Below are 60948 nucleotides of genomic sequence, written 5' to 3'. Positions count from 1 at the left end.
CTAAAATAGCAAGCCGTGGTATTTTTTAAAAGTAGAAATCCTTAGTGTTGCCTTTCTTCATTCTCTTTTTTGAGGGTGGAGGATTATATATATGTGGTTTTTTCATACCGACTCTTCATTACTCATTCATATTTATAACCTCTAATTCATTTAAATAAACAAAAAAGACATTTAAAAAACCTAGTGTGGTGGAAAGAGCTTATAAAACAAGACATAAGGGTTGCCTCACAGGAAGGAGACCAAGGTGCCCAATTCCCAAGGATTTTTGCCCAAATATTTGAGGGATTGTTCAGAGAATCACCAGATGATTGAATAAGCACTCATGGTTTGATTGTGCCCAGTACCAGCCCTGGTTCCACAGATTCAACCGCAGAAAGAGTGGGGGCAGGGAGCTGCCCAAATCCAGCTAAAGCAAATGATAATTGCTGGAAGCTTAAAATAGATGCAGAAAGGAGCACATTCATGTGGCATAGGAGCAGTTCTGCACCTCTGACATTTCTCAGTTTGGAAATGGCTTTGGTTCATTTTTATTTGCTTCTTCATTGGACCAGAAAATATAGATGTTTACAAACATATTTACCACATCTGACGGTGAAGTAATTTAGACCAGTCAAAATAATTGTTCCACTGGGAAACAGGACTTCTACTTCAGTTCAGAAAATCCCTGACATCTGACGTAGGAGGATTTATAGGTTTAGTGGAAGTTGCTTTCACACTGCTCTCCAGATTACATGCTGTGGGTTAGTATGTTTGTTGTGTTTTGTTTTTTTTGCATGAGCAAATATCCTTCTAATAATGAACAGACCAATAATGTCTTAAGAGAGAAAAATAACAGTCTTTCCCTTTTTGCTGTTTCTTGAGAGAACTCCTTGGATCTGGCTGTCCAGAATATGAAAGCTGGCGTCTTCCTTTTGTGGTGGGGATGGGTTTGTGCCACTGAAAGCAGAGTGCGCTGGCGAGCAGGAGAAGGCCAGGAGATGCCTAAGAAAGGCAGGTGAGTGGACATTTCGGGGTGGAGGGCGAAGGGAAAAGGCTTACGATGCTGTCCTGGAACCTTTCCCAGCCTATGGTGCTATGATACCTTTTCCTTCCTTTGCCCTTTGTTCTCCTGCTTCCCTCCTCTTAGGAAGTGAGAATTATGTTTTATTTTTAAATGATGCCAGATCAGATACATCGCTATCATTGCGTATTCTTAAATCTCTTATGAATTGTCCCAGGTGAGAGATAAATTCTGGAAAAACGAATACAGTATAGGCACATTTATAAAAAAAAATTAAGGCAAATTATTTGATATCTGCATTCTAAGTTGGAACAAAGCTACAAATTCTCAACCACTGGGACCTCAAATTAGTGAGAATGATCCTATTAGTTCTAATTATTTCTGCTGGATTTGTGGGTCCGTTTAAAAATCATTTAAAAGGAAACAAAGCAGGTTGCTTTGAACAATAATGGCTAAGGATCGTTAGCTTGTCCTCTCCTGGTAAACGGGGAGGGTGAGGGATGGAGTGCCTGCAGACCGGCTGGCTTCTCGTTGCCAGCATGGTACGTGCCACCCTGGCCGTACCAGCCCGAGAGGAGGGAGCTTAGACAGACCAGGCTGCTGCTTCCTCACCCAGAGTCACTTGGGCAGCTCTGATGACAGCGCTGGTATATAGGTGCCTATCTGCACACGTGCGCGCCCAACACCCATCGATCAGTCAGGACTTTTGGAGAAAACCTCACCCAGCGCTCTCTTCACTGAAGAGGAAATAGAGGCAGTGAGGACATGCTTGACTCTTGGTTCCTTCCCGGGCTTTGGTCCAAACTGAGCTTCAGCTGTCTTTATCTCTGGATGTAGATATGAATAGAGGTTGGAAAAGAAATTAAATAAAGGAAGTCCAGCTTTCTGGAGTTTGGGGCTGGCGGGGGGCTGGGTGTCTGGCTCCTCAGTGCCCGGATCCAAGGTTTGAGAGAGTGCTGCACACATGGCTCCTGAACAGCCGGCTGTGGCTCACAGCACCGGTTACAGGCTGCTTTAGCCACATCACAAAGCCGGGAGCTGAACCAGCCAGGGGTCATGGCGAGTCCTGGGCACGGAGAGAGATGGCTGTGCACAAGCCATAAGCCCTGTTTCTGTCAGAGTCAGAAGCTGTTTGAGCAAACAGTGGAATGTGTGGAGCTGTTGCAGCCACAGAGATTATTTGAATCAACTGTGCTCATGAGGATTAAAAGCAACATCAACAACAAACCCTATTGTTGTCATCAAAAACTTCTCCGCCTCTCTCCTAAGCTGGGGTTAGAGTGGCGGCTTATTGGTAAACACCAATATTAAAGCGAAGTCCTGGAGAGCAAAACAGATTTTCTTTAAAAAAAAAAAAAATTACTTACGAGAAGTTTCATTTTTTTTAAAATTATAAAAGACATACATGACAATTATTTAAATTTTGTTAAATGAGAAAAGAGTTTTAAAAACACACAGAAATCATCCATAATCCCCAAACCCAGAAATAACCTTAATATTTTTGTACATTTTCCTCCCAGTGTTTTCTTACCTAAGTATATATTGTATATTGACTAGTGTGGGATTGTTCTGTGCACATAGTTTTGTAACCTTATTGTATTTAATATGACTTTGTCAACATGTTTACTTATTTAAAGTCCATTTGAATGGCTGCATATAACCCATAATATGCATAATAAGACACAACATACCACCGTTCAAGCAGTTTCCTCTATTTTATAGACATTTAGTTGCTTCCTTTGTTATTGTAAGAATATCTTTGTACAAAAGAATGTCTGTCTACATACACAATTATTGAATTAGGATGGCCTCCTGGAAGTAAAAGGTCAAATGGCCTGAGAACATTGAAATCTCCAGACTTATTTGGCAGAACTGCTTTCCAGAATGATGGACCCAACTTGAGGACCCTCCACCAACCAGGTTAAGTTTTCATGTTACGTAACCTAAACTTTTCAAGGGCTCACTTAATTTCACCCAGATTCTAAGCTCACAAGTTGGTGGTCATTTGTATCCAGGCTTCTTTTCATGATTTATACAAATAACATGGGAAGCAAGGTGAACACATGCACAAAACAGGGGAATGTTGGACAATTGATTTAACATGTGGAACCTCAATTTTATTACTATAAAAGGGGAATAAAACTTCTACCCCTTTACACTTGTGTGAGGACTTGATGATTTAACATAAACGTTGAAATTCAGTTGTATTCAAAATCTGTCTGCCACCTACTCGTTGCATGCTCTTGGATAAATTATTTAGCCAGGTTAGCTATCAGGCCCCATTCCCAGGCCACCCAGAAACTCTGAGGAGGGTCCTGGACGTTGGTGTTTTAAAGCCCCTCAGTCATGTTTCTAAATCACTATCTTGGACTTTCAGTTCATTTATCCAGGAAGCTGGTGCAAGGAAGAGAGGACACCCAATAGCTTAAAAGAAGAATTAACACATCCCATCAAACCTGTCAAGATCAAGTCTGAATGCAAATGGTTTTTTATCCGGCTTAATTAGAATATGTGATCAACCTGTTTTCCCCTTGGCAGCCCAGTTCTGAAACGAAGCCCTGACATCACCAAATCGCCACTGACAAAGTCAGAGCAGCTACTGCGGATCGATGACCATGACTTCAGCATGAGGCCCGGCTTCGGAGGTATGAGACGTGCGCTCTTGGAAATCGTCTTCCTTCTTTGGGTCCATCAGACTGTCTATGGGCAAAAGTCAAGCCAAGGGACCACCCAGCTCTGTTCTCCCTTTATCAGGTCTGCCTCGGCTGTGCTTGGTGGACAAGGCACTGAGCCCCCAGCATCTTCTTAGCATCTGTCCTGTCTGGCCCTGCCCGGCCCCACCCAGGCTCTGCTGAACACACTCTCAGGAGGTGCCTGCTGGTCTGTGGCCAGGCCGAGCTGTCCTCAGGCCACTGCTCCTGGCAAGGGTGGCTCAGGGTTGGAGTAGCCAGCAGCTGGCTGTGGGAAGGGCATGGGGAGACAGGACAGCTGCAGCCCAAAGCTGCCTCTGGAAATGCTCTGAATAACAACCTTGAGCTAAATTTGTTCTCATCTGGGAGCTGGCAGACAGAACCCTGGGTACATATCTGAGGGCAGAGGGTGGACTGCTGGGTTTACTTAAATGAAAATAGCTTGAGAAAAATAATCACTTAGTGTAGAGGGATGCCAAAGCCCTTTGAAGCTTAGCCTGCAGCTGCCGGATTTCAGCCCCTTTAGTGTCAAATAGGATTTCATCCTTACGGGGTGTTTTTCCTAGAAAAAAATACTTATTTTAGAAATCATTCTCATGCCTTTTATGTTTTCCAGTACTTTCACCCAAAGAATAAACAAGTTCTAGAAGGGAGTCGCTATTCAGTCCATAATCTGCTGCTGTTGGATTCAAACCACCTTTTCACACGATGATCCAAGTGTGCTCTGTGCCTGCCCCACGTGCCTGGAAACAGGGAGGAAAAGGGGCAGCAACCCACTCCCTTTAGAACATTTTCTTTTTTCACCCTTTTGAATATTAAGTTTTCATGACCTAGAAATGCAAAAAAAAAAAAAAAAATCTAATGGTTCAAGGACACCTGGTGTATCATTCCCCCCACCACCCCCAAGCTACTCCATCACGGGGCTAAGAAGCAGATCTGTGAGCTTGACAAATCATCTGAGTATGACTTTGGTTCTGGGTGCCTATTTACCAAGCAGTGCCTTTCCCATGGCCTGACAGAGGCGTTGGCTTCCACGATGAAAAAGGGTAAAGAATCAGGAGGAAGATATAAAAAATAAAGTGGATGGCCTCCTGCTAAGGGGTAACTCCTCAGGCCAGACCTGGTTCTGATCAGCTTTGCTCTCGGTCTTCATTGTAGCTTTACAGGAGCATGTGTAACCAACCAGGGATGTGGTATATTAACGTCCTTGTTTCAAAATCACCTGGATGATAAGACCAATATGTATTTTTAGACTTTTGCTGGAATATTCCAGGGAGCCAGCCCATGATTCCATTCTTTGATCTCTGGTTGGACTTCAGCGTGGCATGTGGGAACACCAGACCTTGAAATCTGACATACACTGAGGTTCCAGGGGGGAATGCTCCTTATGCCTAAATCTTTCATAGTAAAAGTTTAAGTTAAAAGACTAAATGCTCTTGCCATTCCCTGTCCGCAGGTCCGGCCATTCCTGTTGGCGTGGACGTGCAGGTGGAAAGCTTGGACAGCATCTCAGAAGTCGATATGGTAAGTGCTTCTCTTTCCGGCCAAGGGAATCCACACAGGGCCGGTGCTGGCCAGAGCTCTGCCCCGGCGGCAGGCATTCCTACACTCATGGTACAGGTGGCTCAGGGAGAGTAAGACACTTACCAAAAGCCACCCAAGTGGTATGAAGCAGAGCCAGATGACAGGGTTGATCTTCGTCCTCCAGGGCCCGGCTCCTGTCCTGGCATCAGGAAGTGTTCTCTGGGCAAAGGCTCTCGAACATACACAGCAGGGCCCAAGGCTGCTGCTGCCAAGTGGCCAGGCACCGCCCACTGCTGCGGATTCTGTCTGGCTGTGGAAATGCAGAAGCAGAGTGTCCCTTTTTGTCATCTTTGGGTTTAGATTTAAAAAATGGAACAGTCTAGAACTTCTTGACTTACAGAACTTTGGGGGGCCTTGTCTTAGTTTGGTCCCCCAAGAAGCAGACCTGCGACAGCATTTTAGCACAAAGCCTTTATTTGGGAGGTGATGCCAGGAAACATGAGGAGAGAGTGGGAAGGTGAGGCGGGGAAGGGAATGGAGCGAGAAGGGCAGTGCCATCAAATCGCTTACTACTGGGGAGTCAAACGCCGTCCCTTTGGGGTGCTCTGGGAGTCAGCACAGAGCACACGTCAGGGTTGTCCCAACTGAGTGTCCAGGCGCTGGGCACTCACCCATCCCCCTCGGCCCCCAACCCCACTCCCCGGTTGAGAGCTGTTTCCAGAGCATTGAGCCTCCTGCTCCCCTGTGTGTGCCCGGGAGCCTCTGGCAGCGGCAGCCAGCGGGGTGCAGTGCTGGCAGCTCAGTTTCACTCCCAGCCAGGTGACGGCCCCACAGGGGCAGAGAATGCCTTGCTGACAACCAGTGGGCTCAGTGTGTGGGGTGCCCCTCTCTGCCCTCTGCCCCAGGACTTCACCATGACCCTCTACCTGAGGCACTACTGGAAGGACGAGAGGCTGTCCTTCCCCAGCACCAACAACCTCAGCATGACGTTTGACGGGCGGCTGGTGAAGAAGATCTGGGTCCCCGACATGTTCTTTGTGCACTCCAAGCGCTCCTTCATCCACGACACCACCACGGACAACGTCATGCTGCGGGTCCAGCCGGACGGGAAAGTGCTCTACAGCCTCAGGTGAGGCCCGGCCCCGCCGCCCTCGGGGCCCTTTTACTTGCGGGGTTGGTGCGTTTTTTAGGCCTCCAGCTTGGGAAGAAAGGCAAGCAGTTTGCCTTAACCAAGAAAGTCATTGGTTCTACAACAGGTGCTTTGCTTTTTGGCCTTGAATAGCTGGCCTTTAACTCTTCAGGAGCTGTCAACTTTTCAACATCAAGAAAAATGAACTCTTACACGCGAGTCAAGAATTACTTACTCTTGAAAATACACTTGGGGAGATTCCTCAAGCTGATAGCTATGACTTATGTTCCACCCTGTCTGTTACATTTCAATGGAAAACCTTTACTCTAATAAAAGTTTTATTTTTCTAGTGGGAGTTAGAGAAATAAATAATGCATTCTTTTCAATGACTCCCCTCCTGCAGCTCTGCGGTTCCCTTAAGCCCCCTTTTTTTGCATGTAATGGTGACAGCCATAATACATGTTAGGTTTAATCTGCTTTCTTTAGACACTTTCTTAAGTCTAAACAGTCAGCAAAGCAATAAATTAAGCCCTGATTTGCAGAATTTGCCAGTTTCTGTAGTGTGGATATGCCCATCCTGGCTGATTTCAAGCTATCTGATGTCACTGAATGCAGTGTTGGGAAGAAATGGGTGGTAGCTCATCTTTAGATAGTATTTCCATCATATAAATACAGTATAGTAGATGTAGGTAACTTCAGGAGTATAGATAATAGAAAATAATTCAGAAGTGATGAGTTTTGAATATTTATTACGTTTATTTTTAGCACTTAACTTATTTAATTTTAAATTTATATAATTTATTTTTAATAATGGCTATGTTTAACAACCAGCTTGCAAACCTCCTGAAAATGCAGCTATTGGCTCTCATGAGCCGGTAGATGTCTGATTCAACACATCATTGGATGTGACAGCATGAGGCAGAACAGAGGGCACAAGAGCAGGGAAGACCTGTGCTCAAAGTTGTCAATGAGCCTCCTTGTACCTAAAAACAGATGATTTGATGTTTTTATTGCAAATAAAATCATGAGTTTGTTTGATTTAAAAGGGGGGAAAAAAAGCCCTAAGTTTCTAAACACTACCATTTTGAGATTTATTTGGGGAAAAACATAGAGTAGCTGGATATTGTCAACTCTGTCAGCAAAAGGTTAACTTCTAAAGTATGTTCTAATATACCATCTTCCAACTTCATCTTTTCATTGACTAATTAACAGAATACATTTCTATTAAGAGCATTTTGGGTGCCAGGGAGTTGTTGGGAAGAGTTAAGTGTTTGTGGACCGGAATGTGGGTGGGTGCATCCTGACTTGATGCTTCTCCGCTTGTAACCCACAAACTGAACAAGCACAGTGTGTGGTGTAATCTAATCCATGTCTGTTTTTCTACTTCTACGTAGCCAATTTTCTGTTATTGAAGAAAAAATAGTATGTTGAATACCAGCCATATTAGTCATGTCCTGCCATAAGATGGGAGAGCTTTCTTCTATGACTGATGATCTACTTGTTTATTCTTTGATTCAGAAGCCTGTTTTCCTGTGTAATTATAGAACAAAACCATTCGATGCTTGCATGTTGGTACACTAAGACCTCTTAGTGGCGGTGGGAAGACATGCCGTGTTTTTCCATTATATAGTCTCCATGGGCTTATGCACTAAAAACATCTATATTCATTAGTAGACATTATTATCAATATAAAAATATGAACACTGTAAAAAAAAGTGCTGCATTTGGCAACTGGCATTAAGGGTTCATTAATATTACTTCTGAAACATAGTACACAAATATAATGTCAATATAATCAATATCAACATATTGAATATCAACATATTGATATCAATATGATCAATAAAAGAACAGAAGAACTTTGAATTTATCTCAAACCAGAGGAACAACACAGGCATACCTCGGAGATATTGCAGGTTCAATTCTAGACCACTGCAATAAAGCAAGCCATAATCTTTTTGCTGCTGGGGGGGCTTGCCTTCAGTTTGTAAAAAGACACATCTGTGAATCACAATAAAGTGAAGTACAATAAAATGAGGTATGCCTGCATATGTACGGTCTTATGGTTTCTTTTATATCACAGTTATACTGACTGAGACCATTGCTTCTTTAAAATGCATGAACGTGATAGGAGTTAGCAGAGGCATTCTGTTTGCCTCGCACCGACACCGGGGTTAAACTTAAATACTTAAGAGTATGCTAAGGAGGGTACCACTCATAAACTGCTCCGTCTAAGTCCTGATGCACTGCTTAGGAATTAGAAGAAGGAGGCCGTTTCTGCTTGTTTTTGGATTGTGCACTTGTAGTTTGCATCCTCTGAGAACCCGGACGTTTCTTCTTGTTTTCAGGGTTACAGTGACCGCCATGTGCAATATGGACTTCAGCCGATTTCCCCTGGACACACAAACCTGCTCGCTTGAAATTGAAAGCTGTGAGTTGCCTTGTGCCATACGTTAGCATGCAGCTCCTAAGTAGTTCTGACAGGAGCAGTGGGAGGCCTACAGAACAGGGATGTGTTCTGCTCCCGTCTCTTTCTGGGTCTTTTCCTTATCACGGAGAGTGGTCAAAGCATTTGCCACCAATGATGCACCCCTACACTTGGAAAGAAGAAAGGGCTAAATTGCCCTGGTTTTGAAGGCTGAAAACCATATGCAATTCTGCCATTATTTAACCACTTGTGATCTACAGAAACAGCGATTTCGTTTGGTTTAATTGAATAGATGGCAGGCTGAATTGCGGAGTGAACCCTTCTGCAGGAATTAGGAGCTCTATGCCACAGAGCTGCACAGACAGGCGCGTCTCCCCACCGCCACATGCCTCATGCTCTCTCCCATCTTTTCAGATGCTTATACAGAAGATGACCTGATGCTGTACTGGAAAAAAGGCAATGACTCATTAAAGACAGATGAGCGGATCTCACTCTCCCAGTTCCTCATCCAAGAATTCCACACCACCACCAAGCTGGCCTTCTACAGCAGCACAGGTGGGCGCAGGGCGGGCTGAGGAGCTGGCGAGCGCTAGCCTGACTGGGATGGGCCATCTCTATTTTAAAAAAGGGTTCGAACTGGCTGCCAAGTGAGTAGAGCCTGTGCCACTGGAATTAGACACCAAAGAAGGGAAAGCTAAATCAGGTTAAGGGGTGGTGAGCATTGGATGGAGGTGATTTTTTGACGTCAGCAAGGCATCAGAAGTGAGAACCTAGAAAACATCAGTAATGACTGTTTAGCATCAGGCAGCTCACCGTGATACGATTACCAAACCCCCTGTTCTCTGCAGGCAAGAAGCAGTCCAATTTCAGGTCTGTCATTTTCCATTCACATTCTCTCTGCTTCAGCCAGGCCCTCTGCGGGGCTCCAGTCTTAAGGGATCTTCTCTTACTGTGCTGCTTGCACAGATCCTTCTTATGGCCTTCTTGTGAGCCTCGGTGCAAGAGCTACTGGTCATTTCCCTGTGGGCAATTTGTTTTTTGAACCAAGGTTCTGGGCAGGCTTGCCACCTCCTGTTGCCTGAGGGTATGCTCTGTGGTCTTCCTTCTGGAATCTGAAGTTAACAGCTGAGGTCTCTCCTCTTTCCAGCCCTTGCCTCTTTCTTGACGAATCACCTTTCAGGATGATTTTGGTAGGATCTTTATGCAGTTTCCATTGCTAACACATAGCATGATTGACTACAGAGGGAAGTGCAACCTTTAAAGTCTTTCTGATGTAAACATAGGGCAACCTTTTACTTCCAACATATTATGGCAATCTAGCACATCTTACCTTCTTTACATATCACCCATGAATCTTGGTTCTTCAAGGGCTCCCCATCCATTGAACCTTTAGCACTGTGAGATTCCCTTTTGTCTTAGCCTGTTTGGGCTGCTCTCACAAATACCACAGATTGGGTGGCTGGCTTCTAAATGACAGAAATTGTTTCTCACGGTTCTGGGACCTGGGGAGTCCAAGATCAAAGTGCTGGCAGATTCAGTGTCTGATGAGAGCCTACCTCCTAGTTCATGGACAGCCCCCTTCTCGTTGTGTCCTCCCAGACTCTCTGTGGTCTCTTGTGTAAGGGCACTAATCCCATTCATGAGGGCTCCACCTTCGTAACCTCATCACCTCCCAAAGGCCCCTCCTCACCATACCATCACGTTGGGCATTAGGTTTCAACATATGGATTTCAGGGGTGGGGTGGGGACACAAAACATTCAGTCCACAGAACCTCTACAACCACTTTCGGGAACTGTTATAATTATAAACATTGCATTAAACTTGCCAATTGGATGCCAAGTTTTCCAATTAACGTTGCCAAGTCCCCATTTTATTTCCAGTCCTTGTCATCTCGAGCTTATCTTGCCTTTTCCTTTCATTGTTCTCCCATTCCTCTCAACTCCTCCATGCATATTTTTCCCTTGTAAAGACCACAAAGTCCAAGCTGAGGCGTGACTGGACCTGTGATTGTTCACTCTGTTCCTAAACGCGATGCTGTGTTTAGCTTGATGTTCTAACTTAAAACACATTTTCCTCCATAAAACCATCCAAACGGGGCTGTTTAAATCTGTGCCTCCCCAACTTTAATGTGTGTGTGAATCACATGGGGAGTATTATTAAGAGAAAATTCTGATTCATTAGATCTGGGGTGGGGATCGAGAGTCTACACTTCTAAGCTCTTAGGTGATGGTGATGCTGTTGGGTCCTGTCCATCGTGTGAGTAACAAGAGCCTTAAATGAACTTCCCTTTGTGTATAGAACAGGGGTCAAAGATTTCTTGAGATGGAATCATCCGTGTGGTATGGATAACATATAATCACTCTGTTCCATGGTTTTTCTCACCTCCACTTTGTAAAGGTCTGGCCAGGTTCCAGTGGAGTGTCTAACACATTGATGATTCCCTGAATAAAATTTGATTTATGAAGGAGCTGAATAGCTATGGTGTGTGCTGTATTTTCTTCCTTGTGTCCCCCAGGCTGGTACAACCGTCTGTACATTAACTTCACGTTGCGTCGCCACATCTTCTTTTTCTTGCTCCAAACTTATTTCCCTGCCACCCTGATGGTCATGCTGTCCTGGGTGTCCTTCTGGATCGACCGCAGAGCTGTGCCTGCCAGAGTCCCCTTAGGTAAGGAATATTTCAAGTGCACATTCCAAGCATCTGAAAATACAAATAATGCCTTCCAGATAAAACCCTTCATTTCAAAGTGCTCCTACTAGTAAACCACTATTTGGCGTTAAAACTTGGACACAGTGCAAGTTCTTTATTCATAGGTAAAGTACCATTATTAAAAATCCAGGTAGAAAAATTGTTTTCAGGTCCCCTCCTCTCCCCCCCCCCCCCCCCCCGCCACCGGTGCCCATGCAAACGTTCCAATTTCAGTCCTGTCTAAGCCTCGTTTTGGGATGGGTGATCTCGGTCCGTGGGTACTCTCTCTGCCCACTTGCAAAAGGAAATCACACTCTATAATAGGTTTTCTCAAAAGTGGCCCAAGGAATCTTTGTGACAGAATCTCCAAGGGACATTTTAAAAAAGAAGAATCCTGCATATCATCTATATGTACAGAATGAGAATCCAGAGGAGGACCAGGAATCTATATTTTGAACAAGTTCTCCCACTAATTCTTATGCGTACTCAAGTCTGAGAACCCCTATTCTATGAACATTCCATTTATAGCAATTTGCCACCAACTCTCTTCCCCATTTTAAATATTGCACTGGCTAGCCCTAGCCAGTGCGGTTCGGCTGGTTGGGTGTAGTCCATGCACCAAAAGGCTGCTGGTTCCATTTCTGGTCAGGGCACATGCCCGGGTTGTGGGCTTGATCCCTGGTAGGGGACGTGCAGGAGGCAGCAATTGTTGTCTCTCACCTTGATATCTTTCTCTCTCTCTCCCTCTCCCTTCTTCTCCCTCTAAAAATCAATAAAATTATTTAAAATAATAAATAAATGAATATTGCATCTACTCAATCACACACTATTATTGCTCAGACAGTTCAGGGGCTTCAAGGGAGAGGGTGACCCACCAGCTTTTAGTGAAACTGGGTTGGAGCTGGCCCTTAAGATGACCCCAATCCCCTGTGATTTAGTGTTTGCAAGCAAATGTTCTGAGCTTAATTTGAAATCCCGAGCAATTTCCACTGACAGATGCCCTGTCCTTTAACAGTTGTTCTGTTGCTTAAACAGTTACTGTGCGAAAAAACATACATAAACATTCTACTTTTAAATACCTGTCTTCTTTAAATGAGGTTATCATCATCATCTTTGATAAAATGGACATTGCTGAATAGGCAGGCCGGCCCAGTGGATGGGATGGGGGCGGGGGGTGGTTGTCTGCCAGAGGTGTCCTGATAGTTGATGATACAGGCCTGGAACTACAAGACGAGACCACACAACAAGGACACCAATAGTCAAATAAACCCAAGCACTTGTTTCCTTCTTTGGAGAAGTAACATTTATGTAATTTTTCTTTTAACCATTGAATGGAAATAAATGTCTTGCTGCTAAAATGTCTGGGGTTCTTAGCAACAGGAGGTGATGCAGGTGCTATGAAGAGTAAGCAGCTATACAAAGTGGGGAAGGGTGATCTTGAGGGAGGAGGAACTGGAGAGCTTCATAAAGGCTCAATCTTGAAGGACGAGTGTTTGTTAGACAGAGAGGCAGGGATGTAGACATTCGAGGCCGAAGGAGCAGGAGGGACAAAGAACAGAGATGTGAAGCCCTCTGGTGTGCTGGGTGGAAGACAAGCAGGTGCTTGTTTCTCACTCTGTTTGCAGGTATCACCACGGTGCTGACTATGTCCACCATCATCACGGGCGTGAACGCCTCCATGCCCCGCGTCTCCTACATCAAGGCCGTGGACATCTACCTCTGGGTCAGCTTTGTGTTCGTGTTCCTCTCGGTGCTGGAGTACGCGGCCGTCAACTACCTGACCACCGTGCAGGAGCGGAAGGAGCGGAAGCTGCGGGAGAAGGTGACTTTCCCATGAGCTGAAGTGTCTGCTCAGGCATGTAGCCTGGTCTAGCTCTGGCCCTTGGACCTTGGGCAGGTCAGACGTCCTCTGTACAATGGGGCTGACACGCCTTCCTCCACCTACTTGATGGGGTTGGAAGCTACCATGTTGAAGCAGTGTGCAATTCACTCTGGGCTACATCCTCGTTCATTCACTTAACTTAGCACCTACCATATACCAGGAGCTGCTAAGCCAAGTTAACTAAGACGTTGGTCCCTTTAATTTTGGTGGTGTTCATAGTGATAAAAATAAGTGCCAATTCAGCATAGTGGAACAAATTATTTAATAGCGCAGAGGTGTAATTAAAGAAGCTTCCAGCCGAAACCGGTTTGGCTCAGTGGATAGAGCGTCGGCCTGCGGACTGAAAGGTCCCAGGTTCGATTCCGGTCAAGGGCATGTGCCTGGGTTGCGGGCACATCCCCAGTAGGAGATGTGCAGGAGGCAGCTGATCGATGTTTCTCTCTCATCGATGTTTCTAACTCTCTATCTCTCTCCCTTCCTCTCTGTAAAACATCAATAAAATATATTTTTTTTTAAAAAAAAAGAAGCTTCCAGAGAAGCACATATGCTATTCTAAGGAATTTCTCTTCATACGTGATCTCAAACACCTCACGTCATTTTCCAGGTTATTTTCCCTTCCACCTGATTTTTCTTTCTTCCTCCTGCCTGCAGCTCAGTGGTTATCTCTTACAGAAAACTCTAACTATATGGTAGCAAACTATTGCCACGATGCCACGCTTTTCAAATTCCTCCTCCCACTCCTCTCCGACTCTCAGGAGTGTTACCTGTAAACATTTGTATCCCGGCTGCTAGCAGTTAATGGTCTGGTGGAGAATAGGGCGGTGCTCTGGCCATGAACATTCTTCTTGGTCTCTGGTATGACATGAAGTTTCCTAAGAGTTGATTTGTAGAATTTAGTTAAACAAATAACCTGCTACTTTAGAATGTTTACTGTGCCGCCACCATTATTGTCCCACCTCCCACCCCAACTGGGAATAAAAGGAACTAGAAAAAGGCCACCCTCTCCACTATGCAGTCTCTCCTAGGAGGGGCTTCTGAGAGGGAAGCTGAGCTCACATCCCAACGTGTTTGCTGTGTTCGCAGCTTCCCTGCACCTGCGGACCACCTCAGCCGCGCGCTGTCATGCTGGATAGCGGCTATAGCGACGTGGAGGTGAATGACCTCGGCAACTACACGCCAGAGAATGGCGAGAAGCCAGACAGGATGATGGTGCAGCTCACCCTGGCCTCCGAGAGGAGCTCCCTGCAGAGGAAAAGTCGGAGGAACAGCTACATGAGCATGAGGATCGACACCCACGCCATTGATAAATACTCCAGGATCATTTTTCCAGCAGCGTACATTTTATTCAATTTAATATACTGGTCAATTTTCTCATAGATGCCTGTAATTCTGTAAATTTCATTCTTTTGTGTGTGCTACAGAAATATCTGTATGATAAAAAGGTTATGAAAAAAAAAGTTCCCAGTACCTACCCTTGTCCAAAACTGCCTTGACAAGAGACTTCCTGGTTTAATTTGCACTTATGAGCCATCTATTGTACACACAGAATGATTCTAGGTGCTGCATAAATACAATACCCATAGCAACTGGAGACAGTTGTTACTGGACTGGAATCTCCTGGAAATACACTGACAGGCTTGTGGACACATTGTAGTTCAACCTCTTTTAGACCCTAAACACTTACTCACAGGGATGATTTCCTTTGTGTTACATTCTTTGGACGAGGTGCATTTGGACTACACCTCAAGTTCATTTGTATGAAACATACATGCACCTACAAGTCCCCACTTTGACCAAAATTCATGCTTCAGTTTATAGCCTACTACCTATTTTTAGTGTATTGCCTCATGTTTATTTCACTACAAGGCAATAATGACATTCCTATTTGCATTTACATCTTGTGGATCATGAAGTTTTACCTCCTCACGAGAAAAGCTCTTTCAATGGTGCAATGGCTTTGATTTTGGTATGAGTTTCCCTGGTCGGGATACTTTGAGGATAAGGGGCATGCATGGCATTTTGTCAGTTTTGTGGTAGCGATAACTAGTGTTTAAGTGTTTCCTGTCTTATAATTACTGCTTCATGTATCTCCGCCATGGAACATGTCCTAGTTCAAAGTCCTTCCTTAGGAACTTGAGAATAGACTGATTTTTTCCCGTATAAACACTTGAAGAAAATGCATAGTTTGGGACTACCTGTAACTTATTAGGATGAGAAACACTCACATGGTTTCTGAAGAGAAAAAGAACATCAAAAAGCAAAGTAAATGGGAAGACATCACTGGACATCTGCATTCAGACTCAATGAATACCAGCATTTTCTCCGAACCAGAAAACAATGGCCACTAATGTCAGGGCATGGGACAAAGGAGAGGGTCCTAATTTGTTGTATTATTTAAAATAAATAGTTACTAATATATATCAATAGGATTAACCTCCATCAAACTTATCCAAACAGCATTTGTTTGAAACTCACTTTAATAAAGTGAATGCTATACATAATAATGTAATTTTCATTCCAAGTTAATTTGTCTAATCATTTATACTAAATAATATTGCATTTTTTATATACAGGAAGGACTATATACTTTATTCCCATCTGGAAAAAAAAAAAAAACAACCCAGCCCTGGCCTATGTTGCTCAGTGGTTAGAGTGTCGGCCCATGCACCAAAGGGCCTTGGGTTCGATTCCTGGTCAAGGGCAGGTACCTGGGTTGCAGATTCAATCCTGGAGGATCCTCAGCCCAGTAGGGACATATGTGGGAGGCAACCAATTGATATGTCTCTCTCACATCATTGTTTCTCTCCCTTCCTTCCACTCTCTAAATATAAATGGAAAAAGCCTCAGGTAAGGATTAACAAAAACCATACACAAAACATACTTGCACAAATCCTAAGGCAATTTTCCCTAATAAGAGCTCATCAAAAAAAGTTTGACACTTGGGTAAATAAACTTAAAGAGATATAAAAAAAATAGTTGTTAACTATAATATTAAATTTTATTTTTAAAACATTATTTTATGCTTATTTTATGAAACAATTTCAAACGCTTCACAGATATCTTTGTCAAGGGCTTCTTCCTTATAACCAAGACCACCTTAAATTATCTAGCTGCTAGATTCTAGCAGATTTCCAGGGTACATCATCTGAACATCCATCTGCCTAGTCTGGGAAATTCCATCATATAGGATGCTGTACTAGTCTGCGGAGCTACTATAGCAAAGTCCCATAGAGTGGGTTTGTCATGTGAAACCTACTCACCCATATTGGGAAGGTCCAATACTTGGAGCAGTAAATTTGTGAGTGGAGCCCCTTGAAGAGCTCTGTGATTGCTCTTCTCTGTAGGCCACACGCTAAAGTGCAGTGATGGCGAACCTATGACACGCGTGTCAGAGGAGACATGCGAACTCATTTTTTTGTTGATTTTTCTTTGTTAAATGGCATTTAAATATATAAAATAAATATCAAAAATATGTCTTTGTTTTACTATGGTTGCAAATATCAAAAAATTTCTATATGTGACACGGCACCAGAGTTAAGTTAGGGTTTTTCAAAATGCTGACACGCCGAGCTCAAAAGGTTCGCCATCACTGCTATAGTGGGAACTGCAGTGACCCAACTGGAAAGCCTGAATGCAGTGGCAGCAATTGGATCCTGAGTGGCAGGGGCCACGTGGTGGCACTCGGTGGCCAGAGTCTGCCACAATGGACAGCAGAGTCACAGCAGCAATCAGGATAGTCAAACGCACACAGAACCATGGCTTTCGTTTGTTATGCATAGTGTTCTCAGAAATGAAGTAGAAAGCCTGCTAAATTCTTCTGTGATCTGTATGAGCATAAAAGTTCTAGGTCAAATGAACAAAAATCTAACTCAAATTTAAAAAAAACCAGAGTCACAGCCCCTTAATAAATTCTCAGATTTGAGCCTACTTATAGCCTCAGAAGCCTTGAATGAAGGGAAGGCTGGGATACCTTGACCTGATATTTTTTTCTAGTTTAAATTTTCAGGTTCTAAGACTATGAAAACATCAGTTTTTAAGCAAAAGAACTTAATTGCTCTTTAAAATTCTCATTATATAACATAATTTAAAAGCACACCAACATCATGTGATAACAATGTATTAATGATCATAAAATAGTATATTTGGGTGATTATGTTTTATCTTATATTTGCATAATGGTGTGATGTTGGAAAAAAACACATGACAATCACTATTAGAAAACATTTATTAACAATCTACTTTTTAAAACATACTCTAATACGTATTAAAATGTTTTTTAAAACTACTGTCATCTGATGGTAGTAGACAGTGATTGCTTACTTGAAATTAATGTCATACATATCAAAATGCGCCATCCTCATCTATAAAATTAGATTACAAAATACTTAGAGTATGTTGAAACTAGAAAACAGTCTGAAAATTATAAGAGGCAAGCTAAATATTAGCTATCCTCAATCTTATATGATACATAGCAACTTAGTTATTCGTAGTACCACATGATTGTTTTATACATGCCTCCTATTCAGGCCTGCTTTTAAAATTAAGTCGCTACATGGAGGGATTGAGGGGGGTGGGAAAGGAAGAGAGATCGCCTGGCCAGTGTTGCTCAGTGGTTGAGTGTCGACCTATGAGCCAGGAGGTCACAGTTTGATTCTATATCAGGGCACATGCCTGGGTTGAGGGCTCCATCCCCAGTGTGGGGTGTGCAGGAGGCAGCCAATCAATGATTCTCTCTCATCATTGATATTTCTCTCTTTCTCCCTTCCGCTCTGAAATCAATAAAAATACATGAAACCAAAAAAAAAAAAAAAAAAAAAAAGGCGGGGAAATAACTTATGGACATGGACAACAGTGTGGTAATTGTGGGATGGGGGGGAGGTGGGTGGGTAGAGTTGGAAAAGGGCATAGAGTAGATAAATGGTGATGGAAAAAAATAAAATTAAGTCAGTAAAGAGAAAAATATTTTCAATCTGTAATTAAATTTAGATTAATTTGGATTATACCTTTAAAAACATGACTTTATTCATTTTTAGACAGAGAGGAAGGGAGAGGGAGAGACAGGGAGAAACATCGACGTGAGAAACATCAATCAATTGCCTCCCACACGCAACCCTACCAGGGATCTAGCCCGCAACCTGGGCAAGTACTCTTACCAATCATCTGCATGGGACAACGCTCAACCAACTGAGCCACACCAGCCGGGGGCCGGATTATACCTTTTAACATTGATAGCCAAAAGTTGAGATCTGGGGAAAAGGCTTTGCAAAAGGTGTGTGTGTAATAAAAACATTTTCCATAAAAACAAAGGCACCTCAAGCAGGTCCACCTATACCTCTAGTTTAGGTCAGAAACTAATTTAACATTTTAAGAAATCATATAATCTTAAACTTTGCACTAGTGAGCTTGGCCTTTTCCCCCCAACTGAGTCAGGTTTGGTGTACCTGAAACAAATTAAGCGAATTGAAAAGACTGTGGCTTCAAAAAATACATAATCCTGTGGAGGAATAATAAGAACCTCATCACTCACACCAATTCTGAGAGGAAAACTTAGTTGCCCCCTTCCTCAAGAACAAGATACAAAATTATAAAAATTTTAAAGTTCTATTTATTTTTCAACCTTCTAAAAATAAGGATTCATCTCTTAAACATAAAGAGCTAAATATAACCCTTCTAAAAGTGACACTGTTCACCTATAATCTAATGTTCCCTCTTTAACTTCCAAAATGTTTGGAGATTTAATCCGAAATGTAAGAACCAACTAACCAGCCAACAATGATAATTTAAGCTAAGAATAAATACTTAGGGAAATTTAGCACAACTATTTAGAAAACACGCCACTGGAGTATGAGGGTAAAGAAAGAACTTAGTCCCAAAAGGAAAAACTAACACTACAAAAGGAAGCACTCTCCCAAATTCAAACAGCCCAACAAAGATTAGTTACAGTCGGTAGCTCTGGACATGAGAATTTGACTCCAGCATTTATTTATGTATTTACTTACACTTTATAGTGTAATATGGCTCAATTAACTCACTGGTATATGAAAATTAAAAAGGTATTTTAAAATCTGAATTATATAAAAAATGTTAAAGTAACATAATGTAAAACAAAGATCTGGAGAAAAAGCTCATACTTCTAGATACACTTAGAACATCAGTTCTCAACCTCTTTCCTGACATAATTCCATGACCTAGTCCAATGGGTAGACCCTTATTTGGACCAAATTTTTCAAAAATTGAAAAAGAAATAAAATATGACAGAAACTCAAAAGTGACCGAAATCTTAGTAGTACATGAATATTAGTTCCTCACCATGGGTTGTGGCGGACGGCATGGTGCAGATTATACCCGTTCCCTGCGTGCCAGCAACCTGCTCTCCCACACAAGAATGCAAGTGAAGCAAGAGAATGCTGTCTTCAATGTTCTCCAATATGTTTTTAAAAAGAAATTTAATCACAAGAAAACCACAAATAGTTTGTATGAGTAACAACTTGTAACACTTCACAGAAGATGGGAGAATATTAGTGTGTTGGATACCAGTTAGCAATCACTGTTCTAAAATGTTATCAAGGCTTTAGAAAATAAAACCCCATTCCCAAGTGCAGGAATTTAAAACTTACAGTTGGAAAATTTATAAAATTGGTTATTAGAAACTAACTATTCATATAAACTGGAGGTCTCGGACATAACCAATTCTCAGCCTGAAACCTTTGTGGGTCCCTCCCCTGTATATAAAATATACACCAACCATGACTTCTTGAGATTATAGTCAGACAAAGGGCAGCGAGAAGGTTCAAATGCTGAAGGCTGAGATGAAAAGTTAGAAGACTGGCTTTCACAGGGCAAGGTCTTAAGGCAGCAGGGTAGCTGCATCCCCGAATGAAGTAAATGCTAAAAGAAGGCAAACTTCTGAAGGGCCAGAACTCCAATGAGGACAAACTTGGCAGTGTGTAACGGTCAAGTCAGGGCACTGCCATCTACATCCCTCTTGTCACTATTTTCAATACAGAGGCGTGAGTTTTATCCTAGGAGAACATCTGATTATATGATGGAAATCAAACAGAAACAGGTTTTATTTTACTGTTATATAGGACAGGAGCTGGCAAACATTTTTTGGTAATGGACCAGACAGTAAACATTTTTAGTTTTGAGGTCACATCATCTGGTCTCTGTTCCTTTCTCCCCTCCCCAGTCATTTTTTAGCATGCTGGCCACATAAATTCAGGCTGCTTGCCAAATCAGACTGTGGTTTGCTGACCCCTGATGTAGAAGATAAGCAATTCTAAAGTACCAACACTCCCCAAAACTATTAGGAATTGGGGTTTCAAAGGACTGTAAGTGTTAAGTGATTTAATCTAACTTCCCAAATGGAGAGCTGAAGGCTCAGAGGGGCCCAAATGACTTGCTTACAGCAGAGGCCAAATGCTCACTTTTCTCTCCTTCCCCTTCCATCTTAGAATATTTACTCTCAAGTTTGAGGACTCCCTTTAAAATAAAATATACTGAAGCTTTGCTATATTCACAGCTTAAAATATTTGTTTAATCAGATACTTTTCCCACATCCTTTTATCATGTTTAAAAAATTCATATTAAAATAAGAACCAGGAAAAACTTACAATACTTTGTGTACTCAGGCTGGACAGCCTGGTTTCTGAGTAGAAGCCTGAGTAATTAGCATTCAAGATAGACATTGTTCTTCTCTCATTAAGTCCACTTAGAACACAATAGACCAGTGGTTCTCAACCTTCTGGCCCTTTAAATATGTTCCTCATGTTGTGAGCCAACGATAAAATTATTTTCGTTGCTACTTCATAACTGTAATGTTGCTACTGTTATGAATCGTAATGTAAATATCTGATATGCAGGATGGTCTTAGGCGACCCCTGTGAAAGGGTCGTTCGACCGCCAAAGGGTTGAGAACCGCTGCACTAAACTATCAAGCAGACAACTTACAGGAAGGGTCTAATATTATGCATCTGTAATATTTTCTATTACAATTAACATAAACTAAAGCTTATTCTTTGTACCTGAGTTTCTGGTTGTTTCCCACAGCATTTCTGATTTAAAACCTACTTTTATTACCAATGAAAACAGTCTCTAAACCAAAACAAACATAGTCAGACATCAAAATGAACTTCCTTCAAATTCAGAACTTGAATTTTAAAACTACTTTCTAAAACAATTTTACCACCCTATATCAGGAAAAAATCTTTCATGAGTCAATTCTGAATATAAGGTTTGAAATCTCTTGGACCTTTTGAAATATACTTACACAACATATGAACTTATACACTATTATTACTGATAAACCATGTGTTACCCAAGTTGTTTAAGAAATGCCACCACATACCAGCTCCTGAAAGATCACAATTCCATCAAATGTAGATTTGTGAACATTTTAATTTTAGCTAAGAGTTCATGTGTATTCTCAACACTATGTCCTCACTTTTCAGGAAGAGAAATTTGATTCCTTTAAGACTGAAAAACAAACATGCCCTCCTCCTTCATTAAAAATGAAAAAAAAAAAATCATCACTTCTCCTCAATCTTCCTCTTATTCAACTCTATTTAAAAACTCTTCTTCTTGAAGTTTCCATTTAAAGTCCTCTCTGATTCTTTCTAGCAACTCTGGTTTAAAAATAACATCCAACGCAGTCATTGCCAGAGCTTTGGCTGTACGCAAAGTATAGAATTGAGCTTCTTGTGATCCTAAGAGGTTGAGAAAACAAATCAAAGTATTATTATAAATTATTAGTTTTCAGGCTCACTCTCAATATCTAATTTGCCTCTCCACTGCCCACCACAATATAGAGTTTTCTGAGGTGATGTTAATCTAAACTAAACAATCAGGAAGGCAGCAACTACTACAAAAGGAGGGCACGTGCCAAAATATTCACTTCTAACACTTACCTGCAGCTTCAGTATATTGTTCTGTGTGATTCAAGGCATCAGATCCAATGTAAAAATATGGATGAATTCCAGGAACCACAAAACTAACATTTCCAAAATCAGTAGATCCTTGGGAAAGTAAGACAATCCATGAATTTCTAATTGCTAGTCCAATGGATATTCGATCATACTTACCTCATTCAGTCTTCGCAGCACCTGGGATGACTTACTGTTCCTTTCCTTCTCGACATTCCCCACTCCTTTGGCTTCCATGACTCCACTCTCTCCTGACTGACTGGCTTTCTCAGACCACTCTCTGTCTCCTCTATATTGCTTCCTTTGCTTATGTCCTAAGTGCGAAAGAGCCCTAGGATTTCTTGGGCAACCTCATTAACTGTTTTCATATACCTTTCTGATATTGAAAACTCCTAAAATCTGGAACTTTTGGGAGTTCCAGATTCAACAGGCCACTGAACGGCTCCTCTTAGAAATCCTGTAAGCACCTCAAATTTAACATACTAATCATTTATACCTCCCCACGTACCTCGACCTGCTCCTTCTCTTGAACTCCTTATCTTTTTTTTTTAATATATTTTATTGATTTCCCACAGAGAGGAAGGGAGAGAGATAGAGAGCTAGAAACATCGATCAGCTGCCTCCTGCACATCCCCCACTGGAGATGTGCCCGCAACCCAGGTACATGCCCTTGACCGGAATCGAACCTGGGACCCTTGAGTCCGCAGGCCGACACTCTATCCACTGAGCCAAACCAGCCTCGGCTGAACTCCTTATCTTAATGAATGACATCAACACCTCATTTTTATCACCAAGTTTTTCTGAGTCTACTTCATCAACATCTATTATTATATTTTAGGAAATACATCTCTAAGATGCAAATATATTAGTAATGTTTTTAAAGGGAAAAAAATCTAAAATAAACCCAAACAGACTTATGATTATTTAAATTTTAACAGTTGCTTATTGCTTCTCAGAAACCAAAAATGACCCCATATAACTACTTAAGTACTTAGTAGCCTGCATACTGATGATTAAGAATGAACTGAAATTCTATTTCCCCTTTTAGTAGCTTATTTAAAACTTGTTTGTAATGGGTGATCATTTACTAAGTTATATAATGTCCAATCACTGGATTATACACCTGACACTAATATAATACTGTATGTCAACTGTAATAAAAAAATACAAAATTATTTATTAAAATTTAGAACTAAGAAAATTTAACACTGGAAATACTTAGAATATAAAGCAAAAAGTATGCTGGCTACTTCATATATATATATATATAAACATATGTGTGTGTGTGTGTGTGTGTATATATATATATATATATATATATATATATATATATTTTAAATTGATTTCAAAGAGGAAGGGAGAGGGAGAGAGAGTTAGAAACATCAATGATGAGAATCATTGATCAGCTACCTCCTGCGTGCCTCACCTTGGGGATTGAGCCTGCAACCTGGGTATATGGCCTGGCCAGGAATCGAACTGTGACCTCCTGGTTCATAGGCAGACACTCAACCACTGAGCCACACCAGCCAGGCAGCATGTTGCCTATTTCTAAAAACAAACCTGCTCATTTGACACTCTACAATCACTGAAGAATTCATTAGTTTCCTTCCCCTCGCCATTAAGTTTGTGAAAAATATAATTAAAAGCATCAGCAATATCTCCCTACCTTCAAATCTGTTAAACAGAACCAAAGAGGGAATTCTTTTCCTCAAATAGCACAATACATAAAAGAACTTAATTACCTGAAGATCCATTCAACACTGCATCCTCTTCTGAAATGAATTCTATTCCCAGCTTTTCCCCGTTTTCAATATAAGCTTTCCGTAGGCTCTTATTGGGAAGGACATTGTAATAATCATGTGCTTCACCTTTAATTTCTACCTATTAAAAATTAAAACACAAATTTTGAATAAGAAACACCTCAAATTCACCATCTAAATTTCAAACCAGCAATGGTTTGTTTTTTTTTAATAGCAAGAGGTTAAGAAGGGGCATGTTCTTTCTGGATATAAACTCTTTCAAGTCTCTTACCTTACAGAAGTGTATTCTGTCACTGAGAGCTCCCAGTACCCTGTCTCCTTTGTTACGTGTGCACCAAATCCCATGATGTCGCCTAGCTCTACTAGCCAGTGAGTCTCAGCTCCAGTCTCCTCAGTAGGGTAGGTGTCTGAGTGTGGGGGGAGGGGTGGTGTCAGAAATCTCCACTTTAACCAGCACCCCCAAGTAATTCTGACGTAGGTGGTCCAAACACTTTGAGAAACACTGCTCTAGGCTGTGGCTTCTACAAGAAGAAATTACACTTTACTAATATTCAGTATATAAACCGATACTGACACCACTGCCTGCTCTGAAAGGTACAAAGGTACCCTGAGAAAAAGAAGATTCACAATTCACAGATCTAGGTTTGATTAAATCAAAAGGCCACCACTCCCTCAAACTAAAGATAATACCTTGGACGTTAGCAAAAGCCAATTATAAAATGGCAGAGATGACATCTAACCTTAGCAACATTTAAATTAGAAACAATGACAACTTAATCAGATACTATAAGTCAGCCAAAATATAAAAAGTTACTAAAAAACTATTTAAAATATAGACTTAAATCCAGTAACAATGAACCTTATCCTAAGGAAATATTACACCTTGAGATACTAGTGAATGACCATAGTTCATGTATTCATTTTCTAAATAAATATTTAAAATATTTATAATTATACATAAATAAGGGTCAAATGCTTCATTTTTTACTTTGGACACTTAACATATCCTGTCTGCAAATCACTGTTACTGTCTGAGACACGGCTACTATCTGAATAAATCACCTCTCCAGTCCAGGAGGGCAGGAAAAAATAAGGTCCTGGCACTGTCCCTCCCGGGTGCCTGCTGCGCCTTCCCCAGGCACTTCGTCTTTGCCTTTCTTTCTCCTGAGCTCCAAGGGCCCTTCTGCCTCAGTAACTTGTTTCCTGAGTCTATGCATCCCAGCTGGCTCACTTCTACTACCTCTGTGACTTTCTAAATAAACTTTCTCTTATAATTTGAAAAAAGAAAAGAAAGTATTATGTATGAAGGTTAGACCCCAACTCTTCATAAACATGACCTCACTTAATTCTCACAAGAACCCTAAGATAGGTTATATTACCTCCATTTTTCAAGATAAAATGGAGGCTAAGAGATATTAAATAACGTTTCCAAACGTTACAGAATCAGTGAAGCTCAGAGGCACAGATCCAGTTCTTGTCTCTCCAACCAGATGACTGGCGCCCTCCAGGGCAAAATTTATGCCATTCTGTAACTTCTCATGCCACTGTATGCCCTACAGAATTGGTACATAAATGTTACTGACTTCATGGTGCAAATGAATAAAACCTCTTGACTAACTTCTGTGTCTATTTTAACTTTCACTCCAGTAAGCCATAAGTATTTATGCCCCTGCTCTACCTATCTATAACTTTGCCAAAAAATAGCTTTTGCTGATTTTGCACTGGAAACTATATAGAGCAATTCTAAAAGCATAACTACCGATAAGAACAGATATAACTTGCAAAAAGACAGGAATTCTAGCTCAGCACAATCAGTTATTCCAATTACTGTGTGATAAGATGACTGTAGTCTTCCCGGCGCAGACAGAGTAAAATAAGTAACAAGTGAAGACTTTCACATCAACTATTCAGTCAACGGAATTTACATATTCAAGACAACACCAAATGAAAAAGCAAGCAAGATTCTAATCTAATTTAATATAAACAACCTCAGTCCACATATATATATGTCTGATTATAATTTAGATTAACTCTTAAAAGTTCTTACTGTGCACCCAGTAGCACAAGCTGCAGCTCTGAAGCAATCTTCTGCCTTTTTGGTCAAAACTGGAAGTTCTTTCATTGAGGGTGCACGGAAGTAATAGATTAATTCAGAATAAGAGGGAATGATATTGGGTTTTACACCACCATTTTTTATTATACCTATAAAAAGAACCAAATTACTGGAATTGAGCTTGGAGACCATTTCTTTAAGCTTAAATACACGCATAACATTTTCCAGCCAATTTGTACATAAAGAAAAATAATTCAAACGTGTATGCTTCACAGATATGCCAATCAAAGATTTTGCTGTACAACAAAAGTTTCTATATGTCATAGTGTGATAATTTCTAGCTAACAGGAAAAGAAATAAAATAATTATATGTACTTTATTCTAAGGAATTTATAATAAATTATTATTCCTGACTTTAAGGAACTGTTAGAAATTTTATAACTATATTAAGTCTTCTGGAAAATGCTTTTATTTCGGTAGCTTATATTACAGTTGTACATTTTGATAAACTTTTTATATGAGAAGAGAAAAAACCCCAATAGTGTGAAGTTCTATAATTACCCTTGTACTTAAACAATTGCATGAGTATTTTAAAAGGCATTTGACTCAGGGAAAATAATTTTTATGCCAAAAAAAATAATGTGTCAAAGATCACTAAGTACTATTAAAACTATTAAAACAAATGCATTTACTTGGAACTACACAGAGAAGGAAGATTTAGCTCTTCAAAGTTATAACTAAAATAGATATACAAAATCTAATTGTATATAACCTGCTTTATAAAGTACTTTTTAAAAACTAAGGTAGTGTAATTACAAACTAATTTAAGCCTACAGCTAAATCAGGTAAAAAAAAAAGATATTGAAATATAATAATTTCCCAAATCATAAAGAAATGAACTAAAAAATAAATTTGTATCTTCAAGACAGTACTTTATTACTGTATTGCTATAAAGGTAAGTTTAAAAGATGTTACTTAGGATTAACAGCACTTGAGTAAATAAAAACTAGTAACCCTAAATTTTTTAAATTGAGGAAATGACAAAATTTTGTTATCATTAAAAGATAGGATAACTGGAAAGTCAAGTTCCAACTTTCAAATGACCACAGAAAGGTCCTTATATAAAACTACTGACCACTAATACTCAAAATGACTGTTCCATTTATATTTAATAATAATCTTATATGTCGTCTGACCCACAAATAGGCAAGCATCCTAGTGTCCTGCCACATAACTTCTGACAAATGTTTCTATACCCAATGTTTCTAATTTTTAAAAATCAAATATTAAGTAATTATATTGCATTGAAATATATTAAGCACCATCTATTACACAAAATATCTGACATTCATACCATGAACTCTCCAGGTTGGTTTCATTTGCTGTCTTAACACAGACAGATTGTTGTAGGCGAGAACAGCAGCATCTAATGCATTTACTCCCTCCCAGGGGTACGCAGCAGCGTGAGATGCTTTTCCATAGTATTTCACAGTCACACTAGGAAATAAAACATCATTTGGAATTTTTTTTTCAATATCACTAAAGTAAGAAAAGCCAAGGAGTTAGAATTACCCAACTAGTATTCAAATTAATTCATACTGCTAGAATTTTCGTTTGCGAATCATTTGTAGACATAACAGCAATTTACATAGCTTAGTTGCTGCTTATTATTATGTAATACAGTGACTGACACAAAGAAGGCATTCCAAAAAAAAGAGAGAAAAAGAGAAACTGACCAATCGACCTCCTATGCAAATTGAATTTGTACACAATTACATTCAAACAAGTATGCAATACTGAATTAGGTGCTGAATTTACAAACATGATGACTCCTGTTTCCTTCTAGACTTCATGTGATAGTTCTATACCAAACGTCTGCAAAAACTCAAATAATTCTGTCTTAATTTTGGGGGAAGGTGACAATTGAAATGTGTTAAGACAACCTCTAAAAATCAGATTGGTGCCACTGGTGTGGCTCAGTGGATGAGCCTTGACCTATGAACCAGGAGGTCAGGGTTTGATTTCTGATCAGGGCACATGATCGGGTTTTGGACTTGATCCCCAGAAGGGGGCAGGCAGGAGGCAGACCATCAATGATTCTCTCTCATTGATGTTTCTATCTCTTGTTCCCTCTCCCTTCCTCTCTGAAATCAGTAAAAATGTATTTCTTTTAAAAAAGAAAGAAACCAGATTACTCTCAGACAGTTCAAAATAGAACATGTGTCAACATATTGTTAGCTATTCTTATGCTTTTTCGGCGTTATTTTAATAGTCCAATTATGAACATCATATTAAATCTCAATTAGAAGAGACCAAGTATGAGTCAATTAAAATCAAGTAAGACATCACAGCATTATCTTTCGATTTACTTTTTAAAGGTATAAACATGGAGTTTTAGTCTCCCGTTAAGACATAAAAGTATTCTAAAGACATAGAGGAAAGACGATGTGAAGGGACAGAGAGAGGAGGCCATGTGAAGACAGAAGCGGAGATGAGAATTAGGCTGCCACAAGCCAGGGAATGTCTGGGGCTACCAGAGCTGGAAGAGGCAGAAAGGGTCTTCCCCTCTCTCTACAGGATTTAGAAGGACCTGGCCCTGTCACCTGATTTCAGACTTCACGTCTCCAGAACTTTAAGACAATACATTTCTATTCTAATAAAAAATAAAAAAAAAGACGTAAAAGTATTCTAATAGTCTGTTTTCCACTAAGGAGTTTATTTCAACTTGATTACTTACTCATGTTCAGCCACATCAGGGAGATAAGCAGCATTCTCTTGGGATGGATGGGCCATAAAAACAACATCAAGGTTTTTAAAAGCCCCTGCTTCAATTAAGTCAATTTTGCCACCACCTTCTTCCTCGGCAGGGGTGCCCAGGACAGTCACCTAGAAGGAAATGCCTGTGTCAGAACACAGTAACAAAAAATTCTCATAGGAAAGTATCAAACAAGCCCTCTTGCATACGTATTCACAATCTATACGTCTTTTAGTATATGGACATAATGATTCATAAGCACTTTTTCCAGTTACTTATGGGTTCTTCTCACAACAACCCTGAGTGGTGGGTGAGTGATCTGTAACATCATTTTAGAGAAGGGGGTTTGGAGGTATAGGGTGAAGTGTCTTGCCCCACATCACAGAGCAAGTCTTCAGGGAGAGCTGGGATGCGATGTTCAGGCCTGATCCTTACCGAGCTACCTCATTAAAAGATCTTAATTCCTTAATCATACATGAAGAACATTAAATAAATCTTAAGACCATGGTTAGGAATGGCCAACTACTACACAAACTTACTAATTCTATTCTACCAGTTCAACCAGGCAGATTTATTGGTCACCAAACACCTAATTAAACAAAAGAGACCTTTGCAGAATAAACATTTTATTTTGATATCTCAGTTTAACTTCTTCAAACAATTCTTAAAGCAAAGAAAAATTATCTATAAGCAGCCAATATACTTTCAAGATCACGTATAAGGATACAAAGAACAAGTTGGAAAAAGTCTTGGCTTGCAAAGGGAATCGAATGAAAATAAACTTCATTTTCAGGTAGGACAGATAACCTGGCTAAAAACCCAGTTAACCATTCAAAATCAGAACTGTGTACATCTCCCAACGTCTGGCTTTCTTTAGAAGTTATAAGGCACCCAAACTCTTAAATTAAGCTGCTTTAAACTCTTAACCCTTGACAAGTTAAATGTAATGACTTCAAATTTGTTGACTTCTATGAACTTATCACAAACCCAGTTAAAGCTAAACCTCCCCAGTATTTCATGTAATGGCAAAGGATACCCCACTCCAAACAAAACAAAAGCCTAACCAGGTGCCAAAACAAGCCCCCAGAGCAGAAAAACAAAGGCAGCTACTAAACAGAAAAAGTAGCAAAAGATGGAACTGTTAGGATAAAAGTGAAAGGTCACTGACATTGGGGGAAAGGGGGGCTAAAGAATAAAATAAAACATTAGTCTTCCCCTTAACCTGAATGGCCATGATTGCATCTTAGCTCACAGAACGAATATACCATCTGGAAAAACAGAGTAACACAAGATTAAACTTGCCCTACGACATTTCCCAATTAACAGAATTGAGGTATTTATTAAAACGCAAAGACCAACTACATCTATGCTGTGTGTGTGTATATTTCTAGAGGTTTGGTAGTTGTAACGACTGATAATATCCTACCCAAAAACTAATGAGTCAAGCCCTGCGGGCCCAGCAGGTGTGGCTCAGTGGTTCAGCGTGAACCTATGAACCAGGAGGTCACAGTTGATTCCAGCTCAGGGCACATGCCCGGGTTGCCTGCGTTGCCCACTCATCCCCAATGTGGGGCGTGCAGGAGGCAGCCAATCAATGATTCTCTCTCATCATTGATGTTTCTCTCTCTCCCTCTTTCTCCTCCTCTCTGAAATCAATAAAAAATATGTTTAAAAAAACACACAAAAAACCCCCCAATGATTCAAATTACAACTCCTATGACTACCACAAACAAAAGCTTTGGGGGGAGCCTAATGAAGAGGGGCTGTAGGTTTCCCTACGATAACCACTTCCAAGAGACTGCACAACCTTGTCAGCAAATTGCAGCGGCTACAGTTACCAAAAATAAGCCTTGACGAAAACCAGGCTTGGTTCTAAGTTCTTTCGTAAGGGAGAGTCCACTCAACCCTTTCCAAGTACATAAGAGGCAACAAAACCCAATACTGTACTCTGCAAAGCGTAGGTAGGTCGGCCACTCACTGAGCTTTACCCAGGTCTCTGCCTGCGTACGAAGGCGAGGCTGGGACGACCAGTGGCGTTCCTACCCCTGCCCGGGGTGGGAGGACAGGTGCGCATGGAATGCCCGTCCTGCGGTTCCCGCCTCGGTACCGGCGGGGCAGGTGGCGGAGTCCCGCGCCGGGTCCCACCTCACCTTCACCGGCGGAGGCGGCCCGGGGAGGGTCTCCAGGGCCCCCTTCACGCCCAGCGCGGCCGCCGCCCCGACCTCGGCAATGAGGTTGTGGCCGCAGGCGTGCCCGATGCCGGGGAGCGCGTCATACTCGCACAGAAAGCCCAGGTGCAGCGGGCTCGCGGCCGACCGCACCCCCGGCGGCTCCCACTCGGCGCGGAAGGCCGTGGCCAGATGGTAGTGCGGCTGCACCGTCCAAGAGGCGGCCGGCGGCTCGCTCTGGAAGAAGCGCGTCAGCACGCCGTGGGCACGGTGCTCCTCGTAGGCCAGCTCGGGCGCGCTCCAGATGGCGCGGCTCAGGGCCCCCAGGCGCTCCGCCGCCTCGTCGATGCGCTCGGCGGCGCGCAGCTTCAGCAGCTCCAACTCGGAGGCGCCGCCGCCGCCGGCGCCCCCCTCCACAGGTCGCTCCTCTCCAGGGCGCATCGTGCCCGGAGCGGGTGAGCGGTCGGCACTCCGCTCCAATGCTACCTCGATCTCCCGCTCCTAGCGCACCCCGCGCCTGCGCACGCTCCGAGCCGCGAGAACGGGTGCGGCGTGCGCAGGCCGGCTCCGCATCTTGCCGCAGGCCGGTCCCCCTTCCCCCGGACCCCGCCTCCGGCGCCTGGCGGGGAACGTGTCCGCCCTTCTGCGGCTCGCAGGTGCTCCGCCCCGGGGCGGGGGCGGGGGCGGGGAGCGCTGGGAAGAACAGGGGTTCAGGAGCTCAGCTCCCCTCTCCTTAGCCGTCCAGATACCGAATTACCTCCAAAGTTATTACTTGTATTTCCCACAGCAGCGGAATGAGACCGGTTTTATTGGTTAACAGGCATCGGAGACAGACCAAGTGGAACGTAGCCCCCTGAAAAACGCCACCCGCCTTTCTAGAACAGTACCTGAAATAAACATTTATACCAGGTTTTTAGTTCATAAAACCATACAAAGAACACTGGTCTGTAGACTCTATATACTTAAGTTTTCGGTATTGCCTCCCACCCTCCACTTTCTTCCCCTTGAGGTCGCTGTGTTATTTAAAAGCGGCAACTACTGTCTATGAAGTATAGTTTTCTCATTAGAATAAAAACTAAGGAGTAGAGCAAGTGTCTAGTATAGCATCTGGAATGTAGACGGCACATGCGTATTAGCTGGTGTAGTCTATTCGAGTAAAGAAAAAACTAAGAATTTTAAATGAGTTTTTTAAAAGCCCAAATCAGAGAGTTAGTAGAAGATTTATGGTCATAATTATTCATATTAGTTTGTTGATTTGAATGTTTGTTCTGATCAGCGATAGCTTTGAAAGAACATATGACTGGTTTCGTTTATAACTTTGATGCTGAAATCAAGTAACATGATATGTGCAGCTGATCTTCACATAACTGGGTTCTGGTTCTACGTTACCCGATGAAGAAATTCAAGAAGCCATACTCTTGTTTTTCTCCAGAGTGAAGCACAAAGTCTGAAAATTGTCCTTGATGCCATTTCTATTAATAGTGTTCGGGGCAGAAATAGAATACTGGGGACTAGCTGTAGTTATAAGAAATATTAATCATGCTCTGCTAACCTTAACTGTTTTGTACTAATGAAAGAAAGCACCTACTAACCTGGCCAGGAGTTGTGTGCAGCCCTCCTCCCCCAACCCGGGGATCAACCTTGCCCCTGGGGCCTGGAGTCAACCTTGGACTGCTGTCCGTTCTCATTCAGTGCTTTGGTGGGAAGAGTAAATCAAAGATTCCTTTACTCTGGAGAAGCAACATTATTTCTGACTGAAATACTAGCCAAATATATGAGATGATACTGGATATTATTTTGGACTTCAGATTCTTTGGCAAGACAACAGACTAATATGGTTTGTTTGTTTTTTAATTAGGATAAAATAAGGTAATAAAATCCCCAACACAAACTTGCAAAGCATGACCTAAATGAGAAGAAGAAAATACTTTGAGCCTGGCTGGCGTGGTTCAGTGGTTGAGCTTCGACCTGGGAACCAGGAGGTCACAGTTAGTTTTGAGCTCGATCCTCAGAGTGGAGCATGCAGGAGGCAGCCAAACAGTGATTCTCATCATTGATATTTCTAGCTCTCTCTCTCCCTCTCTGAAATCAATAAAAAAATTTTAAAAAATATTTTGAGAGAAGTGAAACATAAAATGAAGAAAATTAAGGAAGAGCAAAGGTAAACAGAAGGTGCTGGGGTGGGAAAGGAATCAAGTTTTAAAATGATTTCATCCACGGAGATAATGCAGATATTTAACCTGAACAACTTCCTCCAGAACCATACCCTGGCACTGCGTGACTTGGGGGCTGCCACTGCCGGCACACAGAGCAAGCAAATACAGTGTCACCTTAGGATCTTGGTTGTTCACAACATCCCCCTAGCCTTCTGCACCCAAAATACTTACAGGTAACTCCAGAGATATGTCTCTTTAACTGATATCAGGTACTAGGTAGCACACTAAGAAATCTCTTCTGGGGTAAGGTGTTAAAAAAAACCAACTGGCTGTCATTTTTCAGAAAGCAGCCAACTAAGAGAGTAGGTTAGCTGAAAAGTGAATTTTGATCAGGGGTGAAGGGACATAGAGGAATTGTGTACACATTGTTAAGGAATTAAATTTTATCTAGACAATGGCTACTTATTGGATATTATTAAGCCTGGGAGAGGTAAAACCAGGTTTTTCTTCTGGAAGAATAATTAATGACCTCATGGAGGATGAATCAGAAACAGAGAGATTTTGGTCTGAGACAAGCTAAAAGTTTCCTGCAAAGTCTTAGGATTCCAGAAACATTCCGAAGGCAGAAGTGACCAGACTTGATGCCTGATTGAATGTGTTTGCTGGGAAGGTAGGGGGGCACGTGATGGAGAAAAGGAGGAAAGATGACTGAGGTTTTTAGTGTGAACAGCTGGGTGGATGGTAAAGTCATCAAACAAAATGTGGGCAATGGGACAGTTAGGGGCGAATGGATGGATGTGTGATAGTCATGTAGAAAGGAGGTGACACCGCCATCTAAGAGACTAGAAGTAGTGATAAGGAAAGTGGAGGAGATAAAGAAACTGTGTTTTTGCCATGCCAGTGTGGCTCAGTGGCTGAGCGTGGTCCTATGAACCAGGAATTCATGGTTTGATTCCCGGTCAGGGCACATACCCAGGTTGTGGGCTCGATCCCCAGTGTGGGTATGCAGGAGGCAGCCAATCAATGATTCTCTCTCATCATTGATGTTCCTATCTCTCTTTCCATCTCCCTTCCTCTCTGAAACCAATAAAAATTTATGTCAAAAAAAAAAAAGAAATTGTTTCCACATTATCTACTATGCATGATGATTATACCAAGGGGAGAATTAAACCACCCAGGGAGTGAATGACTAGGGAGGAAAAATTTAAGCTGAGGAAGAAACTCTGGAAAATAAAAACAAAGGGATTGATTTAATTCTTTTTGTATGTATATATGTGCCACATCTTCTTTCTTCATTCATCTATTACTGGACTCTTAGATTGCTTCCATATCTTGGCTATTATAAATAAGTCAGACAGAGAAAGACAAATACCATATGATTTCAAAATAAATGAACAAAACAGAAACAAGCTCATAGATACAGAGAACAAATTGGTGGTTGCCAGATCACAAGGGGATTTGAGGGTATGGGTAAAAACGGTGAAAGGGATTAGCAAGCACAAATTGCCAGTTATAAAAGTAGTCACAGGGATGAAGAATACAGCATAGGGAATATAGTCAATAATATTGTAATAATTCTGTATGGTGTTAGATGGGTACTAGACCTATCAGGGTGATCACTTCATAAGTTACATAGATGTCTAATCACTATATTCTACACTTGAAACTAAGATAATATTGTAAATTAAAAAACAATAACAAAGTGACGGAGCAAAAATGTCTGACAGAGATGTGTTTCTTGGTGTAAGGTTTGATTACTACGTTCGGCGTAGATACCTTCGCATGGCCCACGAGGCGAAGGCAGCTATTTTAAAGCCTGGAATGCCCTGGTACTCAGTTACTTGAGGCTCCCTTTGGGTTCCCTCCCTCTTGGCAGTGACATGAGCTGCTCTGCTGACCTTAGCCATCCCTGGAAATGAGGACAGTGAGGTTCTTGCAGGGGCCAGGCTTTGTCTTTGCCCCGATTCCCCGGGGCTTGTATATGACAGCACTGTGAAGACATAGCCTTGCTTGTGCTAGATGAGAATATTTCTCTCCTGAGGTTATGCTTCAGGAAAACGAAGAGAGCTTTCATTGCTCCCCTGCCGTTATTGATACATTTAGATATTGGAACCAGTCATGTGTTTGAGGGTCTTTTAAGAGATGCCTCTGTCAATGCGTACACCTTGACCGTGGTTAATAATCACCTTTAGTATGGATTCACTTCTCAAACTTCTTTGGTCATGTTGGTGCTACATCTGGTAAGGTTGCTAGCAGGAATGGATGGCATAGATGGCCAGAGGGTGCTTAAAATACTTAAGATGCTTTGTAAGAGATGTAGTAATTAAGTCATTAATTTTAAAAATGTGTGGTCTAAAATTAATAAACATCTAGTCATTGGAGGCATGATGGAAGATGAAACAGGAAGCAACCTAGAAATTTCCAATAAAACTGATGAGGAAAATACTGTTACAACATTCAGAAGGTCTTGTGCATAAAATGCCTTTCCCCTTTTGTTTTGCTACAGTGTGTGAGACCAAACAAATAAGGAAAGAGCAGACAAGAGGAAACTTCCAGCTGATCAGAAAAGATAGGAAAGCCAACTTAAGTGTTTCTTACCAGTTAACATTTAAAAATATGTACTTTTAAAAATTATTATTATAATTTTTTTGATTTCAGAGAGGAAGGGGGAGAGAGATAGAAACATCAATGATGAGAGAGAATCATTGATTGGCTGCCTCCTGTACACCCCCTACTGGGGATTGAGCCCACATGGGGCATGTGCCCTGATTGGGAATCGAACCACGACCTCCTGGTTCATGGGTCGACTGTTCGTTAATATGACAAAAATGAGCCTTTGACAGGTAGTTATATTAAAAATGGGGCAGTGTTTGTTGGTTCAATGGCTGGAGAGAAGTGGTCACTGGTTATAAAGTTTCAGTTTTGCAAGATGAGTAAGTCCTAGAGATCTACTATACAGCATAGGGCCTATACTAGACAATATTAAAAGATTGCTAAGAGAGTAGATCTTATTTTGGGTGTTCTTATCACAAAAATAATAATAATAAAGAGGACAAGAGGATATTTTGGAGGCTATGGATATAGTAAATAAAGTGAGAATGAAAGGTCCTCTTTATTTCCTGAAAGCTGATAGTGCTGCTACTAGCTACATGTGGTTGCTGAGGAGTTGAAATGTGGCTAGTGTGACTAAGTCATAAAATTTTACTTTAAATGTAAATAATCACATGTAGTTAGTGGTTACAGTACTGGATAGTGCAGACATAGAATATTTCCATTGTCATAGGAAGTTCTATTAGATAGTACTGAGCTAGAGGCTAAACCAGACTCAGTGTTTTGCAAGAGTATACTGATGTGAACTTCCTTCAGGAGGGCACATAAAGTCTGCTTGTTTCTCTGTATAATTTAGCAGCCATTTATGGTCATTGCCTAGATCCATGATTTCATTCAAGGTTACAAAATTGTAATATTCTAATTCGGTCATTCCTTCTTTGTTTTATTGACTGAAATACTTTTAGAAATAAAATTTCCCTCATCAACCATTTGGGTTACCTTGAGGTGTAAGTTTGTACAGAAAAGTTAGGATCAAAAGGTTTATTTATTAGTATAATTATGAATTTGTACAATTAAAAGTATTTTATATTTTACTTCATTGCACTTATTATTCTTATTGATACTCAATTGTCTTCTCTTTAGTCAGTATTGTCTTTTGGATCCTTTAACATGACTCCAGAAGCCTTTGATAGCTTCTTTCTTTCTGATATGACAAGATATTTCTTACTCACTCTTCCAAAGTCATGATTCCTTTTAGGAAAAAATGATATTTAGAGACCATAGCCTAGGCCAGGGATGGGCAACTTCTGGCAGGCGTGCCAAACATGGCACGCCAGTAACTTTTGCTGGCATGCGAAACCCTCTCTTATAATCTTCCATTTACAATTTTTTTCTTAATATAGACTTTTCTGTTTTTCAGATCAATTCAGTGTAGGTGCATCTTAGTTTTGAGCAGTTAGCCTGGAGGTCAAATCACCCCCAGTAGTGCCGACAACAATCAAGGCTTAACTACAACAAGACTGCGCACAAAGACCACTAGGGGGTGCACCAAGAAAAGATAAAAAAATGCGAAGACAAAGAAACAGGACGCAAATGTCAGAAGTGGAAGATATAGAGCTCAAAACCACACTTGTAAGGTCTCTCAAGAACTGTCTAGAAGCTGCCGATAAACTTAGTAAGGCCCTCGAAAAGACTGGTGAGACCGCCGATAAATGTAGTGAGATCCTCAAGAAATCTAATGAGACCCTCGATATTGTGATAAAGAACCAACTAGAAATTAAGCATACACTGACTGAAATAAAGAATATTGTACAGACACCCAACAGCAGACCAGAGGAGCGCAAGAATCAAGTCAAAGATTCGAAATGCGAAGAAGCAAAAAACACCCAACTGGAAAAGCAAAATGAAAAAAGAATCCGAAAATACGAAGATAGTGTAAGGAGCCTCTGGGACAGCTTCAAGCGTACCAACATCAGAATTATAGGGGTGCCAGAAGATGAGAGAGAGCAAGATATTGAAAACCTATTTGAAGAAATAATGACAGAAAACTTCCCCCACCTGGTGAAAGAAATAGACTTACAGGTCCAGGAAGCGCAGAGAACCCCAAACAAAAGGAATCCAAAGAGGACCACACCAAGACACATCATAATTAAAATGCCAAGAGCAAAAGACAAAGAGAAAATCCTAAAAGCAGCAAGAGAAAGAAACTCAGTTACCTACAAGGGAATACCCATACGACTGTCAGCTGATTTCTCAACAGAAACTTTGCAGGCCAGAAGGGAATGGCAAGAAATATTCAAAGTGATGAATAACAAGAACCTACAACCAAGATTACTTTATCCAGCAAAGCTATCATTCAGAACTGAAGGTCAGATAAAGAGCTTCACAGATAAGGAAAAGCTAAAGGAGTTCATCACCACCAAACCAGTATTACATGAAATGCTGAAAGGTATCCTTTAAGAAGAGGAAGACGAAGAAAAAAGGTAAAGATACAAATTATGAACAACAAACATGCATCTATCAACAAGTGAATCTAAGAATCAAGTGAACAAATAATCTGGTGATCATAATAGAATCAGGGACATAGAAAGGGAATGGACTGACTATTCTTGGGGGGGAAAGGGGTGTGGGAGATGCGGGAAGAGACTGGACAAAAATCGTGCACCTATGGATGAGGACAGTGGGTGGGGAGTGAGGGCGGAGGGTGGGGTGGGAACTGGGTGGAGGGGAGTTGTGGGGGGTAAAAAGAGGAACAAATGTAATAATCTGAACAATAAAGATTTAATTTTAAAAAAAAGTGTGGTTTTGAGCTCTATATCTTCCATTTCTGACATTTGCGTCCTGTTTCTTTGTCTCCGCATTTTTTTTATCTTTTCTTGGTGCACCCCCTAGTGGTCTTTGTGCGCAGTCTTGTTGTAGTTAAGCCTTGATTGTTGTCGGCAATAGTGGGGGTGATTTGACCTCCAGGCTAACTGGCTATGAGAGTCAGCTGTGTCTGCAGTGGGAGAGCTTCTGTGCTGGATCTCTAGGGCGATGCTAATCTAGCGTTTGCCTGAGGCTATCCGGCAAATGGCTCTGCGCAGGGCTTGGGCGGGGTGGGTGCCCGGGGATCTACAGGGCGGGCCGGATCGAGCAGTTATGGCTGCTCTCAGTTCCGTCCCTAGGGGCTCTGCCTCACAGAGTCCCAGCAACTGCTGCAAACCTCGGAGAGAAAGCTGCCTTCGAGTTCTGACCGAAGCCAGACAGTCCCGCTTCTCCCGTTTGAGTCTGGGTCCTAGAGACTCGCCCGGATCTGGAGCTCAGAGTCTGAAACTCCCTCCCGGTTGAAAACAACAACCTCGCCCTCCGCCGCCAGCCCGCTCCGCGCGCGTACTCGGCACCTGAGTATTTCACTTCAGCACTGTGCCTCCTCTGAGTCTGGGTATGATATTCTCTTTCCTCCTAGTTGTAGAATTTCCACTCAGCCAGCCTTCCTGTGGATGATGTCCGTTTCGTCTTTTAGGTGTACCCTTGAATTGGTTGTTCGAGGCAGCAATCTCCAGCGTTAACCTAAGCCGCCATCTTGGTTTCTCTAGTGCTACGTTTAACAACAGTACATCATCACTAAACTGTTGTCAAATTAAGTTAGGAAGAAACACCCACCTCCAAATTCTCAAGACCCAAAGTCATTTTTAATTTATTTCATATTTCTTCTTTTTTCCAATGTCATTTTTAGTGACAGGCCTTCTCTAAACTAACTTTAATGAAAAAGCTAAATAGTATCCATTATTACCATATAAATAAACTTTAAAATTATTTGCTATAGCTACAGTGAAAGAAATGAAATTCATAAGAAGGTACCCCATAGATTCTCCAATGGGTTGTGTGGAATGATATCTAATAAACCAAAGTGTAGGGGCAATGGAAGGATGCTTACAATACATTCTATACAACCACATCACTTGTCATCTTCAAGGTCATGTACCTTTAAAAAAAGAGTAGACCAGAGCAGCTCTTACTTGAGGAGAGCTAGCGCCATCTGTTGGAGAGTGAATTCATAGCATAAGATGATATTCACTATCAGGATATATAAAAATGACTTAAATATGGGAAAAAATCTATTAATCTCAAATTTTTACCTTCAAAATACTTTTCATCACACAAATTTCAAGACCTCATGCATACCCAAATACAATTGAATTTTCGATCAGTTCTAGTTCTCCACTATGACAGTAAAAAAAAAAACAACTAGTTAATGAATTTAAAACATACTGGTCTTTCATGATTTGACACCTTAATTAGACTTGATAATTAGCCTACTTACATACATTTAAGAAATGGAAGAAAAGTTAGTTATGCTATGCAGCCACTTACGCTATAGTATTGCTTTAGAATAACAAATATGTGTTGCTTGGTCTTATAAACCAGCCTCTAAACATTAATAAAAATATTTTTAAATACTTTAGTAATAACCCAGAAACAGTAATTTTCTATTTTCAAACTCTTTTCCCAAAAAATCTACTGATTAAATTGAGAGGGTTGTGTTTCTTTTGTCTGCCATTTGGAATAGAGGCTCCAGAGTGACAAAAAGAGTAGAAGATGCAGCCGGCTGAAAATGGAAAATGGAGAATGAGAGGGAAAGACCTACGTGCTTAGATTCTAAATGACAAGTCTGGATGCTCAATGGTTAGAGAATCGGCTGTGAACCGAAGGGTCATGGGCTTGATTTCCCAAGCGAACCAACCAATGCACATCGATGTTTCTCTCTCTCTCCCCTCCCCCATCCTCTCCTCTTCACTCTCTCTAAAAATATCACTGGAAAAAAATAAAAATATATCCTAGGGCCCTAACTGGTTTGGCTCAGTGGATAAAGCGTCAGCCTGGGGACTGAAGGGTCCCGGGTTCGATTCCGGTCAAGGGCATGTACCTTGGTTGCGGGCACATTCCCAGTGGGGAGTGTGCAGGAGGCACACTGAATCGATGTTTCTCTCTCATTGATGTTTCTAGCTCTCTATACCTCTCCCTTTCTCTCTGTAAAAAAATCAATAAAATATATTTAAAAAATATATATATATCCTAGGCTGAGAATTTAAAAATTCCCAACCATCCATATCATCTGTTCCTAACAGCCAATCATGACATCCTCATAGCTCTAGGACAGCCGTGGGCAAACTACGGCCTGCGGGCCGGATCCAGCCCGTTTGAAATGAATAAAACTAAAAAAAAAAAAAAAAAGACCGTACCCTTTTATGTAATGATGTTTACTTTGAATTTATATTAGTTCACACAAACACTCCATCCATGCTTTTGTTCCGGCCCTCCGGTCCAGTTTAAGAACCCATTGTGGCCCTCGAGTCAAAAAGTTTGCCCACCCCTGGTCCAGAACAACCAGCACCAGACGATCCTCCTTCTGACATGATATATGGTTAGAAGGTCAACAGCAGCTGTATGCTACCTCATTCACCTCATTTCACTAAGTAGGCATTTTATTGTCTTCATAAGAAGGGTGAGTACAGTACAGTAATGAGAGCAAATTCACAAAACTTTTATTACAGTCTATTTTATTAGCTACTAGTGGCCTGGTGCACAGATTCATGCACATTGAAAGGAAATTAATTGGAAGAAATATTTTAATATAGCTATTCACCCTTTATAATAGAAGTGTCAGAGATGAAAGAAAATTAGTAAAGTGTATATGAAAATAATAGATTAATAAACAATAACAACATGACTGATAAATTGATTAAACTTATTCTAATATCTCCCTGTATATCACATTAAGAGTAAAAACCCTTTCAGAGTGCTTGACTAATTTCCCTTGTGATGAAGTATTTACAACTTTAACATCACACATTCTTCAGACTTGAGAGAAAGCAACAAATAACTGACCATGTCCGAAAACAGGTTCAGGTAGGAATATTTTTACTCTGTCAAGAGTTGGTCCTTGTGATTTATTCATAGTCATCGCTAATGCTGGCATCACGGGAAACTGTCTTTGAATTAATTTAAATGGCAGGCCAGTGTTAGATGGGGACAGTTGTGCCAATAGTTGGTCTTCAGACATATTGTTGAAGATGCTGCTTTCTTTCAGCTTTAGAATGTCAACAAGAACAACCAAATTCACGATCAATAATGACAGATCGAAACAGTGCAACTGGCAGCAGTGAGAGCTTTATATGTATTGCACGTCTGGGAGTCAACATTTATTTGTAAATTGCCAGTGCGCATCATACGTACCTGCCGGTCGCTTAGTCAAACGGTCACTTAGCCTTTTATATATATAGATTGTTGTACATCTCTCACTGTGCCCGCCTAACTTTTAAATTAAACTTTATCAAAGATATCTACACTAATAAAAGAGAAAAATGGTAATTGGTGTACGGCGATACCATTTTCATTGGCTAATCAGGGCTATATGCAAATTAACTGCCAACTAAGATTGGCAGTTAACTGCCAACTAAGATTGGCAGTTAACTGCCAACAAGATGGCGGCTGATTTGCATATGTAGGCACAATGCAGGGAGGCGAAAGGGAAAGCAGGAAGAAGCCCCCTGCCACTGACAGTGATCAGAAACCCAGGGGGGAGCTAAGAGCTGGGGGGCAGGGCAAAGGCGGCCCTGGGGCCGCCTTTGCCCTGCCCCCCAGCCATGATCGGAGAATCAGGCGCCTTTGCGGCCCTGGCCAGTGATAGCAGGAAGTAGGGGTGGAGCCAGCGATGGGAGCTGGGCACGGTCGAAGCTGGCAGTCCCAGGAACTAGGGGTCCCTTGCCTGGGCCTAAAGCGAAGCCCACGATCGCGGCGCCCCCCGCTGCCACTGCAGGTCCCCGCTGCCCGGGCCGGACGCCTAGGCCAGAGGTGTTAGGCCTGGGCAGGGGCGGAGCCTGCAACCGCGGGGAGCTGGGGGTCCCCTGCCCAGGCCTGACACCTCTGCCGGAGGCCTCAGGCCTGGTCAAGGGGCCGATCCGGTGATTGGTGATTGGAGGGTGATGAGGGTCAACTCCTCTGGCCGAGGCATCAGGCCTGGGTGGGGGGCGGAGCCGGGGATTGGGGGGATATGATGGTCCCCTTGCCCAGGCCTGAAGCCTGGGTCAGAGGCGTCAGGCTTGGGCGGGGGGTGGAGCAAGCGATCAGAGGGAGATGGGGGTCCCCTGCCCAGGCATGATTCCTGGGCCAGAGGCCTCAGGCCTGGGCGGGAGCCAGAGCCAGTGATCGGGGGGAGATGGGGGTCCTCTGTCAAAGCCTGACACCTCTGGCGGAGGCGTCAGGCCTGGGCAAGGGGCCGATCAGGAGATCGGAGGGTGATGGGGGTCAACGCCTGAGGGCTCCCAGTATGTGAGAGGGGGCAGGCTGGGCTGAGGGACACTCTCCCCCCCCCCCCCACACACACCCAGTGCACGAATTTCGTGCACCGGGCCCCTAGTAAATATATAAGAAAAAACAGTACACATAGGGCTTGGTGCTATCCCAGGTTCCATGCATCCGCTGGGGTCTTGGAAATATCCTCCCCACATAAGGGGGGACTCCTGGATGAAGATCCAAAACACACACACACACACACACACACACACACACACACACACACACCCCTCACAGATGAAAGCCTAATAAGGCGCAAGACTGAAGGGACAAGGACGCAGGAGAATCAGGGTCCAGGGCTGAGAATGAGGGGCTGGGGGAGGGGAGGGGACGGAAGGCCCCAGTGCCCTGGGGCTGTGGCGGTCCCGCTCCTTCACCTTTCCCCTCCCCACCCCATGCTCTCCAGCCCCAGGCCACCCGCCTCAGCACCCAGGACCACTGGCCTCCCCCTCCTGCACCCTCCGACACCCACTGCCCCACGCAGACCCCTCCCCGGAAACCATCGTCCCGGACACAGGGCAGCCGCCTGACCAGGCCCACTCCTCCCGGTCTCCCACGCCGCCCTGTTCTCAGATGCCCCTGAATCCTGGGACCCCGCACCGCCCCCTCCAGCCTCCCCGCGGACCCCGACTCCCCCCCACCCCTCCCCCAGACCCGGCCTCCAGCACCGCCCCCTCCAGCATCCCCGCGGACCCCGACTCCCGCACCGCCCCCTCCAGCATTCCCGCGGACCCCGACTCCCGCCCCGCCTTAGATCCCCTCGCACTCCCGACCCGGTGCCCCCCACTCCGCATCCCGCGGTGCAGGGCCAGCAGCGCCGCCCCTCCAGGCTCCCCCGCTCCAGGCTCCAGGCCGGCCCCACCCGCGGTCCGTTCGGACCGGCTCGCGCCGTGCACCCCCTCCCCCCACGCCCGCCTCTGCGGCTGCGCGCGGCGGGGCCGAGGCCGCGGGGAGGGGGTCGCGCGGGGGCCGGCGGAGCTGCGGCGGCGGCTGCGAGACGTGGCCGCGGGCAGGCCCGGAGGGAACGCAGGACGCGGACATGTCTCGCTACACGAGGCCCCCCAACACCTCCCTGTTCGTCAGGAACGTCGCGGACGCCACCAGGTGAGCGCGGGGCCGCAGGTTGGGGCGCGGGGGAGAGGCGGGGTCACGGCCGCATCTCGGGGACCCGCCGGGTCTGCCCCGCGCTCCCCGCGAGGGCGCCCTGCCCGGGCGGAGGGAACCCTGCGCTGCGCGGCGCCGCCCGGCGGGTGCCCATCCCTCCCGGGGTAGCGCGGGGCGCGGGCCGCCCCCTCCCGGCCGCCGGGGGCCTCCCGCCTCCCGCCTCCGGCGCTTTGTGGCCGCGCCCGGATCCAGCCGCGCGTGCCGCCTCCTGGCCGCGGAGGCCCCGGCTGGGCGGACGCACGGCCCGGAGCGCGCACCGCGGCCTCGGCTTTCCCGCCCGCGGCGGCCTCCGGACAGGTGTGCAGGTTAAACTGCCTCTGTTGCTCGTTTTGCACAGTACGCAGAGGGTAGCCTCAGTGATGAGGTTCTGTGGTTTTCTTTAAAGTTCTGAATACGGGGCCAACACCCGCTGTTAATGATTGGCATGGGCTCCGCCGGTCGGTTTTGCATGTTCTCGGTCTACCCACCACCCCCTCAGCCCCCCTGGAGAATCCTGTCCACGTTGTGCCCAGACAGAGGCCTCAGCAAGTCACTTCTTCCCACAGCCCTTCCCCCTTCACAGCGCAGGGGGACGGCGAGGGGCGGGAGCGGGGCTGAATTTGCCCCCAACCCGGCCTTCCTGCCCGGCCTCCGGAGAGATGCGGTGTCACCTGGCTGCACGGAGGGAGAGCTGAGCCCAGAGTTCAAATGCCTTACCCGGCGCTTCCCGGATACAAATAAAATGTATTGGAGTCCCCGACTCCAGAGCCAGCTCTTGGAATCACAATTTACCTCTGAGGGGTAACTGTTAAGTATTTTTTAATTTGATCCCTACTTTTATTTTTTAAAAAATATATTTGATTGATTTTTTTTACAGAGAGGAAGGGAGAGGGATAGAGTTAGAAACATGGATGATAGAGAAACATCGATCAGCTGCCTCCTGCACTCTCTGGAATCGAACCTGGGACCCTTCAGTCCGCAGGCCGAGGCTCTATCCACTGAGCCAAACTGGTTAGGGCCCTACTTTTATATATGTCACAACTGTAGACAGGGAGTTAATATACCTTAATTGACCTCTAAAAGATGCGTGTGCTTACAGTTCTTCTCTCAACCCGTTTATCAAGTCATTACATAGAAAACAAGCAAAATTTGTAATTTGGGTAAGGTAAAAAAAAAAAAAAATTCCACAAACAGATCCATTGAATACATCGTGTCTCCCCAGAGTGTGTGTCTGCAGAATTGAGCGGTTTCCAATTCTAATGGCCACAGGGGCCATCCAGGGTAACAGGAATGAGTGAGGTTGTCAGGTTATAAGACACAGTGGGTGGTATGGACTGTAGCAAATGGAAAACAAGATGTGCCATCTCCTGGGGACAGCAGCTGCTACTCAGCTCCAGCTGATAACTAGCATGTAGACATATAGACTTGTTGCCATATCTTCCTGATTTTCAAAACAAGTCAGAAACTAGTATTTTGTGTAAATGCTCTGTTTCAAAGGGGTAGCATTTTTTAAGTTAAAGCATATGAAATTCCAATTGTAGATTTAAAAGCTGTGAAATACTGCATTTGACATCTTGCCTCCTGGCAGTTGTCTTCAGTTTGGCAGAAACACCTTATAAAAATTTAAAAAATAAAAGATGTAAAATATTGGCAGTTTCATGTTTCAACGGGGTGTTGTTGTGGTTTTTTTTGGTTGTTTTTGGTTTTTTTCTGTTTAAACATTGTGCAGGCCAAATAAAATGCATGTCACAGGTGACACCTGATCTGCAGGTGTCACATGACCTCTAATCTAGATAATCCACCTCTGAGTAATCAAGACTGATAATTGAGGTTTATTGATTTTCTCTTCCATTTTTCACCACTTCTTAACTCTGCTACTGGGGGACAATCAAAATCTAGGAGGATTGTATTAATGAAATAATAATTGTTGCCGAAACCGGTTTGGCTCAGTGGATAGAGCGTCGGCCTGCGGACTGAGGGGTCCCAGGTTCGATTCCGGTCAAGGGCATGTACCTGGGTTGCGGGCACATCCCCAATGGGGGATGTGCAAGAGGCAGCTGATCGATGTTTCTCTCTCATCGATGTTTCTAACTCTCTCTATCTCTCTCCCTTCCTCTCTGTGAAAAATCAATAAAATATATTAAAAAAAAAAATAATTGTTAACATTTTTGAGTACTCACTATGTCCCTGATGCTATACTAAACACTACCCCTATTAATTAAATTTTCACAATAAATCTATAATATATGTTTCTTAATAATTCCATTTTACAGATAAGAAATTTAGGCTTAGAGAGATTAAGTATCTTGCCTAAGATTGCACAGCTGCTGAGTAGTGTTATGAAAGTAGAATCACACATGTAACCTATACTACACATGTAACCTATACTTTTTTGTACAAAGTGGCATATAGTGTAAATTAACTAGCAGTATGACACCTAGACATTAAAATTAGCTTTGACATTTAGGATGCTTATAAAGAAAATCATTGGGATAAATGTGAAAACAAAACAAACAGGTTATAAAATATATACTGTATGATTTCAATTACCTAAAAATGAGGAAAGGAGAAACTACATATGAAAAATGAGCTTGGAAAGAAATCTATTTGAGTGGTTTTTCTCTTTCCTGTTTTCAAATTTTCTTTAGTAAAAGTGTTTATAACAGCCCTAACTGGTTTGGCTCAGTGGATAGAGCGGCGACCTGAGGACTCAAGGGTCCCAGGTTCGATTCCGGTCAAGGGCATGTACCTTGGCTGTGGGCACATCCCCAGTGGGGGGTGTGCAGGAGGCAGCTGATGGATGTTTCTCTCTCATCGATGTTTCTAACTCTCTATCCCTCTCCCTTCCTCTCTGTAAAAAATCAATAAAATATATTTTTTTTAAAAAGTGTTTATAACAAAGCCAAAATTTATTTAAAATGTTTCTTTGAAGTGGCCATTTTAATATGTGTGATAATGGACAAGACATTACGAGTCACTATGGGTTAGTATAAAATTTGTTAGGAATGCAGTTGAACATAAGAACTAAAGGAAGACTTAAAAATATATTTTACACTCGGCTGGCATGGCTCAGTGGTTGAGCGTCGAGCTATGAACCAGGAGGTCACGGTTCAACTCCCAGTCAGGGCACATACCTGGTTTGCAGGCTTGATCCCCAATGTGGGGTGTGCAGGAGACAGCCAATCAATGATTCTCTCTCATCGTGGATGTTTCTATCTCTCTCTCCCTCTTCCTTCCTCTCTGATCAATAAAAATATAAAAAGAAAATAAAAGCTTTACATATTTATATTTTAAAGTTTGCTCTGAAAGTAGAGCTTTTTTTCTTTTTATATTTTATATATTATAAAAAATATATATATATACTTTAAAATTTTGTTAAATTTCTTTTCACTAGTAAAACAAGAGGTGGATCAGGAAGAATATTAATTTTTTTAAAAATATATATTTTATTGATTTTTTTCAGAGAGGAAGGGAGAGGGATAGAGAGTTAGAAACACTGATGAGAGAGAAACATCCATCAGCTGCCTCCTGCACACCACCCACCAGGGATGTTCCCGCAACCAAGGTACATGCCCTTGACCGGAATCGAACATGGGACCCTTCAGTCCGCAGGCTGACACTCTATCCACTGAGCCAAACCGGTTAGGGCAGAATATTAATTTTAATATCTTTGCTTTCTTATTGTGTAGAAGAGTAATTTTACAAAAATCTCCAATACAGTTTTCTAATGGAACAAAGTAATGTCAAATCCCAAATATAACATTACCATTTTGATGTATAATATCATGTTAGGCTGGGGAGGAATGATCAGTACTTCTCTTGGACATACTTAGTAATATTCTTTGGTTACAGTGTATATGAGACTATATTGATGTTAACATTGATGGTGATGTAAAAAAAGCATTAGAATTCAACAAGATTTCATGAATTCAACAAGTATCAGCAAACTAGAAATAAATGGGGACTTCCTCAGCCTATGAAAAAGTTACAGCTAATACCATACTTAGTGGTAAAAATTGAATGCTTTCTCCCTAATATCAGATCAAGACAAGGATGCCCATGCTCACAACCTCCATTCAGCATTTTATTGCAGATCCTAACCAGTGCAGCAAGGCAAGAAAAATAAATGAAAGACATAAAAATTATAAAGGTAGAAGTAAAACCTGTCCCTATTCTTAGATGACATGTTTGTTTACATAAAACTATGGTAACTAATAATCAGTTTTAATAACATATCAGGATACAAGGTAAACTTAATAAAATTCTATTTCTATATATTAACAACGAATAATTGAAAATAGTAAAATATTTTTAAATTCCATTTATGTTAATGTCAAAAACATACTTAAGAATAACAACAACAAACCATTTTAAGAACAACAAAGCAAAATGTTAAAACTTTGCACTTAGCCCTGGCTGAATAGTGCAGGTTAGAGGATCATCTCCATATGCCCACTTGTGGGATCCATCCCGTCAGTGCACACACAAGAATCAACTAATAAGCCCTGGCTGGCTGGCTCAGTTGGTTGGCACATTATCCAGTACACCGAAAGATTACTGGTTCGATTCCCCATTAGGGCACATGCCTAGGTTGGATATTCACCCCCTGTCGGGCACATAGGGAATCGAGTTCAAAACCCCTCTATGAGGCAAATTAAAAAAGCAAATTAGCCCTGGCCATAGTTACTCAGGGGTTAGACTAGAGTGCCGGCCCATGTATCAAAGGGTCCCAGGTTCAATTTCCAGTCAAGGGCACATACCTGGGTTGCAGATTCGATCCCTGGCCCCTTTCAGGGTGTGTATAGGAGGCAACTAATCAATATGTGTCTCACAGCAATCTCTCTCTCCCTCAATCTCTTTCTCCCTCTCTCTCCCTCTCCCCTACTATTCCTCCCATCCACTCTCTCTAAAAAAAAAAAAAAAAAAAAAAAAAATCAATGGAAAAAATATCCGGTGAGGATTTTACACTGAAAACAACAACATATTGCCAAGAGAAATTAAAAAGACCAACATAAGTGCTGGCTGGATAGTTCAGTTGGTTAGAGCATCCTCCCAGTATACCAAGGTTGTAGGTGAATGCACAAATGAGTGGAACAACAAATTGATATTTTCTCTTTCTAAAAAATCAAATAAAATAAATAAAAAGACCAACATAAATTGATAGATATACCATGTTCTTGGATTAAAAGACAAAATACTGAGTTTTTAATTTTTCTCCCAAACTGATTATATTATAGATTCAAAACATTCCTGATCACAGGCTTTTTAAAATATAGAAGCTAACAAGTTAATTCTAAAAGTGTAAGGATCTAGAATAGCCAGAGTCTTGAAAAATCTTACTGAAACTGGAAGACTTATACTACTGACTTAAAGACTTAAAAGACTTACTAAGTGATACAGTAATCAAGAAAGTGTGATACTGGCCTAAGGACATACAAGTAGATCAATAGAACGGAATAGAGAGTCCATAAATAATCCACACTTACAGAGTCAATTGATTTTGACAAAGGCATCAAAACAATTTAGTGGAGAAAGGAGTCTTTTAAACAAATGATGCCATAATAACTGGATATCCATATAGGGAAAAAATTAACTGTAACTTCTAGTTCACATCACAATTTGAACTGGATTATCAGTTGAAGTGTAAAAGATAAAACTATAAAGGGTCCAGCTGTGGCCAGTAGTTGAGGGTTGACCCATTCACCAAGAGTTTGTTGGTTCATCTCCTGGCCAGGATGCATGCTGGGGTTGCGGGCTCGATCCCCAGTGAGGGGCATGCAGGAGGCAGCCAATCGATGACTTTCTCATCATTGATGTTTCTTTTTTTAAAAAAAATTATTTTTGTTTGTTTTAACTTTTTATTAAAATGCTTAGGATACAGATTGATTTTTGTAAATGACTGTTTTACGTTTCCTGAAATAAGACCTATCTGCGCTCTGATAAAAAAAAGAATGAAAAATCTCAATTAATAGGAGTTCCTGCACATAGCTCAGATCCTCACTGTGAGCTCCTCACAGCTGCTTCTTTCTGCTGTTACTATAGGAACAGTGTTGTATTGGGGTCATCATTGATGTTTCTCTTTATCCCTTTCCCGTCCTCTCTGAACTCAATAAAAATATATTTTTAAAAAATAAAAGCCATGTTTTGTGCCCATAGCTTGATGCTGAATTTCTTAAGGTTTCCATGAGGAAATACACAGTATTGGTTAGCTCAGTTAGAGTGTTGTCCTGATATGTGAAGGTTACAGGTTCAATCCCTGGTCAAGGCACATACAAGAATTAACCAGTGAATGCACAAATAGTGTAATGACAAATCAATGTTTCTTTCTTTCTCAAATCAGTCAATGAATATAAATAAATAAATAAATAAATGAATAAATAAATAAATAAATAAATAAATAAAAAGAACCCAGACTAGTGTCAGACTGGGAGTTTGATTCCAGTTCTGTCACTCGCTGGCTCAGTGACCATAGTGAGTTAATCTGTCTGTGCCCTCATCTGTAAACAACCATGGAGTTGTGAGAATTAGTGGTGTTAGGGCAAGCAGAAGCTAGCATATAAATGCACCATAACTGTCAGATATCAATGCTAAGTATTTTGTCTCTTCAGTTAAATTGTAGCTCTATGAAGACAAATAAACTATGTATTTCTTGGGTCTCCCCTCTTTAATATCTGGCACAGTAAAAGGCATATAGGAGGCTCAAAAATATTTGTCAAATTTGAGACCATAGTAGTTATTTTGCTTTATGCTTAATGTAAAATACCCATTTTTCTTCAAAACCTGAGAAGTGACTTTAGGACTTATTCAAATATATATTTTGATTGATTTCAGGAAGGAAGTGAGAGGGAGAGAGAGAGAGAAATATCAATGAAAGAGAGTCATTGATCGGCTGCCTCCTGCACGCCCCATATTGGGGATCAAGCCTGCAACCCGGGCATGTGCCCTGACTGGGAATTGAACTGTGACCTCCTGGTTCATAGGTTGATGTTCAACCACTGTTCAGTGGCTGAGAGATTTTAGGACTGCTTTAAATTTTAATTCTTGTGCTCTGAAAACAACCTAACATAAACATGTAATTCTAATGAAGCTAATGAGTGTGTTCCTAATGAAATAGTTAATAGTTAGGGCTGTTTATATGACCATTGAAAAATCTTGTAAAAGGAATAACTTTGGGGTGGATGTGGGTCATTGTTTCCCCAACCTAAGTAGCCATGACAGCCACCTGGAGTGCTTGTAAAAATATAGATTTCCAGCCTCTAATCCAGACTTCTTGAACCAGAATCTCTGAAAGTGAGGCCTGAGAATTTTTCTTCTTTTTTTCCCTCTTTCATTTGTGAACCCTGGGTGAGTCTTCTGAGAGATAATTTTAGGTAATGCTAGTACAGAGAATGTACTTTCTTTTGAGGGTTTCAACTGGATTTCTGTAGGCATGATATTTTAATCCAGCTACTCATATTTCTTTGCCTTATTTCTAAAACAATTCAGGCCTGAGGACTTGCGTCGTGAGTTTGGTCGGTATGGCCCTATAGTAGACGTTTACATTCCACTTGACTTCTACACCCGCCGCCCAAGAGGATTTGCTTATGTTCAATATCCTTTATTTTACTCTGCATTTGAATATACTACATACATGTGCAAATTACATATATGTATTCAGGAGCATATGTTATGAGATTAATATTGCCTAATTAAATGTGTTTATTTCTTTATCTCAGAAAATCTAAAGCAGCCCACTGTAGCTGGCAAGAGCCCCCCAGTTTGAACCAACCTGTTAGCTAGAATCCAAGCATAAACCAAGCAGGCAAGACAAAAGGCACCTAAAGTTCAAGCACCAAGGAGTAAAGAGGGAGGGGGACCCAGATAAAGACCTGGAAGAGGGAAGTCTTTATCAAGCAAAAGACAAAGCCAACACCAGGTCGAGACTTCGGCTTTCCTACATTTACTCAGAGTTCCAGAGTCAAAGCCAAGTCTGATTTTGTTGGTTTCTTCGTCTCTTATAAAGTCCATCTTGCAAGCCTTAAAGAGTAAAGGTCAAGGTTCAAGATCAAGTGACATTGAGGTAATTGCCAAAGTCTCATATTGTATTGCATTTCTTGGCTTTTTCTGTTTTCTATTAAAAAAAATTTAAACCTCCTAAAATACAGCTCTTCATTTTATATAGCTTATTTCTATTTTAGTTAGGTTTAATATATAATTTACATAGATAAGGGAGTTTAGTGGGTTATTACAAACCAATATATGTAATTCCATATGTTTACAGATTACTTCTATGTTTTTATACCCCAAGTAATAAAAGTATAAAGGTATTTTAAAGCAGTAGGTTCAAAGGTAAATACCATTTTTAAAGAACTAAATCAGTTTTGAAAATGTGTTTTAGCTCAGTTATGTGTGTGCATTTTGTTTGTAAGTAATTGCTCCAAAATATCATAATTAAAAAGCTTTTTGCTGAAAAGAGTAATTTAAATTCAGAATACAGGCTTCTGCATGCTGATTTCTTTTAGTGAAAAACCTGATGAATTTTTTACCTGAGAGAAGGGCAGTGTTGGACTTACTAGTATTTTGTTCTCATTACATGTTTGAAATTATACATTTATACAGCATAAATTATACATTTATACTAATGTATACATTTAAAATATAGTTGCACATTTTTTATTTTTAGATTCACTCTTTTAAATCATAATGAGCATTTGTTTTCATAACGAAAGTAAAAATTTTTTTGATTATTCATATTATATTGTAGATGTGAGCTTAATAACTTGAACTTGTTTTCTCTATTAATTTTCTGTCACCTAAATAATTCTTTTAAAATAACATTTTTACTTGATATCTGACATTCAAAGTGTCCTTAACAGCTAGTCATATTTGAAGATGTTCGAGATGCTGAAGATGCTCTTTATAACCTCAATAGAAAATGGGTATGTGGCCGTCAAATTGAAATACAGTTTGCACAAGGTGACCGCAAAAGTAAGTGTGACTAAATGTTAGATCTTGTTTATTCAGCAGAATGAATTTTAGCAATGACAGATTTTTTAGTTTAAAATTCTTTTAGAAAATAACACGATTTGAGCAGTTGTGACTGAGGTCTTGCACTTCATATTCTATCTAGCACCAGGCCAAATGAAATCAAAAGAACGTCACCCTTGTTCTCCAAGTGACCATAGGCGGTCAAGAAGCCCCAGCCAACGGAGAACTCGAAGTAGAAGTTCTTCATGGGGAAGAAATAGGAGGCGGTCTGATAGCCTTAAAGAGTGAGTATCGAATACAAGAGTATTGAAAACTTAATTTTCTACTTTTTCTGGAAAACATTTTTTTGTTTGTTTTTGTTAATCCTCACCCAAGGATATTTTTTCATTGATCTATTAGAGAGAGTGGAAGAGAGGGGGAAAGACAGAGAGAAACATCGATGTTAGAGAAACACATTGGTTGGTTGCCTCCTGCATGTGCCCAACCAGGGCCCAGGCTGGGGAGGAGCCTGCAAACAAGGTATGTGCCCTTGACCGGAATTGAACCCGGGACCCTTTGGCCTGCAGACGGATGCTCTATCTACTGAGCCAAATCAGCCCAGGCTGGAAAACCTTTTAAGGAGCTTTGAGCCCGGTCAGTGTGGCTCAGTGGTTGAGCATCGACCTATGAACCAGGAAATCACAGTTCAATTCCCGGTCAGGGCACATACCTGGGTTGTGGGTTCAATCCCCCAATAAGGGGTCTGCAGGAGGCAGCCGATCAATGATTCTCTCTCATCATTGATGTTTCTCTCTCTCTATTCCTTCCTCTCTGAAATCAATAAAATATTATTTTAAAAAAACAACACACACGTGTACAGAAAATCCAGGCCACCAGAATAATATTTATAAAGAATCATCTTTTATAGAAAGATTAATTTACGCTTATTGAATACCTCCCAATATTAAGCTTTTTCTTTATTTTTTTCTTCTGTTTCTTCTCGGGACGAAACTTTTTGAATGGAAAGATAATACATAGTGAAAAAAGCAGCATATTAAAAAATATATATTTGGCAAATAGAAATGAGGAATGTTAACTAAATAAAAATTTCCTAAATGAATCCAACAATTAAGAATGTTAAGTTCTCCTCTGGCTGGTGTGGCTCAGTTGGTTGGGCGTCGTCCTGTGCACCAAAGGGTTGCCATTTGGATTCCGTCAGGGCACATGCTGGATTATAGGCTTGATCCCCAGTATAGGGTGTGCAGGAGGCAGCTGTTCGATGTTATGCTCTCACAGCGATGCTTATCTCTGTCCTCTCCCTTCTAAAAATTAGTAAAAGCATATTTTTAAAGTGATTTAAAGAATGTTTCTCTCACACCGATGTGGCTAGTGGTTAAAAGCTCATAAGAAGGGATGGTGGTTGACATTAAAATTAATGTAAATAAATATATTTATAAAAAGTTAATGATTTTAAAAATAAATTCCAAGTATGGTAGTATTATAGGAAGACATAAGAATAGTAAATTTTTCAGAAAAAGATATTTGCAAGTTACCTATTTTGCTAGCCAGTTGTTTGTTTCTGTTAGAATAATAGTAAATCACAATGGAAATTAATTACTTGGTGAAATTATTTAAATAATAACAAGTTGTATTAGCATGCCTAAGTTTTTAAAACTTCGTATTATTTATCTGAGTTTAATGCTGAAATTTTTTCATAGAGAATTTTTTATAGAATTTTAAAGTGAATTCTGTTTTTTTTTTCTCTTTCAAATCATTTTAATAACGTGGCAGTCAAAATATGAAAAGTAGACTCAAACTTGTTTTCTTTAAGGGGGGGTGCTACCATGATTGCTTCATACAAGCATGATCTAAGGCAGTGATGGTGAACCTATGACACGTGTGTCAGGTGACACGCAAACTCATTTTTTTGGTTGATTTTTCTTTGTTAAATGTCATTTAAATATATAAAATAAATATCAAAAATAGAAGTCTTTGTTTTACTATGGTTGCAAATATCAAAAAATTTCTGCATGTGACACAGCACCAGAGTTAAGTTAGGGTTTTTCAAAATGCTGACACGCCGAGCTCAGAAGGTTCGCCATCACTGATCTAAGGTAATGTTGACATCAATTCCAAAGAGCAAGGGTGGTAAGAAGGCCTCAAGGCTCACAGACTGAAAGGCTTGGTTTCGGAAAAGTCTCAGAGGGGTCTCAGGTGGCAGGAGAGACATGAAATTTAAGGGACCTTCCTTGAAATGTTTCTTGATGGTGACTCGGTGTCGAGAGTATTTGTCGTCTGGGAAAAACCGAGCAGGATGGGCCGAGCAGGTCTGTTGTCCAATAGGATCAAACTTCTTCAGGGTATAGACCTGATCTCCCTGATCATTGAGGTGATACTGAGAAACATGATCTCGCTGAAGCAGGAGGTCCCAATTCCGTCTGTACTTCTCTGTCTACTGAGGGCCTCGCCGTGAATTCTGTTCTTAAAGAATGATCAATATTTAGACTTGTATCCTCTAGTAAATAAGAGTTAGCTCTCCTGGACTATATATAGTATACCTAAGCTATTACAGGCCCACTGAATTTCAAATCAAAGATGACCCCCAGGGCTGTTCACTTTCACTCTAGTCCCTCCATTCTTCAGCTCTTTCTAAAATTCAGTCTCTCCATTACACTAGCTACATTTCTTTCTCTTTTTTTTTTTTTTTTTTAAAATTCTCACCCGAGGATATGTTTATTGATTTTAAAGATGGGGAAGAGAGAGAGAGAAAGAAAGAAAGAGAAAGAGAAACATCCATCAGCTATGTCCCATACACACCCCGACAGGGTATTGAACCCACAACCTTTTGGTGTACAGGATGATACTCCAATCCACTGAGCACACTGGTCAGGACTCCATTCCTCAACTCCTAAGAGCCTAGACAAAAAAAAAAAAAGCTCAAAATAGGATATATGTACTAGAGCTGGTGAGAGAGTCTTCACTCCAAGTGGCCTGGCACCAATCCTTCCAGCCAAGTGAAAGGGAAAATAGGAAGAGAGAACTACATTCACAACTAATACCATTGGTATTGCTTCTGGCTTCACAGGGGACATGAATAGTGTAAGGGAGTGATGTTCAACAGTTCATTCACTGTGAATTTTATATATCTCTCTAAACTATTATATATACTATACATGTATAGACTATATATAGACTATACATGTATAATTTACCATACATTTATAGTGATGTGGCTAGTGTACACATAAAATGAAAGTCTTATATATCAAAGTTCAAAGTAGATATAATATTGTGCTAAAGCAGCACTGTCTTGACCTACTGAATATCCAGTGGTCTTGGTAGATAGACTTAGTTTATAAAAGAAAGAAAAGAAGTCCATTTTCATTCATTAAGAATATAAGTTATTTCCAAATACATTAGAGCCTTAGTTAACCATCTTCTAGTTGAAGTAAAGTATAATAACTTAGCTGGAGAAAAACAAACAAAAAAACGTCTTTTGTTCCAAATCATGATGGAGTAACAGGTATAGAAAGAACACATATTCTTGCAAGACAATGCTGTTCTGCTTTGTATTAGTTATAAGGTCATTGCTTAACTTCACTGACCTTGGTTTTTTTAATCTGTAAAATTATATTATAGAGAATGTATATCTTACCTAGCTCTTAAAGTCTTCACAAAGATCAGATTTTACATGAGTATGTTCATGTGAAAGAGAATACATATAAACCAAACATGCACTGTACATATATACAGTATATGTGATATTACTTTGGACTAAAAACAGGTCTCTTATTTTGCCTTTAGTAAATGTGTGTGTGGGGGCAAAGCTAGTTTGTTGCTATTAGTAGACTATGAGCTCTTTGAGGAGCAAGGACTTCTGTCTTATTCAGGCTTGTATCCCTAGCATTTAGCAGTAGTCCCTAGCTCAAAGAATGTTAAAATAGCATCTTTTTTTTCCATGTTAGGTATTTTTTTTCAAGGACAGTGTTCTGTTTTTTTTTTTTCTAGAACTATGTACCACAGGAATGAAATTTAATAATTTCTAAAGGACTGCTTTTATTCCAGAATATATTCTAGATCAATATATTCATACTTTTCAGTGCTCTATATTCTTTCCTGTAATTCCATGCTTTTGTTTAAGGTTATTTTTCTTCATTTAAATGTTTTTTAGTATATTTTATATATAGTATAGGTCTGCTGGCAATGAATTCTTTCAGCTTTTGTTTGTCTGAAACATCTTCATTTCATATTAATGTTTGAAGTATATTTTTGCTGGGGATGGATTTCTAGGTTGGTAAAGACTTCCCCCCCCCCCTTTCTTTTTAAATATCATTCCATTGTTTTTCTAATATCCATAGTCAGCTGGAATTCTTAATGTTGCTTCTTTGAAGGTAATGTCTTTTATTCTTTAGCAGATTTCCATAGTTTTCTCTGTGGCTTTGTTTTCTGCAGTTTCATTGTGATACTAGGGGCCCAGTGCACGAATTTGTGCACCTTGAAAGGAACTGTGGGCTGCAAGGCTGTGGTGGGGCACAGGGGTGGGTCTTGGCCCCTCCCACTGCAGCCCCCAGTCCCATCTGCCGGCAGCCCCACTTCTGCTGCCACTGCTCCCACTCACTGATGGCGCCGGCCCCGTTCCTGCTGACAGTGTGGAGCAACTGGGGCCAGTGCCAGCAGTGGGTGCGAGTGGGGCCAGTGCTGTCAGCAGGTACAGGTGGGGCTGTCCCTGGCAGCAGGTACGAGAGGTGGCTGCCAGCTCTGATTGCCCCTCAGGAGCAGGGGGAAGTGGAGAAGCCCTCAGGGGCAATTGGGACTGGCCTTGGTCTGGCTGCCCCACTCACCTGCTCCACCGTTCCACGGCATCTGACGCCTGCCATGTTCTGCACGTGCCCTCTGGTGGTCAGTGCACGTCACAGCGACCAGTTGTTTGGTTGTTCAGTTGTTCCGCTGTTCTATTTGCATATTAGGGTTTTATATATGAAGATACCTGGTGTAGTTTTCTTTGTACTTATTCTACCTGGGTTATTGAGCTTTTCAAAATTGTGAGTTGATGCTTTTTTATTCATTTCAGAAATTTTAGGACATTATCTCTTCAGATATACTTCTGCCTTATTCAGTTTGTCCTTTTGACCATGTGACTACGTTCTAAATATCTATTATGTTCTGTTCTGGATTTCATAAAATTCCTTTTCTCTTACTGTGTTTCAGTATAATATTTTTCTAATAATCTGTTTTTCAGTTCAGTTCACTATTTCTTGTTGTATCTAGACTGCTGTTAAATCCATTTAGTGACTTTAACTTCAGACATATATTTTTTAGTTCTAAAATATCCATTTGTTTCTTTTTATAGATTCCAAAATTCTTTTGAAATTTTCTATCTTTTTCATCTATTTTGTTTTTTTCTCTTATTTTTTTAAAACATGTTAGTCATAGTAATTTTTAAAATTCCTGTTTGAATAACAATAATACCAAATTATTTTGGGTGTAGTTAATTTATCCTTTTTTTGTTAGTTTTTAATCATTTTAATCTATTTTTCACATACCTTATAATTTTGTATTGGATGTTGGACATTGTTAATGAAAAATTATAGAAACTTTGGATGCTACCATCCTCTAAAGAAAGTTGTTTTCTTCTAGCAGGCAGAGTATTGGCAGATCACCTTGACCCTTTCAAGGCTTAGTTTGAGGCATTGATAAGGCTGATTTATTTAGCTTCACGTTTATTCCTAGGGCCTGGTCCTTACCTGTAGGATACTGCCCTCTGGGTTTTTAATTGGAAAGCTGGGCTCTTACTTAAGACTCCTTGACCTTTCGGATTCTCGAACTCCAGTCTGTCCCCAGCAGTATGTCTCTGATAAAATTTCAGCTCAGTTATTCAGTCTTTCAGCTGCAGGTTTTTGTTTTTTTGGTAAATCCTCACCTGAGGATATTTTTCCATTTATTTTTATTTCTTTTTACCCCCACCTTTGGCTATTGTGAATAATGCTGCCAGCTTGTAACAGGAATGTACAAATAACTCTTCAAATCCGTTTTCAATTATTTTGTGTATATATCCAGAAGTAAAATCGCTGGATCATATGAAAGCTGCATACTTATATTTTTATTTTTTTTTTTTAGGAACTGCCATACATTTCCTATAGGTGTCATTCCACTTTGTATTCCCACCAGCAGTGCACAGGAATTCCAGTTTTTCAGGTCTTCACCAACACCTGGTTTCCACGGGACTTTTCAGCTACACGCACATTTTATACTCAATAGTTCTCCTTCTACATAACAACCATTCCACAATTAGAGTGAAAACTTAAATAGGAATCCAGTAAGGTACCTCAGTTGGTTGGAGCATTCTCCCCGGGGGAACATGTTAAAATAAACCGACATGAGCAGTAATCACTCCTGCACAGCCCCTTTTGTATCTAATGTGAAAAAAAGATACCAAAGTAATCTGTAACAAAAACTATCTTTATGAAACCAGCTCACCAGGGGAGAGCGCGAACGCAGTCCCCCACTACCACAAATTATGCAGTCGAGTTTCCCACATTTGGGGAAATCGCAGGGGTCAGCATACCCGGAGTGCAATGGGTAAGCCTCGCCCTGGGGAAACCACCTTCGTGATCATGGTATCTCCCCTGCCAGGTAAGTATAAGGTTAGGATTCTGCCTGGCACGTCACCATCATCCTCAACACACTTTAAGGTCATGGTTAATTATATTGAGGGTTCTTTTGCCCTTCGACTCTAAGTTGCAGTGTTATTTATATGACAGAGACTAAGATACGTTCTTTTGGATATCCAGAGGAAATTTTGCTCCGTTAATACACTCGAACCAGCAGTCACCGCACTGTGCTCATCTACATATCCCCGCCTCTGGTCACCTACGTCACTCTGATACTTGAAGCAGATACGTTCGCTCTACTTAGGCCTGGCGACCAGCCGGAAGACAGTCGCAGCTAGGGGGGAGTTTTAAATTCCTCGCCTTGGCGGGCCCTGTTCCCGGCGTGGATCTGTTATGAGAGTCCTCGGTGCGCGATCAGGGCCGGGCCGGGCGTTTGGGAGGCAGAGGTGCGCGGCCCGCAGAGGGCGAGGCAGCCCCTGGTGGTGGTGCCGGAGCTGAGGCGCGGCTCCATTCGGGTCTAAGCCACACCCTGTCTCTGTGTCCATTTCCCCAGGTTGTAGAGAGGGTGCGGTATGCCCGCCTGTTAGGTTTCTGTGAGACCGGATGAGAATGTGTGTAGCGGGGAGCCAGCGACACTCCAGTGCTGCTATTAAGAAAATGGTCTGAGTCAAAGAACCACGGCCGGCCTGGCCCAGGGGCTGAGTGTCCCCCCATCCGGCCGCTCTGCTCCGGGGCGGGTGCCCGGTGTAGATGGGGGTCTGTCTGCAGCTCTCGGCATAAAGGAGCGCAGCGTTCACCCTGGATTTCCTAAGAAACCGAGTGCTCCTCCCTTCTTTTTAGAGAACGAAGGCGACACCTATTTCCGTTTCTGCCCTTTTGGCCTAGACCCTCTGCGCCGGACACTCTGCAGCAATGGCAGTAGCGCGGGCGCTGGCGGTGTGCGCCGAGGGAAACTCTTCTGCCCGTTCGGTCTGCGGCCGAAGAAGAACATTGGCAGACCCGGTTTCACAGTATAAAAGCATCCACATTGGTTTAGCCCAGTTCACCTGACACAGGCGCCCTCATTAGAAAAAGAAGAACCAAATGAGTGGCAGCACCTACATGATTTTAAATTAGGTTGAACAAAGAGAGGCGATTGTAAAAGAGTAACTAACATATATGGGGACATTGATTTTTACAACAAATGGAAGGGGAAGGGGGGAGAGAA

At 41.7% G+C, this 60948-nt stretch overlaps 3 protein-coding genes and 1 long non-coding RNA gene across 5 annotated transcripts in view; 2 read left to right on the top strand and 2 right to left on the bottom strand.

Annotated features, from left to right (window-relative positions):
• Positions 1-881: 881 nt before the first annotated feature.
• Positions 882-14811, top strand: GABRR1 (gamma-aminobutyric acid type A receptor subunit rho1). Its single transcript, XM_081093944.1, has 9 exons — positions 882-994; positions 3539-3645; positions 5147-5214; positions 6120-6343; positions 8692-8774; positions 9186-9326; positions 11288-11440; positions 13087-13283; positions 14427-14811. Exons 1-9 carry the CDS (start codon positions 891-893, stop codon positions 14718-14720), a joined length of 1371 nt encoding a protein of 456 aa, XP_080950070.1. The 5' UTR covers positions 882-890; the 3' UTR covers positions 14721-14811.
• LOC308521106 lies at positions 12745-16078 on the bottom strand. Its single transcript, XR_013996137.1, has 3 exons — positions 14400-16078; positions 14108-14215; positions 12745-13271 (listed from the first exon to the last, which is right to left on the bottom strand). It is a non-coding gene; the product is annotated as an uncharacterized lncRNA (long non-coding RNA).
• Positions 16079-21690: 5612 nt separating this feature from the next.
• Positions 21691-31441, bottom strand: PM20D2 (peptidase M20 domain containing 2; the record flags this gene model as incomplete). Its single annotated transcript, XM_081093943.1, has 7 exons — positions 21691-22048; positions 22250-22357; positions 24007-24145; positions 26072-26226; positions 27432-27574; positions 28815-28963; positions 30983-31441. The coding sequence occupies 7 exons, from the start codon at positions 31439-31441 to the stop codon at positions 21894-21896; spliced, it is 1308 nt and encodes a 435-aa protein (XP_080950069.1). The 3' UTR covers positions 21691-21893.
• Positions 31442-44080: 12639 nt separating this feature from the next.
• SRSF12 (serine and arginine rich splicing factor 12) overlaps positions 44081-60948 on the top strand; it is a gene marked incomplete at its 5' end in the record, with an annotated part of 20219 nt that continues 3351 nt past the window's right edge. Inside the window, 4 exons of one of the 2 annotated variants that reach the window (XM_081093942.1) lie at positions 44081-44145; positions 51670-51769; positions 53043-53151; positions 53294-53435. In XM_081093942.1, the coding sequence (XP_080950068.1) occupies positions 44081-44145; positions 51670-51769; positions 53043-53151; positions 53294-53435 (416 nt within the window). Of the gene's footprint in view, positions 44146-51669; positions 51770-52138; positions 52244-53039; positions 53152-53293; positions 53436-60948 lie in introns of those variants that run through there. The other variant, XM_081093941.1, reaches the window with a different exon arrangement.

The sequence above is a fragment of the Myotis nattereri genome (genome assembly GCF_964212035.1).
Source record: "Myotis nattereri genome assembly, chromosome: 6".
Lineage (NCBI taxonomy): Eukaryota > Metazoa > Chordata > Mammalia > Chiroptera > Vespertilionidae > Myotis > Myotis nattereri.
This window is presented reverse-complemented; position numbering and strand designations above follow the sequence as displayed.

Coding starts and splice junctions, on each gene's coding strand:
- GABRR1 (XM_081093944.1), top strand. CDS start 891: ATGAAAGCTGGCGTCTTCCTTTTGTGGTGGGGATGGGTTTGTGCCACT. Junction 9,327..11,287: donor GGCCTTCTACAGCAGCACAG/GTGGGCGCAGGG, acceptor TGTGTCCCCCAG/GCTGGTACAACCGTCTGTAC. Junction 11,441..13,086: donor GCCTGCCAGAGTCCCCTTAG/GTAAGGAATATT, acceptor CTCTGTTTGCAG/GTATCACCACGGTGCTGACT.